Source organism: Sinohyriopsis cumingii, chromosome 6 (genome assembly GCF_028554795.1).
Source record: "Sinohyriopsis cumingii isolate HCF-2022 chromosome 6, ASM2855479v2, whole genome shotgun sequence".
In the NCBI taxonomy this organism is placed as follows: Eukaryota; Metazoa; Mollusca; class Bivalvia; order Unionida; family Unionidae; genus Sinohyriopsis; species Sinohyriopsis cumingii.
Genome location: NC_142966.1, coordinates 76079916 through 76152004, shown reverse-complemented (window position 1 = coordinate 76152004; position 72089 = coordinate 76079916). Strand labels below are relative to the sequence as shown.

At 36.0% G+C, this 72089-nt stretch overlaps 1 protein-coding gene across 1 annotated transcript; it reads right to left on the bottom strand.

The window, feature by feature from the left end:
• Window positions 1-29669: 29669 nt before the first annotated feature.
• Window positions 29670-70821, bottom strand: LOC149797247 (procathepsin L-like). Its single transcript, XM_089961946.1, has 10 exons — window positions 70779-70821; window positions 65545-65726; window positions 60685-60827; window positions 58808-58966; window positions 47737-47769; window positions 42352-42540; window positions 39598-39763; window positions 35300-35405; window positions 32664-32776; window positions 29670-30899 (listed from the first exon to the last, which is right to left on the bottom strand). Exons 2-9 carry the CDS (start codon window positions 65699-65701, stop codon window positions 32677-32679), a joined length of 1053 nt encoding a protein of 350 aa, XP_089818072.1. The 5' UTR covers window positions 65702-65726; window positions 70779-70821; the 3' UTR covers window positions 29670-30899; window positions 32664-32676.
• Between the last annotated feature and the right edge of the window lie 1268 nt (window positions 70822-72089).

Here is a 72089-nt window from a genome sequence, read left to right as displayed (position 1 = left end):
ACTACGTGTTTAAGATGTAAACAATTTCTTAAATTTTATATCTTCGTGTAAAATGATTGGTTTTTGTCAGGCCACACTCTCATAAAATGTCAAGAAAATGTATGACAGCTTTTATGAAAGACAGCTTTTATAAAAATTTAATTCTGATTTTGAAAATCGGAGTGATATTTCTAGTAGAAATAAGAAATATCACTCCGATTTCGGAAATCAGAATAAATTTTTAACACAAGGAAACATGGAACTGTAGACTTTAACACTACATATTACAGCATACGTCATCGTATTTCACCTTGCATTCTTCGGTGGGACTCGAACATGAAATCATTAGAACATTTTGTTATTAGAACTTCAAAAATTGTATTTGTGGATTATTCTTGGATTATTTTTGTATTTGATTATTAAAACCGTAAGTTCATATTTTCTCATTTTTATAGAATTTTCCAAGGATATAAATTATGATACTTTTTCATAGCTTGTTGTTTTTCACTCTTTTTTGTGTTACTGTTTATTCGAGCCTAAACACGTAACATAAGACTTGGGTAGCTCCTCCTAAGGATAATTTTGAATTTTGGCTAGAATATTTCAGAAAATTTTTTTGTTAAATTTTAAATTCACCCAGTTTTAGAAGTTTTTAGTGAAATCGGCAAGCGTTTTCTAAAATGTCATCAAAAGTGGAAATATTTCTTTCAAATCCTACCCAGGAACAATTGGATCTTTTCGAAAAGGATGAACTAATTCAACTTGCCATAAAACAGAATCTTTCTAATGGTATAGGCTTCCTTAACGAAACAGGAAATAATAAATATTTTGGTTCAGTACTTGGTAAAAAGAATGTTGTGGATAAAAGTTCTTTGGTTTCGATTAGTAAATCTGTATCAGACTCTGACATAAATGTGAAGGAATTATAATTAAAATGCAATATGGAATTGGAGTTGAGTAAGCTGGAGCGTAAGAAAGACGAAAATGAAAAACAAATGCATTTGCAAGCAGAAGAAAAAGATAAAGAAAGACAAATGCAGTTGCATGAAAAACAAATGCAGTTACAATATGAGAAAGGTGAGGAGAGAGACAGGAAAGAGAGAAAGAATAACAGATGCAAATGTAGTTAGATAAGGAAGAAAGAAAGAAAGACAAATGCAGTTACAAAAAGATCAAATGCATGTACAAGCGGAAGAAAGAGAAAAACAGGGAATATCAGTGTAGAATGAATGAAAGAAATGGAATTGGCAGGTGAAAAGAACATTCATACCAAATCCAAATTTATGTTTCGATCTTGCAAAGAATATTAGATTAGTGTCCCCTTACAGAGAAAAAGAAGTAGACAAATACTTTACTCGTTTTGAATAAATTGCTGAAAATTTGACGTTGCCAAGGGAGTATTGGACTCAGTTATTACAATGTGAACTCACTGGTAAGGCTTGTGATATTTACAATTCACTCTCAGTTCACCAAAGTGGTAACTATGATGTGGTTAAGAATGCATACTAAGGGGTTATGAGTTAGTCCCTGAAGCTTACGGCAAAAATTCAGCAACTATATAAAAGAATCTAGACAAACTCATGCTAGAGAAAAAGAGCAGTTACTTGATAGATGGTGCTTAGTCAAGAAAGTTGAACGAGATTACGAAAGTCTCAAACTTGCATTTGTATTACTTAATGATTTCAATAACTATGTCCATAGTGACATTAAGTCTTATCTTGACGAGCATCATAGTGAAACCTTGGAAAATGCTGCTCGAGCTGCTGATGAGTATCCTTTAACTCATAAAATTTATTTTGTAAATAAGACTTCTACTCAACAGTCTTCTGGCAAGAACATATTTCAGCCTAATAAAAGCCTTTGTAAATCTCAAACTGGCACAACTTCTAAAAATCAAACTTCAGAGAAGCTTGATTCAAGATCATTGTCTCTTCCTACGCTTACCTATTGCAAGAAAAAAGGACACGTTATTTCAGATTGTTACAAATTGAAAAGTAGGCATCAGAGTGAAGACAGACCTATTCCTAATGCTCTTATTTCTAAAAGGTCAAGGTCACGGTCATGTATTGAAGGCAATACATTTGTTTGGTCTAGTAATCCCAGTCTAATTTTATTATGGAGAATTATGAACCATTCATATCGAAGAGTTCTATTTCACTCTTGGATGATTCGGCTAATTCAATCCCTATTAAACTTTTAAGGGACACAGGAGCTTCCCAGACTTTTTTAGTGTCATGTACTTTGCCTTTTTCTGCGAAGTCTTATTCTAATGAGGGTGTTCTTATTCAGGGAGTAGAATGATGATTTGTTAATGTTCATCTCCATTTGGTAAATTTGATATCAGACTTAGTTTCAGGACCCGTGACAGTTGGAACTTTGTAAGTTTTACCCGTTAAGGTATTCATTTATTATTAGGCAACGACCTAGCTGGAGACAAAGTTGTGGTCAATCCACTTGTAACTGAGAAGCTTTGCATGGATCAGAAAGTCAATCCAATCGAAAAAGAATTCCCTGATTTATTTCTAGCTTGTACAGTTACTTGAGCTATGGCAAAGGATGCTCTTGAGACTGATGTTGATAAGGCCAGTATTCCTTTAGCTGACACATGCATTTGTCAGGCATTTGCTGAGATCACTTTCACTCCTTGTTTGGATCAATCAGAAGGTATTGATCGCAGTGTTCCTCTTTTAACGACTCGTTCTCTTTATTCTAATCAGGGTGATAAATGACAATCACTTGTCGTTGAAGAGGAAAAAGATCCTGAGATCTCCTGTTTGTTTCAAAGGGTCATTAGTGAAACTGAAGCTACTGAAGTTCCTGTCTGTGATTTCATTAAAAATGGAATTCTTATGAGAAAATGGAGACCTCCCGAGGTGCCTGCTGATAACGAGTGGTTAGTGAAATGTGAAATTGTAGTTCCAAAACCTTAAAGACAAGAAATACTTAGTCAAGCCCATGATACTCCATTGGCTAGTCATTTAGGGATGAATAAAACGTATCACAAGATCTTGACTCACTTCTACTAGCCAAATATCAACAGTGATGTTAGTAAATACTGTAGACCTTGTCATACCTGTCAAATGGTAGGAAAAGCAAATCAGAAAATTCCCAATTCTCATTTACAACCTATTTCTGCCTTTGACGAACCATTTAGTAGAATTATAGTAGATTGTGTCGGTCCCTTACCTAAGACCAAGTCAGGTAACCAATATATGTTGACCATTACGTGTGCGTTAACAATGTTTCCAGTGGCAATTCCCTTGAGGAATATAAAATCTAAAACAATAATGAAGGCTTTTTGTTACTCAATTTGGTCCTCCCATATCTGTCCGATCTGATCAAGGCTCAAATTTCATGTCGGGAAGTTTCCAACACGTTATGTACGAATTAGGCATCCAACAATTCAAATCTTCTGCTTATCACCTTGAGAGCCAATGGGCATTAGGACGATTCCATCAGACTTTGAAAAATATGATTCGATCATATTGTTTTTAATACGGGTAAAAGTTGGGATGAAGGCATTCATTTACTATTGTTTGCTGTTAGCGAATCAGTTTAAGAATCTTTAGCTTTGAGTTCCTTTTAACTGGTTTTTGGACCCACTGTGTGTGGACCATTGAAGTTATTGAAAGAAGTACTTCTTTCTAATGAAGATTCTGAAATTAATCTTCTTGATTATGTTTCTAATTTTAAGTATAAGATGTCAAAGGCTTGTGAGGTCGCTAGATAAAATCTGCACTCTTATCAATCCAAAATGAAGTCGAGGTATGATAAAAACTCGAAGGAAAGGAGCTTTCAGTCTGGTGATAACCTCCTGGATCTCTTGCGCATACCACAAAATTCCTTTCAGGCCAAGTATTTTGGTCCCTACACAGTTGACAGGATAATTAATGATTCAAATTACATCATAAATAATCCTGGGAGGCGTAAACAAAAGCAACTTTGTCACATAACCATGCTAAAAGAGCATATTGAAATAGAGAGCCATGTTAAACATGCAATTAATTTAGTTGTACCTGTCCCACTCAGTGAAGATTTAAGTGACGGAATATCATCGGATTCTACTGATATTGAAGTGGCAAATGTTTCGGAATTGCGACATTATGAACGATCTGCGAGAGGAAGAAAGATATGAACTTAAACAGTTGTTATTTGAATATGATCACTTATTTTCAGATGTTCCTACAAGAACAAACCAAATTTTCCATGACGTTGAAATTGTAAGTTCTAAACCTGTCAAAGAACACCCTTACAGGATGAACCCTCTCAAACAAGTAAATTTGAGAAAAGAAATTCAATATTTGCGTTAGAATGATTTTATAGAGCCCAGTAAAAGTGACTGGAGTTCACCGTGCATTGTTGTTCCAACACCAGATCAAACTTTCTGTATGTGTACTGATTATAGGAAGGTGAATAGTGTGACAAAAACAAATTCATTCCCATTACCAAGAATCGCTGAAAGTATTGATAAGATCGGGAATGCCAAGTATGTCACCAAATTTGACCTTCTGAAAGGATTTTTGGCACATTCCACTAACGGAAAGCGCAAAAGAAATTTCGGCATTCGTGACCCCTGATGGATTTGAACAAATTAAAGTAATGCTGTTTGGGATGAAAAGGTCGCCAAGTACATTTCAACGTCTCATGAATATGATTACCTCTGGTCTAGACAATTGTGATGCTTACATCGATGGAAAGAACATTTAGCAACAATTCAGAAATTCTTTGACAGACTCACTGATGCATGTTTGACAATTAATTTATCTAAAAGTGAGTTCTACCGTGTTAGTGTTACTTTTCTAGGACACATCGTGGGACACGGACAAGTTAAACCTATAGATGCTATGGTCAAGGCTATCTCTGAATTTCCCTTTTCCTGTAAATAAAAAGCAACTGATGTCATTTTGGGTATGGCCGGAAACTATCGAAAATATTGTTCCAATTTTTCTATAATTGCTGAACCGCTGACAAATTTATTGAGTAAGAAAAACAAGTTTCTTTAGACTGAAAAATGTGATGAGGCTTTTGACATGTTGAAAGCCATACTTACAAGCGCGCCAGTTCTTACGGCTCCAAATTTCAGCCAATCATTTAAACTGTCTGTTGATGCTGGGGTTAGAGTAGTTTTCATTCAAAATGATGTAAATGATATTGATCATCCAGTGTGCTAATGTTCTAAGTAACTAAATAAGCACCAAAGAAATTATTCAACAATCGAGAATGAATGTTTGACTTTGATATTGGTATTACAACATTTTGAAGTTTACATAAGTTCAGCTCCTTCTTCGACTATTGTGTTTAGTGACCACAACCCCCTTACTTTCATCGGCAGCATAAAATATAAAAATCAAAGACTACTAAGGTAGAGTTTATTGTCACATGAATAAAACCTTGACGTCCTGCACGTCAAATGAAACATAATTTAATAGCAGACGGACTTTCCCATGGATAACAATGCATTATTTCATATATACTGTGTGTAATTTATATAAGTTCTTGTTAACCTCATGTACAATTAGTCTGAAGTATAAAGAAAGCTTTATCATATAAATCATTATTTCTATTTATGGGGAAATTGTTATGTATATTTGATTTAATTTTATTTGATTTAATATATATTTATTTCAATTTAACTGTTCGTTTGTCAGTTTTAAATTTTTATTCATTTTTCATTACATGCTATTTTAATGTAAATTTATTCACTCGAGATGTTACTTTTCCAGAAAATAGTTTGACCTTGACTGTTCGTTTTGTTAGCACCAGGTGTTGATGTAGATCCTGACCTTGATTCAAAATTTGTATCAACCACGTAAATAAGTTCTATTTTTATTTTAAAATGATTGGGTGTTGTCCAGATTATGATGGGATTATGTGTTTAAGATGAAAACAATTTTGTAAATGTTATTTCTTAGAGTAAAATGATTGGTTTTCGTCTGGGCCACACTGGGTGTAGGTGTATGTTAATAAGAAATGATTTCGACGAGGTTCTGAAACATGATCACTTTAACCCGTTTTTGCGTTTTATAATACGATATAACCTTTGTTTGGAGAGGTATTCTCAACTGGGCTCTTACACTGGAAGTTGTATGCTGTGTTGTTTAGAGTGATTTCAAATTACATGGATTCAAAAGGATTAATTCTGTTTTGTCTTGGAAAATACATGTGCTTATGTGAAATTCCTGAACAAAGACAGCTTTTTATGCATACCGGAGTGATATTTATTGTTTCTGTAAGGAACTGTAGACTTTAACACTACATATTATTACATAAGTCATTGTCTTCCTTCTTTTATTCGAACCTAAAGACCTAACAAAAGAATAAGTACTGTACATCCTGATGTGGAGGGAGAGAAATGAAGGGAGAGAGAGAAGGAGCAGAAGAAAATGAAAGAAGTCTAAATATGAAAATACCAGTTTTAATCGCATACAATAGGGTATATACATTTCCTAAATGGGAACAAATTTGTTTCGAAAGGAATTTTGCCTTTGTGGCGATAAAAGTGGAATCGCCACTGGCGTTATTTTTCTCCCGGTGAAACATTTTAGCATGTCACTATATAATAAAATGCATTTTCTCTGGATACAACTTTAAAACACGACATTTTTCACAATGCTGTATGATTGCCTTTTAAAGCAGTGATACCTATGTTGGGCTATTTATTAACGAAGAAAAGACACCAAGAACAATATTTTGTACCAAGGCATTGTACGGATAATAAATCGCATTCTCTATACCATACTTCTTGATATACTCGATCACCTGGTCCATCAGACCACCTTGACAGCCCTCTTACCAAAGTATGTTGAGCAATCCACCAAGTGTTGTTCACTTAAACTAAGTAGCATGCATGTCTTACGGAAATATTGACCCTCCAGAGCATATGTCTGAGAAACACAAACGTCGTTTAAGCTAATATTTTATTCACACTTAAAGACCCTGCAAAAATGTTTTGGTAGACACTGCACGTAAGACCATACAATCCATCAGTTATTATTTTCATTTTTAACTTGCATCAAAGCCACAATAACAGAATTAGATTCCTTGTCCTTAAAGTTCAGGAGCAGAACTGAAAAAACCCAACTTCGTTGACAGACTATGCAAACTGCCTATATAGTTGAACGCCAATTATCCAGGTGTCGATAATCCATATTATAGGTCACACAGGCACACATACACCCATCCATTGTAATTGATGTGTACAAAATTGGGACAAAATTATCCCTTCGTGGGTCCATTTCATTGGCATTTTTTCTTGTTTTAAACACGGTACAATTTAAACTGCAAAATTTTAAAGTCATGAAGATATCAGTTCAACGCAACTACCCATTATTCATTAAGACTAAACTGATTGACAAGTACTTGCACTGGTTAGCATCGCAACCCTGTCAGTTATCTTGATAAAGTAGTATTTAAGTAAAGGCACGGTTTAATTTTATTCACAGTGGTTTATATATGCATAGAAAATAATAATTGCACTTCATCTGGCCCATTTTCAATAAAAGCATAAATAATATCGACAAACTAAAATTTGTAGTACTGTTTACACAAGCGGTAGTTAAATTCTTTTTGTTGTAATCCAGTATGGTCACCAGTGACAATGTTCTATAAAGAGTCTGATAGATATCATAATAAACAAACTTAAATGAGTATTAGTCGTTTAAATACAATAATCTTATTTATCTTTACAACTTTGTTTTATGCATGTATTATCATGTGTAGCTTGCTCATATCGTGGAATACTGCTAGACAATTCAAGTGTAAACAAAGATTGGCTTTAAAGTAATAAAAGGTTAATAAATCGAATTAACACGTCTCTAATGTTAAATTCCGAGCTGTAAATATGCTTACCGTGCTGAATGACCAGTAGGCGCCACACCGTTCCTGTAAAGAGTGGATAGTACATATTAAAAGGCATTTACTTAGAACTTTAATAAGGAAATGATTGATCAAGTAGGAAGAGTTCATTATACACATCAAATATGGTTTACATTAAACTAATTTAGTTTATTGACGCACTGGGTTTTGGGTCAGTTAGCATGCATTGAAGCCATTGTTTACTTATAGGATGCTTAATCAGGGGAAAACGCGTAACTTATTCACTCTGCCAGGGAATTGCCAGAGTCATCTCCCCACACATAAACCTGAACAAAAATGATACTAGGCTATTTTAAGAGGTTTATCTTTTTAGTTTAGAGGTTAATGCAGATGATTATAATATGGCAGTTCAAGAGCAATTACTTTACAGGTGAGATAACAACACGAATTAGGATTCTATCGTAAACCAACTGGTTCTGACACACCATGTAATTTTCTTATGTTACTCAAAACTGACAGATCCACTTGATTTTATTCAACACTTTACATAATTTGTAATGCATTCCACCTGACATAAATTAATGAGACATCTAGCCTATAATCATATGCAGGTGTATTGAGCAGGAAGATGCATATAATTACAAGGAAGAGTCTTTGTCCATGGTTTTCATCATTACTCGAGTAATTCGGCTTCTGTCGTAACCGGATCACTACCGACATCCACACCTTATGACCACAAATTTACAGTGCATGAAATCACAACTGACATTGGCTCCGGGGTCGATTTCTAACTCCAACGGACATTTTGAAAACAACCAATCTGCACCATATAACCATGCATATACTTTCTGGGCATAAAAAGCCAAATTTACATTTTGAATCACTTTTGGCTCATAGACAATCCTTACATTTGGAGACCTACCTTAAAGGCTCAAACTTCGGATTAGAGGTCAAAAGGGGTAAGCACGGCGATACACGTTTCACGAACACATAATGCATGGTTAAAGAAGCGTATGGAATGTTAATAAACCTGAGTACATATCAATTACAAATGTAAAATGTAAAATGTGCGGAGTAAAACATATATAAGTGGAGCCAGGAATGCACCCACAAGCTAAATGTAAAGGACAGAAGTTACATCACAGGATGCAGAATCATGCCTTAAGCTCACTTGTCCTTTTGGCATGCTACGGAAAAAAGACCTTTATGCACTACTGTGTCATCAGAACACACTTTACCAGATCTGCAAGGCTGTTGATTCCCAGCCAGTAACGTGTCTCTCATTTCTTGTACTTATGGCCGTGTATCTCAATTTTCTTTACGTGCTCAGCAAAAACAGACCGTCTATAGGTTTCCTCTTATGTACTGTTGTACTGCTTGTCTGGAATGACATAATTACCAAAGCTAGAATATTCAGATTTGTCAAACAAAAGTGTGATGGTTTTACACGTGTCCATTTTCCTGTTGGTGGACCCTGTCTCAGTGAAGCATAACCAAAGTCGTGCTACATATCTAACTTTAGCAATCAAACCCTGAATAAATTGCTTCCATTTAGTCATTGTTATTGTTTCCCTAAAATGGATGTAGATCCACTTTCCATAATTTTACCCTAAAGGAGTTACACTTGTCTTCTACTTTTATTTGGATATTCACAATGATAAAAATGTAACTAACGGGGTCGCTTTTACGGTTAAAAGACAGAGTTGTGGAGTGCAAAATGGTCAGTACAATGTATGCATCAATATACACATGAAAAAACCTAGCATCGGTAATATTCTTGCCTTTGATTTCACAAATGAAATTTCCCTAATAAAACTTTAATAAAACAAAGTGTACACTACTATTCTGTTAGAGTTCTCCCTAGAAATGTAGTAGATTCACAAAATATAAGTTGATGTTATTTAGAACAAATACAATATAAACTTATGAATTTTATATTGTGAATTCTACAGGTTTCACAAAAGAGGATAAACATATTATTATGACTGAAATAAGTACATTTCTTTACAGCTTGCTCATTATTATTCACTTATATAATGTAGTCACAGACGTGTTAGACTAATTGCACAGTTAACAACAAATTTAATGTTTTTTACTGTAGCCATTAACACATATTATGTGCAATTGCTATTCAGTCCTTTGCAAACATTAATTCATCTGTGTACGTTTAATCTACTCACACAACATTAACTAATTACCATACTTGAATAATTACGTCTATTTATTTGTGATAGGTGATACTTTGTGCTTTTATATACTGTTTTGGTAGATTGTGTGAGATTATTAGATTATTACTACCGGATTAAGCTTTTAGATTTCAACGGAGTGTAGTTTAGATTTGAAATTCATTCAGTCACCTCATGTATATATATATATATATATATATATATATATATATATATATATATATATATATATATATATATATATATATATATATATATATATATATATATATATATATATATATATATATATATATATATATATATGTATATTCTATTTGACCGTGTCCAAAATCAGGTTAAAAGTGTAATTGATCAATTTTTTTAAACAACATAATACAATAATAATATTGCTCTATGAGTTTAGATTAAATATTCAGATAATTATCACTGGAAGTAAACATTTATTTGGGTCTGTAGTTAGGACATCAGATTTCCATTTGAAAATTTCTAAACTTCCAACAACTGTGAGCGTTTTATAAAAGGAGACTAACTTACATCCTGGCTCTGTTATTGTGACTAGCATTTTATAGTACGTCTTTCCTTGAAAATTACGCTCTCTTGCACATCATCTGAAGCAGAATCAATCTTATTGTTGTTTTCGCTTGTTTAATTTGGGTGGATTTATTTATTCAAATTATTATTCACTAGAATTAGAAATTGCTCTATAATATTCAGAGACTGGAACATTCATTTGGAATTATAGTGAATTCAGACAAGAAAGCTATGGATTATATTATTGTGATACATAAACAGTATATAACAGTCCAAGCCACTTACACATTAGCACGTTACAGCCTACAGGCGCATCAACACATAGTGGAACTTATTTGGAATACCAGTGGTATTCAGTAGGAACTTCATGCATTTGGACTTAAGACTATTTGGAATTAAAAACACAATACTGGAAGTTATATTTTGATTTTCGCCTTGTATTGTATAGAAATTGGTTGAATGTTATAAAACTTTGGGTTTCAGCTCTTCTATGTTACATATTGGAAGACCATAAGGATATATATATAGTCACTGAAAATACAAACATATATGTACAATATTCTAAGATTCGCTTAATTGTGAATGACAAAGGCGCTATTTCTTTATAATATCTTTATCATCTAACCGTTTGGCCAACAAATTTATTATAGTAAAGCCGATATATTTATCGTTACTGTTATGGACACACTTGTTTACCAAAATACTTGATTGACGTTCCGTTTTGGTAAGAAAATGGCATTAATTACTTTCAGTTATTGTTTGAGAAGGAGAGCAAATCCAGATTAATCGACACGTGATCCATACACGAATAAATGTTCAGATATTGTATTTGCACACGTGACAAGAAATTGATTTGTATCTGTTTTCTAATTTAAGGTTGTATACCTGTATCCGTATCATTGTTGCAGCTGCGGAGTTAATTACCAAAGTTTACATACCTCATGAACATATAATGGCATGGCATGGCATGGCATGGCTTAAATATTATTTAAAATGCAGCTTTCGTCACAAAGTACGGAATCTACACCGTATTCACACCGCTAAACGATCATCTTTTTTCTATCGCAGCAAATGTCGTTAAAGACCAGTGATTAATCCATGCCATATGTGGGACACGTACATTTTTTATATAACAAAATACCTATTTATAGATTTATTATTTGTTTGTACATATCAATAGTCAGATTATGGAGAACAGATAGATCGCTTTGAATGACAGACAATTGTATGTTAATAAGTTGCCGTTGTTTATGATAAACTGGAGATTGACTAGAACCAACTTGGATGTAAACAAACTATACTCATTCTTACAACTTTATTCTCTTAGAAGTTATAAATATTTAGAAACCTACAATACAGATAAATCGCACGTCTCTGATATAATACCCGTTATTATGATGGACACTTGTCTTCCTCTTGAAAATATTAATCAATATATTATACTTTCCCAGTCTTGAATGAAGCACCGAATTCCAACTGAATCAAGTGCCACCAGGAAACATTTCAATAAACTCGTGCTTATCAGTTATTGACAATATAAAAATAGCTTGGGACCAGGTTAATCCAATAATCCTTGGTCATGTGACCCACACCAAACAATAAGTGGGGACGAGTACTACCTTTCACAGGAATCTCGTGCTGAGAAATTATCATTGATGACGAGATGATTAATAGATAATTATGAACATCGCATGACTAAGTTATTCATTTCTTTTAATTATGTATTAACTTGCATTTTCTAATTAATGCAGTTCAAAGTAATTGATATTTTGTAAGTGTATTTATTTTTGGAAAGCAAAAGGAAGTGCGAGAAAATACTCACCCATTCATATGACTGTTGTCAACCCATTATACGAAACCTTTAGTAGTCTTTATTCAAGCCTTCGTAAATAATAATCATCACGCGGAAAATAGGTTCAGATGACATTTATCTCGACAACGAGATGGTGTCTCCGTTTTTAATTAAAGTTTGGTTTTGCAATTTATTTTGTTCATTATAAATTTTAATCTTTCAACCAAATACATACCTGCATACCCACATACATACCTGAATAAATAGTAAGAAATATACAGACATATATACATAAATACCTAGTGCAGCATGGCATAGAGTACATAAAAAGATAAAAAGAACATTTCCATGGCATGTGATACTAAAACGAGTTGCCGAAAACCAAATATTACATTTTGCTTTTGTATTGTTTTCCTTTTATTAACAAAAAGTTGTTTAAAATCTGCTTAAAAAGTTATTATCATTTTCAACTCTACAAATCAGAGGCTACTGGGTGAAAGTCACGTGCGTAAACATTTTGAAAAGTGGATGTGTCAGCCGGCATTACACACATATATAATTAAGTTGTTAAATGCTGAATCAATCCTATCGAAACTCTACCAGTGAATAAATATATTTATCCTGAATTACAGCTGATTCGGTCAGAGAAGGTGTTCTGAATAGGTGAGAGTACACATTGGATGGAAAAATATATGAGATCATAAAAACAAATACGAAACTCATGTTGATAAACATCAAATCTAGGTCGCATTGACTTCTTTGGTTGCAAGGGTGCAGTAGCACATTTATCACACATCAAGTCTGAAATTAAACAATACGTGAACAAAGACTTTCAACAGTCAATAAAGGATGAAATGAAGGTCAAAAAATTCTCTCTGGAAAAATGGATGTAAAACTTATTCCTCCTCGCGAGCTTACCAATATATAGAGACTAGTTGAATGCCAACGAACTCTTTGTTGCTCCCACGTTGTACATAAAATAGAACGAATACCTTTTGTCACCAATATATCGCTTAAAATCAATTGTTAGATAGTTTCATGAATCGAAAACTATAACAACCCAGATACTACATTAGACTGTACTTAATTTTTAATAAACAATTACATAATGCGGCTTTAATTTTTTTTTTACATCGCTTCTGAATTCATTTTTTGCTTTATTTCATTCCAATTCATACAAGTAAAGTCTTGTATATTAGTCTTATTCCTCTCAAAATAAATTATCGTTCTGACATTTTGTTGTAGATTCACACACACACACACATACACACACACACACACATACACACACAAACACACACACACACACACACACACACACACACACACACACACAGCTTCCGCATAATTTCAGACTTTCATTATTGCACTCGCGTTTTACTCAATATCTTGAACCAGCTGCATTTTCTCTGTATTCGAAAACATATTATCTACATTGCTGGTGCTTGAAGTAGAAGTCGGTGCACGCCCTGGCTCCCAAACATTTAACAGGCCAATCACGTATCACTGGAATAAACAACAGGCTCACGTCCATGTTTTAGTGTTCGGGTTTTGACATGAACAGCGATGCTGGGGGAGTTGAAGAAATTCAAATTTCTGCAGTGTCAACGGTCATTGTGGTCATCGATTGATAGAGATAAAATGAATAAACCTTTGATAATTGTTAGACGCAATGATGAAAAGACTATACATTTCAACACGAAAGTGCGATCACTGTGTACGTTTTTCTATGATTTAAGCCACATTGACAAAAATACATCTGCTTCATCTTTAGTTCAACGTATGGGCGATACATCGTTGGAAATAAACAGCTGTTATTTCAAATGGTACACGGGAAACCTAGCCTTAATGCCATACTTTCTATAAAGAAATTCACCAAGTCATACTTGATATTTGTTGTTCGTGTTTCTCCAGAACAATCCTACAAATGTATGTACATTATGAAAACGAACGATTTACTGATCAACAGTCTGTCTCACTCGCCTCGCTCTGTCATTTTAAGCCGAAGAATGTCTGAATTAAATTTCTAAGTCCTTTTAAATAAATAGAAGTACGTGTGTCTTATATTATTTATTGTACCATGCCTCGGAACGTAATTATATTGAGCAGTAGGGCTCACCCAGGATTTTCTTTATAACAACTTCAGGTTTGGCACATTATACACGGTAGATCCAAATTCCCCATCTTTATTTCTTTAGAAACTGAAAAAGGAAAACTCTAGCCAATTATTTATTTTTGATCACAGATGGCGACCGTATTCTGTTCAAAATCCGTCTTTCTTTTCTTTTCTTGTTCTAACATTTCCTCAAACAGTACAGCATTCTGGGCCTTAGTCAAGGGAAGTAAAGCTGTCATAGATTTCGTCGTTCTGTCTCTTTTTTACGGTATATTTCAGGAATTCGGTTGGAGTACATTTTACTGAAAAAACCGGTTTTCGATCTGCATTTAATACCGTATAAAAGCTTGAATATTTTCCTTTTTGAAGATTTTCTTCAAAAATTGACTTTGTAAGAGTTTGGTGTACAGGGCATGTAATGACCTTTTGCCCATCTGATTATAGTTGATGTCTACTTGTAACCATGGAATTTCCGTTCGATTTATTTTTAATGACTTGTCAGAAAATCAGTATATTTTCGTTTCAAGGAGAGTTCTCGTTAGAAACGTTATGTTCTGGATGATGTTGATCACTTTTATAAATGTGAAAGATGTAATCTGAGCTGTGAATTGAAAGGACAACCAAACATGACATCGTATTAACTCCCAAACTTACGTCATACATATATACATGCATGCATATATTTTAGCTAGATCAAGTCTCGGCACTATATGAACTATACGATAAGGTAATTTGTCAAACAATTTTCATTTCCTGTGTATGATATAGCCAATGAGATGTTTAATGTCCATTTTAACCAATCAAAACAAACTGTGTAACATCACTGTGTAGAAACCAATTGCATTTACCCTTACTGAATGTATTTTTGCTACTGCAGGATGGTTGAGGGGTTTGCCGTCACCGTAGAATGAAGCAAGAATCGCCATGACTTAGGTCTGGGGCACCAAAGATTGAAGGTGAAAGGAAAGAAGTTGGTGTGACTCCTCCAGGAGGCACCTCTAATAACGTCATCCAAAGAGAAGGTGATTCTAGAAAACTAAAAATGTAGCAATAGTCCAAACATTATGAGTTGTAATTCTCATGACCAAAATTACCCCATATCGATGTTGGACTGATAGGATCTCTTGGCAAAAGGAGAAAAATAATCACATTTACCGTTGAACTGTAAACAATCCTTTTCCAATGGCAATGTATGAAGCTAGCTCTCTCTTTCTCGTTGACGTTAGCGCTAAGCAGATCTTGAAAACAATATCAAGAGTAAGGTAAGGGTAGCGTTTTCCATGGAAACTTCATTCAAAGGTTCATAAGAGGGGTTTGACAACACAAGAGCAACAAAATAACGATTCCATGTGGACATTAATGTGCAAGATACCAGTGTGGTAAGATCAAAAAAGGAGGGTCCGACCCAGTTACGGAACATCTAGAGAACGTACTGGTATTAGAAAGGACATCTTTTCATACTGATTTCAGAACATTATCCGTCATCGAAAAATAATAGATACAATTCTTCATCTGCATTAGAAGCGAACATCTAGAATCAGTGCGTTTACTACTTTACCAATTACATAAGATTCTCAACTTTAACTTGGAAACAGTTGACCGAGATATTATCCTAGCAAATGAATTTAAACCTAAATACAGACTTGAACCTTGCTAGAAACCTGATCCTCGCGCATCAATCACTCGAGAATGGGTCAAGCACGAAGGTGGAGAACATGCCGGTTGCTGGGGAGGAAAGATCCTCTGTGCTGTGGCAGAAGGGTTATCCTCAATTGTAAGCTTGTAGCTATGTCTTTGAGCATCGCCAGTTGGTCCTTCAACTACGACCGTTGATCCCAGCGTGGTGGGGTGGAGCGGGCTACCATTTTAAACCGAAAGCTTACACTGCCCAGGCCTTCAGGTCTGGTACAAGAGCGGCAAAAAGAGGGAGCTTCCTGTTCAGTGTCGTATCGAATAAATTCACGAAGGATTTCACCTAATCTGGGTACAGTCATCAATATATGTTTGTTTAGCTAATTTATTTTTTCATTTATTCCTCCTCTGATAACCCGTGTTTTCCATGATGATTAATCCTATTTAATAGCCAATTGACACGTGACCTTAACCTTATCCAAAATGAGGCTTCTGCACGCGCCATTTGATACAATCGATAACACTGTTTAATTGCATGGACATAAGTTTGCAGTTTCGTGCTGTTTAAACAAAATGATGAGTACGACAAACATTATTCGGTGAACGGTGTACATTTGGGCATACTCTTTCTTTTAAAGAGTAATAGAGGTGCAAGACGTTCCTGCAAACATGATAAACATTCTGTAGCTTCAAAGGTTACGGTGTGTATTTTGGAAGCAAATAAGTACGACTTGATCAGCTTTATTTAACTTGAAATTAGCCGATTTAATCACAGAGGTAATGCAGAGGGTCCTGCGCTTAAATTTCGCATGTCTTCGCGACGTCACTCTAAAACTAAAATACATTTTACCGGACTGAAACCCAGGAGTTTCACCTACAGTTGTACAAGTGATTATACTACAGACACCATTCCGTGAGGATCACAATTCCCAGCCTACACAGGATGTCCGCTGTAATATTCCTTTCTCTAGGAATATGGCGGACTCGAAGAGTTATCTCCTCCGTGACTGAGAATTCGAGAAGCGGTCGCAAGAATATTCTACCTGAGGCAATTATATAGGCATCGGTGTTCAGAATACTCAAAGGCGAAGGGTAAAATCAAGTCGACAACGAGGTCGTGGTCAAAAGAAAAAAACTATATCCCTGTCAAGGCTGATGAGGAGATTATTTCTACATATACAAAGCTCTGATAACGGACAAGAGCCGATTTCTCAAGCTTGGGGACAAGGACAAATATGTCACCGTCGATCAACAGAGGGATAGGTCATTCAGAAGAGAAGCTCCTAGGATTTCGTACATCAACTAGGAGCTGAAATATTGGAAGATAGTGATCCTTAACAACCTAAAGTGGGCTGCTGTTACCCCCGATTACTTTGGTATTGATTCTGGGGCGGAGGCGACACCAAGCTTACCGGGTTCGAATGGAAATGCCTCTTGGTCGATAATAAAACATACCGTATTTCCTATGTGGAGCGAAGATGGAATGGTGATGGTATGCATCCTGAATATCGATGGAAATAGCCCAGTAGCAAGCATTATGCAGTTTCTGACTTAGAGAGTAGTCTCAATCTTGAAGCGCGTTTTTGTTTAAGAAAATCTGTTCTAGGGTGAAAAGAAGATCTTGAGCTGAAAAGTTATCACACTCTTCCGCCTACCTCTCCCTTAATTGAGTCAGTTTTGACTGGTTAAAAATGATGGAGAGTTTGTAATGGGGAGAATGTCTGTTGAAATGAAGACTGCATCCGACCTTTAAATTGAAATAGACTTGCAACGTTGTCGGCGATGGCTGACCAGAACCATGCAATTTGGACAAGTCGAGCGCCTACTGAGATGCTGGGAAGAGTCATACACTGCAGGCGAAAATGCAACTACCTAGTGCCGAGGCGATTCCTCTGAAAGGAAAAGGGATGATTCCGAAGGTTTTCTATTTGGCTTCTCCGATCGTCACGCCTTACTAACGATGATTGGGGTAGGTCTAAGAACTGAGGATGTGTGTGAGAGTATTGAGGCTGCCCCTACTTGAAAAAATTGGGAAGATCTCTTAGGGTCATCGTCGGCGAGATTCTTGGCCAGTTTCTACAGACCCTGTTTCACCGCCAAGGATCTATGTTGCTGGTAACTCAAATACTGTAGAGAATTAAACATTTAAAGTGCGCCTCTACCCCAAGTGGCAAATCCCTTGAACAGTTGTTGTTGTGATAAATCAATACACGGGCTGCAGAGGTAAACAAAATCTCCGCTAATAGTATCATTGGCACGTCTTAGCTAAGTCCTGTAGCAAGCACTTAAGAACCTGTGTAGGCAACGATTCCTCCTTCAAGAGACTAAACTCAGCCGCCAGAGAAGAGATCGGCTAGCGACGATGATTGGCTATACGAAATATATGTGTTAAACCGGGCGGAGAGCCCAGGATCAAGCCTGCATTCCCACTTGGGAGTCCAGAGGTTAGACGGGAAGTTGGCTTGAGGGGTAAACTTCGGAGAATAAACTCGATAGCTCCGTGAAATGTTTTGATAAAGCTGTCTGACCCTGACAGGGTGCGGAAACAGCAGAAGATCTTTACAAAAGGAGGTCCCAGATTACCGTGGACTTCTAATCTAATTCTAGGGGAAGGACATCCATGATGTTATTGTGGAATGTAAACTCACTTGCCTATAAGGGGAGTAGGTATGAAATATGAATATAGGGACTAGGGTATGCTATTTCGTGGATTAGCGAGTACAAGGTTGCGACCATCGACCCGATCCTAGGACCTATGAACAAAATTTAGTGACCGGTGCTCAGGACCCGGTGGCCTGTGAATGTCCAGCATCCGGTGATCAGTCACAGACCAGTCAGGCAAAAACAACCTGATAGACAAACCCATTTCAGATCCATAATAGCTCAATGGCTGCTTTCTCTTTATAGGAACGCGAGATTCTTTATCTTGATCACCGAGATATTGACATTTCGGACGGCTCTGTTTCATCCATGAAGTTGAGGTGCGATTAGTAATTTCCCTGTCTTAAAAGGTGACAACGATTGATCCATTCACCGGCACTGACGACTTCGTAGCAAGCTTCTCATATTGCTATCTTAGATCCACAGAAGTCGCTATACATTCCAACCTCACAGGAATTGACTTCCCCTAAAAGTGGAAGCAAAAAACCAAAGGGCTGCCTCAGTGATGAACAATAGTGGTCATTCATCTTCCCTCTGTAGTTGCAGCGAGCCTTCGCGAAGTCCCACATATGACCTGTCCAGAGACAAGAAATCGGACATCCAGCCATTCATACACAACCTGACTTAGATCGTTACTGGCCTCTAATGAAACATAAAGATGGTTCAAATACCTACCCGTCACACACTTGACGGAACGTCTAAGCAGGATTGATTAATTTGTAAACTAAAACTCCTGCTCTGTGTCTTTTGTGATATAATAATCTACTAGCAAGAAGACAAATATCTTTGACCTCGTGCGTTTTGATAACTTTCAAACAATACGACTATTATTTCAAAAATATTTAAATGCATCCACTACAAAGATGTGACGTGACAATGTCGGAAAATCAATTTATGCCTTAATACCTTTAAGGAAACTGACAGCTGTTATGGAGAACATGCAGCCCAGTGTTTGCATGCTTTTAGACGCTAGTATAACATTTTATATAGTCAGTCATTGGACACTCTGAAATAAGGTGTTTGATGTTCAAATACCTGTCTACATAGTTGATACTTTAGTTAACTGGTATATCAAACAGTTGTACTGCGAGAGCTGGGATTGGGGCTTTCCATGGAACCAATGGATTGAGGCAGGGATTTGTTGTTTCTCCTTTGTTATTAATATATACACCAAATGTAGTTTATTAGCAATTTTAGTTTTGCTGATATCTCATTGATAAGTCTTTCTATCACAAGATTTAGAAAATTATTAAAATTATGTGAACAATAAACATTGGAGAATGATATCATCTATAATACAAAAACATCAGTATGCATGGTCCTTCAGTCAACTTTTTTCAAATTAACATCTATTCCCCCTGTACATCTTATCGGCAATGCCCTTACATATGTCAACAGTTATACCCATTTGTTCCATATTTCAAAATCCAATCGGTCGGATGATTAAGATATACTGAGACGTTACAGATTTCTGTGTACTCGAACAAATATGCTTCTATGTAAATTTAAGAATTGTTCATTGAATATTTATTAGATGGAACATTGCCTCCAGCATGTTTGTAAATAATAATGTATTCAGTTTTGATGAAGTAATGAGAAACTATGAATTCTCAATTATGACAAAAAATATCGAATAGTAAGAACTGCATATTGAAATATCTGTGGAAAAATGCCATTCATTTTAAATTCTCGTATTATTAGTAGATGGAACAAACTATTATTTAAATGTGCTACTTAATTTCATCCCTAACAATGCAGGACACAGTCCATTGTTGTAGATATGTATTTATACTTTGACATAAGATATATATGATATTTTATGTTACAATATGTTTACTTTATATCTATATTTTAATTTAGATGTATGGACTATGTAGTCTAAAATAAAAATTCTTTCTTATATTTTATTTCAGAAAGTTGGATCATATTGGGAAGTGATAGATTCTGCTGTCTTTCTGGTCTCTTGAAAGTGGACTTTGGAGGTGTATTTCCCCCTTTGAATTGTTTCTTCCGTCTCCAGGTTTCGCACTTTTTTGAGTTTGCCTGATGTTCTTTTTACACTGTAAACAAGGTGGGGTAATATAAACTAATTTGTATTTTCCTGATTATCAAAGTTTGTCTCAAGAGAATGTAAGAGAACAATTCGTGGCATCCTTATTTCTAATCTGCCTCTGATGTTCAGAACGTGCAAATAATCACGTAGAGCTAGCAGTGGTCTATATGATGCATACTATATGTGAGGCCTTGCTGTGCACTCTCAAATCCAAATCATTCTTATCATTGAAATAACAAAATCAAGAGACGAACAATTTCATAAAAATATCCACATTTCTCATTTTATAACAATGATTATCAGTTTGGAAAACCAGAGGAATACATTTTCTTTACATTTTGAACGTTATGCTGAATACGAAACTTCATGGCAGGATGCCTTATTGCAACTCCTTATGAATATTTTTACGCGCCGAGTAAGTAGACTAACGTTATAAGTTATCGGGAAAGATGAAGAAATTTAAAGTAGAATAGTTATCGAAATTCGGTAAATAAGCTGATGACATGAGTCAGTAACTAATGAATTTAAAAGTATAGTCAGGATCAAAATACTTTTGTAGTGAGACATAATTGGTAACAACGACAACCAACAAGTTCAATTCAAGATATCGTAGATGTTATGAACATTTCTGCAACTCATGGTACGTGGTTTAATCTAATGTTTGTAATTTGTATTTGTGGTTGTAAATTGCACAGATAATTTTTGATAGATTTCACCTACGTAACTATATTTAGGAATATTAAAAGCGTAAAATTACATACGACTTATACATAGACGCTTGTGTTGTTTGACAATTTCTAATAATATTCTTAATAATAAGACTTAATGACGACTTTGGTTTAATTACTCATTGGCTGATGCGATTTGGACTATTCGTGATTAATTAACTTCCCATTGTTGGGCTAGGTCTCATAATCAGTCAATTTCAAGACACATTGGTTTGTAAGATCTGCAACGAGGGCTGTGTTGTGAAATATAGTCGTTCTAGAAGGTATATATAAAGAGAGAAATGAGCAATCAGATTCATTCCTATTTTTGGAATCATTCTCATTTAATGCGTTCCTGCTGTAAGTCTGCAGACATGTTTTATGTTGTACTTAGAAATTATTGAAGATTAAAAACGAAGGCAAACCTAACACCAAAACCCCCAAACACCTCCCCCAAAAGAACAAACACTTCTTTGGGCAATTCAGTGGAAAAAGGAAGTGTTCATTACCTGGACAATAATTATTATTCTGGAACTATTGTGAACTATTCAAAGGAGTTCTGCACAACGACATCTTGACAACGTCACAATTCTTGGCAGGCTAATTCATTTCCGGTTTTTAAACTTATACGGAACGTTTAGTTCTTTTGGACTTTTATATAGCTTTATCGGGACTATTTTGAATTCACATCATAAAATTCTACGTTTCTGTCACATTTTCAATTATAACTCAGATAATTAAATTACTTGTTTGGTTTTACATAACTTGATGGTTTTGCTTATCTTTGTTACTTAGGTTATAATACGGTAGGACTGATAAAATTATGTTTAGATGTAATGAAAGGTGATTTGCTCAAAATAATCTTGTAAGTTCATTAGATGAGGCTTGACAAGTTCTGGAAAGGAGTTTCATAAATTAAATTTATATGAGCGTTTCGTTAGCTTGTTTGTTGATGGGTGTGAAGCTGGGTGTTTACCATTGTCTATATCCTTTTAGGGCTAGCATACACAATGATCTGGTTAAGTGATGAAGATTTAGAAAAAACAGTACAACCATTTGTAAACAATTAGCGTAAAATTGTACATGCAGTATCAATTGTCTGATTAAAATCAAGATTTATTAGCACACAATACAGGCAAAATTATAAACTGCAAATAAAAGCAATAACTGTGTAAAAAAGACTCATTATGAAAACGTTGAATTCTCTAACACAAAACGAAATGAAAACAAACAACAGCGAAGCGAAAACAATATCGTCAACCGCATCACCTGTAGCAACAGCAAACAATGTAATCCATTTAGCCAGCAGGAAGCTACTATAAGATAAAGTTTCTGTTATATTGTATACATTTACTGTTACACGTCTATATATTTTAAAACAAAATATGGAAATAATGACTAATCACTGCAAGGACTTCAGTAGCAAAGCTCAAGAGAAACACGCTCTTCTTCGTTAGAGATTTAGGGCTATCAGGGGATTCTCACTTCGCTCGCATGCTAAAAGCATCAAAGTACAATGAAGTGGCCCGAGAACTTGAAATGGTCAGGAAAAATAGTCAGTCTCAGTTAAAGTTTAACTTTTATTTATTTATTTCATGTTAGAAATGAAATTGAACACATATTTGAAATAAGGAAAGAAATATTAGTCATCGCTTTATTATACACTTCCCATTTAATTAAAATGTATAGGTCGTTTGGAATCGCTTCAAGCGAATTGTTATTCTACTCAGATTGCAGAGCTCGTTGACTAGCGTTTTATTCTCTTTTTAGGTGATTCTGTTTTTCACGCGTTTAAGAATGTGTGAACGTTAATAGGCAGTTCTAGATATCTATAGATGTAAATGAGATAGTTTCCAATGGAAAGTAAGCAAAGCATGAAAAGAAGTACATATTACACCCTATATCTATAATTGCAAGAACAATGTCCTCTTTTCCAGATGAACCAAATGTGGTGTGTTAGAGAACCAATCACAATAAATGTGATAGGTAGACATTTAGAAAGAATATTTGCCTATTCCAGTTAAAAATTACAAAGTCCACACCGATAGCAAAATAATGAAAATTCAGAATGTGACAACCGAATAGATAAACATTTAGTAAGAATTTCCTTTAAAAGGAATTCGAGCTGTTACCTACAAAGACAGTTATCCAGTCGTGTCATCTAAATAGTTGTACGGTGGTTTGGTGCACGTACGGTAAATAACTTCACGGCTTAGGTTAACAAGGACGTAGGATAAATCTTATGTTAAAAGTGTGAATTGGTTTGACATGGAAATGGTATTATAGGTACAAAAATGTTTTAGGGCAAAATAGTTTTATTGCGACAAAAGGTTGATAAATTTAAAATTACAAATGGGAATGTTAATGTTAAAACTACAGACAGAAAAGGCAGCACGTTTAAGGCAGAATTTGGAATTTTAATGTTTCAATATTTATCTAATGCCATCTTACGCGACCATCAAGCAACTGTTCATCCATTACAATCGAACAAACACCTGCTTCAATCCAGCAGCTGAAGTTTGAATATGATTTAACAACACCAATTTACTATGCATCATCTATTATTGTCATTACAATCCTACTCACAACCCTACTATACAGCGATTGCTGTTTGATTACTATTAAAACACACAAAAACCACACTCAAACGAAAAGGGTGAGTGATTATAAACATAATGTTACACAAACATTCTGAAACACACAATGGTGATTAAAGATATCGATTTCATCAGACCTAACCTTTAGAATGGTCTCCTATTTGCTTTTATCAGCTAGTTAATTATGAATAGCAAGGCTGTCAATCAATCAATCATAATTAGTAATCGTTTATGGCAATACGACCTTTTATAACTGGTGAATGTTTCCACCGCAGACTTCTTAATTAATCGTCTTGTGGGAAACAGGATTTACAACTAGGCGAGATTATACCCCTACTGAGTGCGTGCACGCAATTCGGGTTTTGAAAATTTGTGTGCATACTATTATTTGTCAAATTTCGACGCATTCAGAATGTGAAGACCACATTCGAGGCATTGGAGTTGGCGTCGAGTGGAAAATAAGAGCCACTGCTCGATAAGTTTCGGAATACTTGCCCCTAATTCGTATGTCTGCAAATGGAAAATTAGGAGAAGGACGAATGGAATTTCCGACACACACACACACACACACACACACACACATGTCGTTCTGTTCCCTACAACCAAATGTGTAAAAGCCAATTTTGTATTTGAGATCACGCTGATCAGTTGGTAGTTTTCCTGATATGTGTATTTTAGAACTTTGTGTACGGAGTGTACATTCAATTTCCGATATAAAGATAACTATTACCAGGTCTGAGTGACATATTCAGTTTTTGTGGTCTTATTTAGATAAAATTAGTGTACGCTTTCGAACTGTGGGCAAATAGATCATATTCAATACTATAACACCTATTATCAAAATGGAATCTCAAAACATAATTTTGTTTAGTTAAACACAAAATACATGACGTCTAACCTTCGATTACGCAAGCAGGAATGTGTTCAGGTGTTGGGGAGGTTAAAACTTTCGTGTCGTCCGCCCCTTGGTTTTGTCAGGATGAATTAGGCCAGCTATTACCTAACGGAGGCAAAACTATAACAAGTTGAGGGATAACAGTGCTATGCGTTGATTTATTCCCTGAGAATCACTTAAAAAATAGTTTATGCAGCAATTAGAAGTTTTCATCTCAAAGGGATCTAGAAGAATAAATCTTGGTTGTTCTAAATAAATCGTTTGAATATTCTTTTTCGCGCCTGATATTTGGTCAAAGAAAATGTAGAAACCAAAGATGTTAAATTACGTTATAGGATAAATAACATTATATAAATTTTCGGTTCCACGAATTGAAATAATTAAGCGGTAGAATTAATTAAACAGATGACAAGTATACAAAATTGTGAAGAATTGGTGATAAGCATGCTAACCGATGTGGCTGTTTACATATCGTAAATAATCAATAATTAAAATTTCAGTCACTCTCTAGAAAATCCAAGTAAGTTCGACATATGACTTCCATACATTTTGCATTTTCTGCACTGAGAAAAAGCAACACGACAGTATGCAAATACATGGTAATGTGCGTGCTTTCCTAGGCCATGCTACAAGCGGATTATGCAGGGAAAGATAACTCGGAATATGAGCCGAAGGGTTACCAAAATTTTAATAATAGGGACATTGTTGCCTAAAGATACAGTCATTCCGTAATGTTGTCGGAAATACAATCGAGAAAGATGATGTCTCTTTAAGGATCCAAATACCACACATTTCCGTTATTATTTTGCAATAAAAGTTTTATTTGGTCATTACTTTAGCAGCAAGTGTAGACATTTTATTCCTCTGCAATAATAATAATAATAATAATAATAATCGTGACAATAATAATACTAATACTAATACTAATACTAATAATAATAATAATAATAATACTATTATTATTATTATAATGGCTTTAGATATTAACTTTGTGTTTGCCAACGAAAATAGTTCAAACGCAAACCAGTGGGATTGATAGCAGCATTGGTTTCAACACTATCAGAAAAAGGAATATTGGTTGATCAGCAATAGTATTTACAGTTCATTTTGTCTACTAACGCAGCATTTATTTCCTGTCATTTTCTAGTCGTTTGGGCAGAACATCATAGAGAAAGACCGTGACGATTGGCTTAGACGTATCGTCATTCCTTCTGGTAGTCACATAGCTGTTCAACCCAATGATCTTATCGGCTTTCTGGATGTCTGAGAATCAAGTGCAGGGGTAACTTATGAAGACTCTAAATCTGATAAAGAACCAGAGGGAATGAATCTATTTTATTCATCATCTACATATTCCGACCCTTCCTTGCTTTCGGTCTATCAGGTTATTTTATTTAAAGCGTCCGCGTATTGCGGGGTCTTTCGGTTCAATGTCATCGTCGGACCTAAGTTATAAACTAAAGTATTGATTTAAACAGATTAAAAGATGATATAGACTTTACTAAACTTCTAGCCCATCTCACGCAGTATATTGCTTGTTTTGCATGTATGGCCTATACGATGTTCCTCAATTCGCAAATATCTTTCAGTTGATGCCACTAAAACACTTATGTGTTCATTAGTACTTTCAAGACTAGACTATTGTAACTCAATTCTGTCTGGTTCATCTCAATATCTACTCCAGAAACTTCAAAAAGTTCAAAACACATCTGCTTAGATTATACTTAGAGTACCACGATCAGAGCACACCTCCCCGCTGCACTGTACCCTACACTGGCTATCCATTCGATCCAGAATCAAACACAACATTTATTCTCTGTGTTACATTTCATTGTCGGAGTCTAGTCCAACATACCTATCTGACCTCACCCATGTGTACACACCAGCAAGATACTTACGCTCCTCTTCTGACAATCGTATACTCATTATTCCCACTATGAAAACAAAGTCATATGGACAGCGTTCTTTTGCATACCAGGGCCCAGCAACGTGGAATGAATTGCCCACTGAACTTAGACACAAAGACACAGTGATCACACTCAAGAGCGCTCTCAAACCTCACTTATTTCGACTGCAAGAACAAACGTAAAGACCTAATAATGTTTCCTACCTGAAATATTCTCAGCATGCTTTTTAGTTTTTAATGTTTTTCTAATTTCATGTTGTTTGTTGTTGTATTGATATTATTATGTTTGTTATCTTAGACGTGTTGTCTAATGTTGTAAAGCACTTAGAGCTTCTAAAGATTAGGCGCTATACAATGTCCTCATTATTATTATTATTATTAGTATTATTATTATTATTAATGTGTCAGCTTTTTATAGCATTTTGCCAATTGAACATACGGGGACATCGTAGTAATTTCAAAACGTACTGTGTAAATTCCGTCATTAAATAATACGTTTACACTATATGCAACATCAAATAATAATGGAATGTTCTTGTCATTCATCTTTTTTACTGACATTTTTTTTGGCATTATTACCTTGATGAAATTCTCTTGGTGATACTTTCATATTCTCCCATTAGATCTCTCTCTCTCTCTCTCTCTCTGTTTGGTATTGTAACAATTTCAATATGTAAACTTGTGTTGTTAAAGCGGGAACACAATAAATTTTGTGAAATCAGTTGTATGCGGCGTGCGGGATGAGGATGGCTGGTTAACACTGACCCGATCTCTGTCCCTAGGCCGATTACCTAAGCCCCAGTCACCAGTGAATGACCCTGACCCTGTGACCGATCCCAAGTAACCCGGGCTACAGAAATCTGATAGACAATCCAATTTCATCTCTATTAGAAAGCGATTGTTGCTCTTCTCTCTGATGATGGCGTAGTTCGATTATCTCAATTTCCAAGATACTGATCTTGAGACGGCGATGCTCTTCCGTTACGTGTAGGTACGATTTATGGGCTTTATGAAATATAAGAAAATGAACACATTTAACCCAGATCTTAACATATTTTCCTGAATGTGGCACTGAACTGTTGAAGACGATAGAAAGGTGAACGAAACCTATTGTACGGAGCCCATAGTTTTCGTACTTGGATCTCCACGATCTTAACCATAACATTTAAAGTCCAGAATTATGTCTTACTCAAAGAGCAATGCATTCATAGTTTTGTCGATAACCATTTCTGTAAAACAAAAAATATTTTGAAAAGGCCATTTCTCCTTTAGTCACAATGACCTTTATATCTGACGTTTTGACCATATACAATTACAAACTTTAGTTACAGTAACAGGTCTTGAACAAATTTGTTATACATGAAATATAAATATTCTTTTTTATTTACGTGATAATGATCATTGAGTTTTCGGACCAAGAATCAATTTAGTTTTTTCTATCGGTACCTCCAACATCTCCACAATCTTTGGTGAACATACTTATTCAAGATCAGAATATGTTAAAGTCATTTAAATAGTGCCCTTAAACTGCAAACCATCCATCTAGTCCAGGTCTTTAATTTGGATGTCGAACTAACATTATTGTGTAACAATTATGTTCCTCACTTCAGTCACCACAACCATAACTATTATACTCCCTCCCCAAAAACAAAAAGAGAACGAAAACAAAACAGTACACTTCTCCTTGCCACTGGGTTGAGCTTTTATTTTCTCCAAAGTTTGGTAGATGATGGAAAACTAGAGTTTTTATTGGGAAATGAAAGAGGGAACAAATAGACATACGGATAGGTGTCACATGACATGTTCCACCTTATGCTGGTGTCATGAGAAGTCAACCTGTGAGTTGTTTAATCGGAGTTTTAGTCACCGTAACATAACCAAGTATTCGGGCATTCTCCAGGCATCTACTTCGAGAATCATGCACATATGTTGTTTTTTCATCATGGCAATTTCTTAATTTTTGTCGACAAACAAGCTAAAGAATCTCATTATGTTTTAAAGTCTCTTTGACTATCTTACAAAAAATTTTCAAGTCCAGCATGTGGCAAAGTTTTATGGTTTGAAATGCAATTTAATTGCTGGATGGAGAGAGATAAAAAGAAAAATAGTATTGGAAAATGTATTAAAAGTTTTATTTCGCTTCATAACAACTCAGAAAACATTAAATCAGTTATTCTGAGTCATTAACTGAAACAGTTTGATATAATTTTACACTGGAGATCTCGTTCACACACACAGACACACACACACACACACACACACACTATCCAAGTTCTTAGAGCAATGAAGGAGATTCACTCTATAGTTGATTCTCTATATTCGAAATGTTTCTATAGCAGAAAATGAATGTACATTAGATGATAACCTTGATATCACCATTAGTCAAGAATTATGACGTTTCCGTCCTTTGATATAGAAAAGAGAAACTTTATGAACTTGTCATGCTATGCCTATCACAGTAGGATGCAAAAGGCAGTAAGAACCTCGATTGTCTTTCCAGTTCTTGCAAATCTTTTTCTTGGAAAAAACTACTTGTCCACGGTCAAATCAATTGCAGTCATTTACTTGCCTGTATAAGTATCTTAAGTAAAGGACAAAATAATTCCTTTTAAGATTACGATATTCATTTTCGTCTCGAGTAAAAACACGTCTCAGAAATCACTGCATGTTTCATGCGTTATTTATCTACATTGTTTGAAAGGGAGAGTTGGATAATGGTGGTATCAGATTTCATCTTCAACTAGATTAAGATACTTTCTTGCCTGCATGAAGAAAAAAATAATTTGTCAAAACCAATGAAGGCCGTCAATTTATTTACGTTGCTGGAACTATATGGAAGGATCATTTACAGTTATATCAAATAAGCTCTTTATTTATACAAATTCAATTAAAAGACGAGCACATTACAGATTTATATTATATATATTCAGGTGATGTGTCCTATATAAAGGAAACAAATTGCTTCAGTTCACATACACGAAGATAACTATATTTGAGAGATATTTCATTTTATATCACCATACCTAAAAGTTAATGTGAGTGTTCTTTAAAATATATCACACAGAAGATAACATGCATCATATAGTATATACTCGCTTATACGACTAATAGAACTGCAAACTGCAAAGACCCAGATGTGCCGTTGCATAATGCGCTGACAGATCTGAGTATGTGCAGTTTGTATAGCATTCAGTAGAACAAACAACATAAACCCTGGTCTACAGGTACATTATGCTACAGAATATCAGGATCTTTGTTGTTTGCAGTTTGGTTTGATTGATAAGTGAGTATACGCTTTATATTTAGTTTCGTGCCTACAATGGTATAATATTAATTGAAGTAAAATATAAAGGTTTTCACAAATATTAGCAAAGAAGCTGTAAAAATAATTCCTTATGTTGAGGCATTACAAACTAAAAACATATCAACACAATTCTCCTTTAAAAATGCAGAAATAGTTTTAAAATGGTGCCGTATTATAACATGCATTAAAAGAGCCAAGAAAATTATGAAATGGTAAATCATAAAAAAGTAAACTTATTTCAATGTAATTTTAAAGACATCCAGGATTAAACAGTGATGGTCTGTAATATTAATGTAGAGGATGCTACTCATTGTAAGACCTATTATTTGTCACCAATGCTATCAAAACAGGGGATCTTTATTACAATACAATAATGGTTATTCATAACTATTTGAACATGGAAGATGGAATGCCTCATTTTCCTGGAAAATAACATGAGAGATGGAATGCTTCTCTGGAAGGTGGAGCGCGTCATTTTTGATAGAATACATTGATATGATAATTGTTTTGTACGATCTACTTAGCAATTACAGTTTTGTTTTATCATCTCTTCACAGCTTCGCGTGTTTTTCGTCCCAGGAATACATGAAGAAATACAAAGTCTACACTTCAATGTAGGGAAAGTATGTTTTTGAAAAATTAATGTGTCAGGAAATCCAACTTTGCCTTTGGAAGGATCTTGGTATGAGGCCATTGTTTAAATCTTCATGACGCTGTCTCGTCTGAAAAATATCAAAACAGAATTTCTTCAATCCTTTTTAAAGTGGAAATACATGATAATATTCACATAGTTATTTTGTTTTAAAATTCGAAAATTTAAATTAAGTTTGAAATCCTGATGATTTTGGGAATGTTTAGGTTCCAACTTTTGACAATCTAGCTTATCAACCATGTGTTTATAACAACGAAAGTCCCAAGGTAAAATGTTTGAATGATATGAAAGCATCGGGTTATGTCAGGCTATTGTTTAATTTACAAAGTAAGTTCAATAAAATTACAAATTTAACCATACCAAACCTCAAGTTATGTTTACTTATAATCTAACTGTGGTTTTCTTTGACAATTTCCAGCGAAAGTGACAGTAAAAGATGATGTGATTGCTAGAACTATCAATTCAACACAGATAAATCATGCCAAAATTTAAAGCATCAACGCTTATTTAGCTTCATCATCAGTAATGAACATTAGTACGTAAATAGTTTTTTTAATTTCGTCATGAAAGTACTGTAATCCCAAGCATCAAGTCATTAGTACATGTTGTCACTGTAAAAAAGAAACGTGATAAGATATGTCAGGGCTTGTCTGGAATGTAAGCCAAACGTGAGAGTGATAATGTTGTACTCCCAATCAATTTATTTTATTGAAAGAAAATATATTTTCCATCCAAGTGTGCAGATTATGTGATACGTATTTCCTAATAGCTCTACGTAAACATACAATGAAAACTAGACGTTCTCTTTCAATATTCCATAACTACTTCTTTAAAGCATCATGACTCAAATTAAACTTATTCAACTATTGCTGGATGTATACACATCACGAAATATAATTCCCAAGTAATTTAATTTCTATCTCCAAGTTTACAGTAGGTGCATGACGTAACACATACATACACTTATGCAATCATATAATATCTGACGAATGCAAAAGAAAGAAAAGTATTATAGTCTCAGAATTTTAATTAAGTTAATTCGATTAATTTGACTGCATATACTGTCCCATAATGTTGGCATAACGAAACTAAATCGATAACTAAAAAGAACCAATTATTGTTTACAAGACTTTTTAATATACCGCATTTTCTGCGTAATATCAAAGGGAATTAACAGCACATATAGACACACACCATGCATTTATTCACTGAGGCCTATTAAGGATGCAAATTTTGGCATACATTATGTAATCGTTCACTGAGACCTATTAAGGATGCGAATTTATGCATACATTATGCATGCATTCACTGAGTCCCATTACGGATGCAAATTAAACACACATCATGCGTTCATTCACTGAGGCCCATTACGAATGAATTTAGGCATACTTTATGGACTCACATACCTTAGGATCATAAAGGATGCAAATCGAGACGTTCATTATGCACCTACTCACCTTATGCCATTTTAGGTTGCAAATACCGAGATACATTATGCACTATCTTAGACACATTAAGGATCAACAACTCTCATTTAGCCAACTTGTACTGATGACAGTTCAGAATGTCTTATAGGTAATTATTAAATAGAATAGCGGAACTAGTCATCCACACAGGTGGCTAATTAAGGACAAAATGTTTTGTTGACAACAAAATGGAATAAAATTGTTTATAGATATGCAAGAAAATAAACATCGGAAAGTAGACCTTTTAATGTATCTGAATGTTTTAAACGGGTCTATGGTGTGTTTCTATATTCAAATTCCCCTTAGAATGAAGTGTACTTTAATGAAAAAGAACTGTACATCTCCCACCCCATATGTATCAAGCTTACCTCTTTTATATGTCTACATTAATGGATAGCTTGCTTGTGTTGCTATACCACACATATTTCCCGTATTCCTGGCCATCCTAATGTAGCCATTTTCTCCCCAGCTGTCACCCCAACTGCAAAGAAAATAAACGAATTTCATAAATTTGTATCACGTGGCTAACTTGTAGAAGTCGTAACACTTTACAATAATGAAATCTATGACATTACAGAAATAGGTTTAAAGTTAATAGCCAAACATCAAAAGGAAGTAAGTTTCAACATTTCTATCTTAAAGATAATTTTTCAAAACATGTATAAATGTTTTTTGTTTACAATTATGAAAGCTGCTAAGTGATCATAACCTTGAAGTTGAAACAAAGACTGATACATGAGAATCTATCAAACTGTGAAGCGTTAAGTGTACTAAGGTTGAACCCTTTACCTCAAGCATCAATAATTAAACAAAGCAGAAATAAAATAAATCTTAATATATTGGATTGTGACGTTGACATTCAATATGAGACCTCACACATGCATTGTTACACATTCTAGTGAACTATGCCCATTTATCTGAAACAACTGCTACTTCAGAAATCAGACGTGCAAACATGACTATTGCCATGTGACGTTGACCTTGAATATAGGGTGCCTAATGTGGTATATGACATACCTTATTGTCGTAAAATATTGTCACAGCACGCACAATGAGGTATATATTAAACCTTCTAGTGACTATTCCAGTTCTAGTAATAATGCTTAATTCCACTAAAAGTTGCAGGGAAAGTATGGTAGAAAACAAAATATTCAGCTATTAACTTTGACCTTGAAGATAGGACTTCAAATGATGCACATGAAACACGTTCCAGCATTGATGTCTAGTGCCAAGTTTCATCACTTGATCTCAAACATTTATGATGCCACAGAATAGAAATGAAAGTGTGACAGAGATTTGGACAGAAGTGTAGATTCCATGTCATATTTTTCTTTAAAAAGGCAGGGAATAAAAGCAAGTACAGTGATTGGACACTATCATTCTCTTTTAACAGTTTAATTCTCTCTTCATAAATATTATTTCTATGACACTTTGTTAAAAAAAAAAAATTCTGAATTCGATCAAAAATTTACATTATTTTTCATAGTGACAGAGCATGATTTCACCGTTGTTCCAAGTTGTGTATCACATCCAATACCATCAGTTTAGAAGTCTGGTAAATTTGCAACTGAAATATATGTAAATTTTCATATCATAACTTCTTCACGTAGGCGGCTAAGTTAGTCCGTATGCTAATTTCCTCAATTTTAGTTAGTATTGGACAATTGTTAGAACCAGCTTTGCAAAACTGCTCGAATCACAACAACTTACAGTACAAGGCACATTACTGTAACTCTTCAATGGGAAAAGGAAAACGGTTTCTACAGATTTCAACTGATATGCGTGCTTTTCACTAGTTGTATCATCAATTCTTCAATCTCTGGGCAGCCGGGGTAGTATGCACAAAATATATTAAATTTAATATTCCATATACAAACAATATAAAAGTTGGAAGTAATATATAACGTGTATAATACATTCGTATTCCTCCTTCCCATGAACCTGTATAAATTATATACATCTTTTCAGATAACAATGCACGTACATATTTCTCGTTCTCTGCAAGATTCGAAACTACAGTTGCTCAAACATTGGGAATAGCTCCACAAGTACTGTCACGTGTTAAGGAGATATTAAGTAATCAACAGTTTGACATATCAATGGAAGAGCAGGTGACTTCAGTATCCTCTCTACACCCTTGTTTACTGACGGTATAACTAAGGGTTAATCAGAATACTATTTTCATTTCTCAATTCCAAAATTATGAATGCTTCATCATGACCAAGACAATAAAAGTTAACCTTAGTTGTCTTCATTAATCACAAGCACCATCCTTTTTAGGACCTATCACAGTTTTTCACCAACTGATCGTTTAATTGACTGGTTTCTTACATTCTGACTTTAATAAGCTGTATTCTGTGTACCAGCATCTAATACAAATGCCGAAGTACTGGTCTCCCTACTTTTATCCATGTGGATCTTTTTAATAAATATGTAACAAATCGTTGGGTTCTCGGCATTGCATAAAATACAGAGTTGATTTGTATATACTGTGAAAATTCCTAAAACAGGCCCCTCTTTAAACTGGTCTCTCCAGGCTGGCCCAATGTCTTATTTCCCAAGTGTGCTTCATAAAAGTGTCACATCTTGTGCCGAAAAAAAACATCAACGCAACCCCCTTCCCAGCGACCTCTCAATTACCGACTAACCAGCCCCATCTGACACTTGTGACCAGAGTGGTCATTCTTAGAAGCACCGAGTCAAACTTTGATTTAGGATTCCACTTACGCTGAAGATATCAACTAATTGGAAAATCTGCAAGTGTTAATAAATGCAAAACTGCTATTGTGTTTTATTTCGAGATGGGTGAAGGAAATTATTTGATATATATGGTATAACGATACTCCTACATCATATGTATTGTTCTTTACTCTTTCTCAGAACAAAACATGTAATTGTGCGTGTTTCATGAAACGTTTCAGTGTATTATAAACGTTAGATGGATAAAATTTGTATCTACCAAATATCTGGATAATAGATACTACATTGTACATCATATTCGTACCTATTTTTTACAAGCCAATAATCTTGGCCGCCATCTGTGCCATATCCAACTACTAGAACACCATGGTCCAACTTTGTACTGCTGCATTCGTCGTCATTATACACCCCTGAAATGCAAGATAAATAAAGAACATCTACATTACCTGAGCAAATATCACGAACTATTTGACTAGTGAAGTCAAACATTGCACTCTCACGATTGGGGAAGACTAGAGTGACAGTACAAAAATTTGTCTACTTCATGAGTGAAATCTTTTTTTTATATCAACTCCTCCAAAAATTATATTATCCATCATATATATATATATATATATATATATATATATATATATATATATATATATATATATATATATATATATATATATATATATATATATATATATATACTTATATTGTGGCAAAACTCTCCAATCCTTGGTTTACATCTCTCTATTCTGTGTCACTGTGATTTGCAACTGCATTATTTCATTTACAACAAAGGTGCTCAAAAATGTATGATATATTTAGGATGGTGAACATAACAAATAATGCTTCAGATCGTCTATTGTCGTCAAATTAATGATTGTTTTAAAGCGAAAACGAGGAGATTGTTATTGTCGCTAACACGTTTCTGCGCGAATTGGTATAGTGAACATTGTTGGGGAGGGCTGTTGTACCGACGTCACATTGCGGTCACATCTGATAGATTTCAGGGCATAACAGCTTTAAAGAAAAGACTTCGATTACTGTGGGTTTTCTTGTATGTAATTTGGTTCTTTATTTGTTCAGTTATGCATGCAAACGTAAACGTTTGGTCTTGGCAAGCTTTCGGTCTAGTTTTCAATAGACGTTGCACCCAATTTCGAGTGTCACTTAACTTCGTCCTGTAATTAATTATTATTAATGTCAGGTTTTTGCGAGCTAGAATCGGTACAGAAACAACTGATCTTTAATATTGAACCAATCGTTTTTCCTGCTAATTTGTCCGTTTTGTCGTAGCCTGTGAGAGGCATTCGACACTGTCTGTGTCGGTGACATAGTATCAAATTGCAAACGTTAATATAAGTTTAGACACTATTAATTAGCAGAAGGTTTTTCACAATGTGCACGGGTGCAAGGGTAAAGAAAAATATCGAAATGGAACAGATCATTAACTTCAGTCATTGAATATGTGCACAATTCATGTAAAAAATTATTCAAAAAGGTTTCATACATAAAGTCTACTTTTTGTTGTTTTGACTTTGGTTTTAGTCCTCCTCTTTGATTAAATAATTGTAAACGTGAAAGTCTATAGTCTTAGCATTTTTTTACGAAATATTCATGTTGATGGAGAGAGAGAAAGAGAAAAAGAGATAAGCGAAAATGCTTATTTGACCTAAATATAAACGTACATCTTTAAATGACATACGAAATATATATTTTCGACACTGGGAAAAGAACGTAGTTCCAAAAGTGATATCGTCACTGTGGTAATAAAAGTAGTATCGTCGCTTTGGCGATATCATCCTTCTCCCACTGATATGTTTCAATTTCTAATTATTCAATTGATAATAAAATATTTCTCTTATTTGAAACTAAACAAACTGGATCAACCTAAACTTTTAGATTCACTGACTAGTTACTGTTTCAATAATTTTTATTTCTTATTTTCCTTTGCTGGAAGCCATTGTCGTGATAAAATAATGTAAACAATTCATACTCAAGATTATCTGTAACAGAAACAAAACCCAATAACTGTGAACTACTTTTTTTCTGGCAAAGAATACTACTTCAATAGAAGCCTATAGAAATTAAGTTTTATAATTGTATATTTAAGAGGATCGGAGAAATGAAAGTTTTGCCAATGATCTTTCATCAGTAATATTGATAATTAAAATACAACTGGAACATGAGGAATGATAATTAATTTTCCATCTAAATATTCCGTTGTATCTCTCGCATACCACCTCTTTCTTATATTGGAGATGAGCCTATTGTTAAGGAAAGGACAGAGCTATTCTGAAAATAGGGCTAGTACAATGAGTGTTTGGCATTTACATCTACGGAGGATGACCATATTATGTATTAAATTTAGGTTTCAATGCAATCTACCAAAAACTGCAAGAGCTTTACAAATCATATACTGCATCCAACTGAAACCCAAAAAGAACATAATTATCAAAATCTAACAGACGCACAAATTGCTCGGTATTTACATCTTAACCTATTGACTATAATATGTAAAAATTTCACAGCAATCAAGAAAAAAGAGTCACATCAAGGTCTTCAATATAAGACCAAATTTGCTTTTTACTGTTGAGTGTTGAAACCATATCTGATATTAAGCAATACAATTTTATAATCAGCCATTGTCGCAGCTATACTGAGATAGAAAATTGTAACCATTTTGACTTGGACAAACTAGATGCTATTTGAAGACTTTTCCTAAAAACCCGCTCTTGATATGACCAACCATTCAGGAGAACTAATGGCAAGAGTTTAATTTAGTTCATGATTGTAGCTAAATTTGAAGTTTGATCTGAACTATTTTTATTCAGGACCAGCTGGATATCATAATTATTCTGGTGAAATCCCTGTGTAGATATAACTTTTCGCTCAGGAGAAGTAAAAGATAAAACATTTGCGACGTGTGCCTTGCCGGCCATATTAGAGGTGAGATTATCACCATTTTATTTAGAACGGACCAGACATCATAATGAGAATTTCCTGAAAGTCCATGGTAATGTGACCATTCATTCAGAAGGGTAGTAACAACACGATGTTTAAAATTGCCATTGCATGTGTAAAGCTTCGTTGCTATCCTCCAAGTCGTAGTGTGATAGAGTAGAAATAGCAAGCTTGTGCTAATGGACAGATGGACGAAAGACAACGGAGGATAACGAACAAAAGGGTCATGAATTAGCTACTCTGGTTACCGGTTAGTAGAGCGAAAATCAGTACAACAAGTTGAATCCACAAGTCTGTCTTACACCGCATAAAGATGCAGGTCACAAATGAATGATAAATGTAGCAAGCATTGAGGGGGCACAAGGATATGTCGATATGCGGATCTTTACCTCCTTAACACATGCAAAGTTTAATGACGATCCTGTAAAACAAATAGTAGTTGTGTTCACACGTTTCTCTTATAGTCTACATCCAGCTCCAAGTCCTATCGCTAGTGTGGAATAAAAAATGTGAGACTAGATTGTATTCACAAGATTTTGTACTAGAATGCAGTTATCTATAAGTCATAATATGCAATAACTCTGACACTCATTTGTTCCCATATGCATCATTAGCATAATAACCATATTATTTAGCAAATTTCATAGGTGTTCTAACTAGATTATGTGCAGACACAAGGATACCAATAGATACCACATTTTTAGAAGCTGTACCATACCACCTTTTCGATAATGAAATTCAAAAGTCTCATGTAAATATCTGCAACATATTTTTAAAAGATACAAAAATGCAATCTAATGCATCTGCTATATTTTGCTTTATGTTACGACTGTTAAGAAAGTGTACTAAATCATCAAAATGTAAGAAGTTTCCCAATGATCAATATACCGTTTAATTATGACTGAGGTTTTAGGCGAGAAAATCGTGAAGAATTATAGAACATGGACCTTCCCGATTAAATACAACAGTTGTTAACGTGATAATAAATGATGGTCTATTATAAAGGGAAGTACGTTGGATTTAAAACACGTGAATTCAAATTAATGCCAAAGCCGATGGGGACTTTTGTCTTTCTGCATTGGATGATAGTATTAATAGTGATAGTTTGGGCCAATCAAGTGTAAATAATGCACCAGAAATGAAAAGAACTATACTGTTTATGTCCCAAATATAAAGACTTGCTTTAAAATTACTAAAAGACCAACAAAATTTCATTTTTGTTAAACAACTGTGGAACTTTTTGAAAGAAAGTTGAGTCATATAGCTACAGTATTTGGCTTGGCTTTCTTTGGACTCATATACTGCACATGTGCCATAGACATTTTCTCATAATGAAAAAGAGTATTGGAATATAATGAAATAATATTAATGAAGAGAACCATTCATGTAAATTTACTTCAGTTATTTAAAGGAACTGTTCATTAACAATGGTAATGTGATAATCATATACCAAGTTAATAATCAAGCATAGACTACTGACCACCCACATCATCACAACTAAGTGATGAAGGACCTTAAACTTTGCCAGGGATGGTAGATCTTCAGGACTTTTTATTTTAGAAAGCTGGAAGAAACACTACATACCACTCTTTCTACAAAGACGGGGATATAACAAAGGTGAAAGAAAAAACTGAATGGTGTTATAATTACCCCCTGAATAGGAACGGAATGAGCTTTGACTTGCATCAATAGCTACGGAAATCGGACCGATGGTTGCAACAGCTTTCTGCAGGGCTATTTCATTACCACTCTCAATATCCACACAGCCAGTATCCTTTGTCACTACCTTGGAGGCATCATAATTACAGCTATCATCCTGTTTCAATTATAAAAACATAACTGAAACTAAAACATATCAATTTGGTCACTTCAAACCTTCACTGATGTAGAGTACTACATTTGATCACTGACTTTATTACTGGATGTTAGTACATGAGTTCCTCTTAGGGTTCGATACTCTACAGGCCAAAAATAATTTCCATTTTCATCATTTTCACCTCTGCAATTTGAACCATCCCTGATAGTCTTGAGTAATAACAATCTTTCTACGTTGGATGTAAACCTGACACTCTTTTAATTTAGGACCAGTCAGACAGCCTTTTTGAAGTCTATTGAATTTTATCCATTCAGGAGTAACAACATAGTGGCCCTATTGCATGTCAGACCAGGATCACTTTTATTTGCGACTAATCAGACATCAATGAAGTCTCTTGGTGACAAATCCATGTCAAGATGTCTTTCTGTTTAGGAGTAAAAAAAGAACGATTTCATAATGGCTGCCAAATCCAGCAATCCTGCACATTTTTGTGCGATGCTAAAACGAATTCTCGAGAAAAATGGTAGTTGGATATAAATTAGTCTTTGTAGTCTTAATCTTTAAAAATATTGTTTGTTTAACTTTGAGTATAAAAATTTATTGATGGTCGAATAAGGAAATTTCGCCTGGTACCGGTTCCATGTAACAGGTAGAAAACTAAACTACTTGGCTGGGTCGGTTTTAACTGGGTTGGCTTTCTCCACTTCTATTGTGTCATGTTTCATAATCCACCTCGCTCACCATCGCTTTTCTCAACCATCAAACAACGGGTTTACCTTGCTTATTAATCTTTTTATTACTTACTGGCGGCGGAACCATACCCGGCAAGACCAAATATTTTATCTTAAAACCCTGTCAGGACGAGTAATTCCGGGTAGTGCAAAACTCAGCCTAATCAGATGAGAGGGGCCGGGTATCTTTCCATCCCTGGTACAAATATATATCAAAATGAGAACGGCGGAAATACTGCTGATTTTATGGTTCCAACATTTGCTGCTTTTCCTCAATCATTTCAGTACACTTGGTATCATTGATGTAATAACTCCTTTTAGCGGTCGTAAGGTTACCTGTGTGTGTGTGCACGCGCGTGCGTATGTGAGTGTATGAGAGAGAGAGAGAGAGAGAGAGAGAGAGAGAGAGAGAGAGAGAGAGAGAGAGAGAGAGAGAACAAATTGTAATACCTTACTTAACACGAAAACAGATAAAGACAGAAGTGTAATGTTTATTGCACGAAAGACATCCTTTCCTCTTTAAGAATAAATTTATCTGTAAAATCTCTTATTATAAAATATTAAAAACTCTTAATTTATTTATCAATACATATATAAGTTGAGCTTTTTAGGTTAGTAACTCCTGACATGATTAAATTAATTTTGGAGATAATGGCAGCAACTCATATAATTTTACTATGTACAGCCACTGTCTCTAACTCTCAGAAACATTTTTATTTCTGCTTTCAATTTCAGTGTTACTAACGACTAATGTACGCAAGACTCAATACACATTGTTTAATTGGGCGTTTATAAAGATAACTTTATCATTAAACTCCCATTTGTTGAATTACGTAAACTCCAAACACCATAAGTCCGTATCAGTTCATGTGCTAATGTAGAACGTGGATCCCACCATGAACCAGGCATACTCAGAGCTGATTTCCACGCTTAAGTATAAGATATATTGCATGATATATTGAACGGGGATAATCCAGTTCTACTGTAGAATAAGGCAGTGGCTGAACGTGGTCAGTCTTGTGCACACTATTAATAATATCCAGAATAAAATGAACACTATGCGCCATGTCTGCTCATTTACGTATGTTCAGCATGTTTCAACACCATCAACGTGTTACATCCAGTTCTACAATCTGCTGTGTACTGTAATAACTGCTCAGTATCACTGTTCTGTGCTCTGTTCGTATTTCAAATGGAGTGTTCGACTACGACCCTTGTATCACGATTGTTTTTCTTAAATTTTAGACCAAACATTTTTCAAAATAAGAACTTCCCAGATCAGCTGCTACCAAATGATCGTATAGATCAGACCCCATTTTTAAAGTAAAGTCATTTTCATCAATGGACCAGTATTGTTATCCCCCCCCCCCGTTTGCTTTTAAAAGTATATGTACAACAATGATATGCCAATTTTGCATACTCGCATGTATTTCCTAATTGATGATATCCCATTTGTTCTTTCTTCGCCTGTATTAGTTTAATGTCTATCACGTTCTGGTATACTTTGCGAAATCATCAATATAAATTGTTAAATTTCTCTTTTTAGTCCTATTCTCTATATTTGTAAACAAACTCTCCTTATAGAGAAACGAGTAATTGAATTATTGAGTGATTGTTCACATGGGGGGAGGTGCGTGTAATACTAAAATACGTACAATGAGAGCCATTCCATCTAAATGTACATTCGTTACCTAACGAAGGCACGTGAATCAATGTCCCATCAGAAACATGCACTGTGACATACTCTCCTTGGAAAAACAACTTTAAAATGAAGCTGTATCACAATGCGGCATGACCACAGTAAAACATATGTTGAGCTATTTAAGGAAGGTAAGACAACAAAATTTACGTGTATACCTCGGCTGTGTATGGGTAATCCAGCTCGGTCTCTATACCGTATTGCTTGATGTACTCAAAAGCCCAATCCATCCAACCGCCTTCACACCCGTTGTTTCCGAAGGATGTGGAGCAATCCACCAGCTGCTGTTCACTAAAACTGATCAGATTACCCGTGTTACGGAAGTACTGACCCTCCAGAGATCCTGTCTGAGAGAGAGAACACAAATATAATTTTAACTCTTTGTTACATGTCATAACAACATTTATTAAGCAAGAAGACAACAAAAATCTCAAACGAAATAACACTCTACTGGCCTAAATGAATTTCCAGGATTTCAATAGAAGAGCATTTATCCCTTTAGCTATTGTTAGCAGAAACAATCTCAGATAATCGTCAGCGAAAACAAACGTTTCAAGTTCAGCTCCTGTCTTGGATATATTGGATGTTAGATTGGCACCATTTTCTTTGAGGTCTCTCAGTAAAACACCAATTTAATATGACTGTCTATTTCTTTCGAAGACCAGGCTCTTTATAATAGCTATGGTTTCTGGTAACTGTTTAACAGTAACAGTAAAACAGCTGTTTTTCGTCCAAAATCAAAAAACAGTAAACAGCTGGTTTTTTAAAAACTGTTTTACTATTTCTAACGGACATTGAGACATTGGATTTTGACGCTCTCAAAACTCTTCTGAAGGCAGTGGAACCCGTGAAACGTGCTGTTGAGAATCTAAGTCGAGAAGACGCGACGTTGATGAGTGCTGACACAATTTTAGAATTCATGTTCAACAAGCTCTCTAACCTGAATAATGACATTAGTACCAAGCTCATGGAAAATTTGAAGTGTCGCGTTGAAGAGCGATTGAACAATGATGTCATGAACCTCCTGCGCAGTCTCAAAGATCCATCTGTCGCCCCGTCAAAAACTACGTTAAATTTCGCAGGAAATCTAGCGTCTCCTCTATTTGAAGTCAACGATGTAGAAGATGTCGTCGAACAGTCGTCAAATGATGCTGAAAGTGTGAACTTGTCTCTTCAAGATGAATTGAATTTGTTGCTTCAAAAAGATGGATCATCAATTGCAGTCGGAGGGCAAGACAGTTTCAAATGGCTCAAGTCCGAATTCACTCTCTTCAGGAACTCCGGCCAGCGCACTGAAAATCTACAGAAATTGTACAACGCAATTCTATCCATTAAACCGACATCAACGGACGTTGAAAGAGTTTTTTCGGTCTGTACGAATTTCTGTACAAAAGTAAGATCGCGTCTCTCAGACAAGTCGTTTAATGCACTTGTATTCTTGAAATATTATTATAAGAAGTAAAAATCTATTGATTTAGAACTTATCACGAAAGATGTATAACAAAACGGTGTTCATCATAAAAATAAGCTATTGACTGTAAAATTAGTGAAAATATGGAAAAAACAGTAAAAACAGCTGTTAACAGCTGTTTTTTGAAAATTGAAAACAGTAAACAGCTGTTTTTCAAAATGACTGCTTTTCAGAAACCCTAATAATGACCTGTATTTCGTGAACTGAGGTCATCAATAATGATACTTACTGATGTGAAGTTTACTGATTTAATAACTCCATATAGACAAGCGGTCAGCGTTTGTGTCATAATGTTTTACTTTTCAGCCTTAAGCGGTGTTTTACGGTCGCTCCAAATAGTCTTCGTTAGCTTCAGATAATATCTAAGAGTACGTGCATAGTCATGCAGCTCAGATTCTTTGGACGAGTCGATCGAGGAGAGAAAACCCAAATTTATTTGCTGGGACACGTTTTTACAACACAAAAATCAGGTTGCGTAATGAGAACGGCTGAGACATCGGAACTGACCAGCATGTAGTTTGGATGTAGTTCGGATGCAGAGAGTGTTCAGGTAGCTCACTCACCCTGCATTATAAAACTAGTGCCACCATGAAGCAAGTCTTGTATTATAACTGTTTCCGCAAGCTGGAAGAAAAGAACTCGAACTTAGAATAGTCGATGAGACCGTGAGGACTTTCTCCATCGTGTGCTGAGAAGCCATATCATCTATCTTGGCGATCCCGGCCTACCGAGTAGCAGACACACATGGTCACTTCCGGTGTTTTCACCTAGACGAGAAATCGCCAAAGACGCGAGATCAAGTAGGAATGAAGTCGACACAATGTAGCATTAAACACTTGTCTGTCCACTTTATAATATAGTGAAAAAGATATATTGATGGCAGAAATAGCATTGTCTAGCGTTGCTAAATCTGAATAATACATATCAGTATGTGATTTGTAACAATGGGGTGACACTATTGTGAATAATTGACTCACCAAAGAAAAAGGGTCTTACTTTACCGGGATCGATAATTTTATCCGTAAAACGCCTATAATGTTCGTAATGTCTGAAGACTGTGGCAAGATTCTGAATGACGGACTGTGGTCATCGTCATCCACATCCATAGAAGATTGGCATTATAGGTCGAATTGATTGTTGGCGGAAATATGTTTTGTAGGAGCCTTCGTATCTTAAATGCCAAGGCATGTAGGTCATATCTCCATCGTCGACGGAGCAATTGTACTAATCCTGTACACTCGGAGTCAAGTGGTACAACATTCCATTCAGTAACGACAACGACGTATCATCAGCGTACGTGGTTAATTTCCCTGTTGGATACGCAGTCCCACCAATCACCCGATGTTCAGTACCGAACATCGAGGCACTGTGGAATGATGGTCCAGCTAGGCTGGTTTTTATAGGTCACACAGCTGCAAATATAATATCAATTCGGTTTATGAAACATGTATGTTTCGTTCGGCTCGGCAGGAGGACGACTAAACAGTTTGATGGGCGCAAGATGCCGTCACAGTTAGTGCTTTCGAGACAAATGGTCGGCAGGCAGATTTGCTAGTCCGAGATGGCAGAACATGAGCTCATAAACTGCACATAGATTGTCTGGACGGCTAGACTGGTTAGCAGTCAGCTGAGACGGCGTACGGTGGACAATAATTGACTTGTGGTCTGGTCCGGTTGGCGAACTTTACTTCATTCCCGCATCTCTGGCTTCCATAATTCCAAAACCATGCACACACGTGGAAAAGGACTTAAACCTATTGAGACGGCAATTTTCGTCAAGCTCTTTCGCCGACGTCTTCGACAATAAGTCCTGTTGGACATTATTAAACATTCGCGAGTCCAATACTGAGCTTGAATCGCTCGTAGTGGATTCGACTGGGTCTGCGGTGATATTCGCAGTCGTCGCTGGCTATGGGTTTGTATTTTCATACTGGTGGAGGTGACATACCGACATTCGCTCATAAAAGCATCAACGTTTCCGAAGTGGGATGGACGCTTCAAATTTGCTGCTACGATACTTTTTAGCATGCTATGTTTTCGCGGCCGTTTAATTGTTATTTTAAACATTGGATCAGATGTCTTCTGTCCATGACAAGTAGACGTTACATGGTTGTGATGACAAGTACACTGTGCATGCCAAATACAACTCTTGTTTGTCCTCCACAATCTTGAATCGGGTGCCCGTTTTGCACTTGGGTGTAATGATAAGAGACCGAACTATCAAACAAGTGCATACAACAAAATATATAAATGTTTCAAAAATGAGAGTCATCGCATTACCAAGCGTCTTAAAAGTGCAACAATTAACAGATAATTGAACTTAATTTACATTTACCAGCGCGCGACTATTCCACTTGTGAAAATTGCCTATCACCGATCGATTTTATATGCATAGTACCAAACGGAACGATAAATGCAAAACTACCAATAAAATGAACGGAGATGTCGTAAATGTTGTATGTAAAATATTTAAACATCCAGACTTACTATACGGCTGAAAAGATGAAAGTTAAATGGTTGACATAAGTATACATTTAGACCGATTAACTCTTGACATCAGACAAGACAAAGTAAATTGATATCATGGATACCGGTGGCCAATTAAGTGGGTATAACCAGCAAGAGTTGTTTCCCTTGTTAATGTTATATTGACAGAGAGAGTTTGATTAATCTTTCAGAACGGCTGGATTCGGAGGTTATTTCATGGAGTAACCCTAGTGTTAATGTGATCAGTGATCTATTTGGTGGAGAAATCTGAACTCGCTGGAAAACAAGTTGGATATGGACAGTTTAATATTGTTGACAGGTTTAGAGGGGAAAATAAATATCAAGCTAACTCCCAACAAACTCATATAATTAGAATCTAGACAAGAATTGTTATTGCTTCCGATACCAGGCCTCTGTCAATAGTTGATCACAAATAGTTCAGAAAACTGATCGATGTTCTCGATCAGAGATATTATTGACCGAACAGAAAACATTTATCCTGAAAATATTTATGGTCATGTTCTAGTGACCTTTGAATTAGCCAATGAAAATGCTGCCTGAAAATCCCGAAAGTGAATCAAATTGTTCGGTACACATTCATGCTTGTCATCCACACTGCTCAGTCTATAAACGCGAAGATATAAGACTTCAATTGATTGGTTGATAAAATTAGCGATTATGGTAATAACATAGGTTACCAGAACATGACCCCTAAGTGGTAGATGTCACATCTTTATGTATAATAGCAGAGATCTGATTTTAATCAGATTGTGTGTTTCTCAAACAATAGTCGACATACATTTTCTCAGTGATTTAGCATAAACAACCAATCATCACACTGTACTTGATGTAATATTCTCACCGGAATTTATAAATCAATTAACTTACGTAATTGATAATCATCAGAGTCAGTCGCACAGTTGTTCAAATTATGTGCAAACGATTTATAAGGCATTCGTATAAAAATCCGCCAACACGCACAAGTATCTTCACGATTTCTCAGACGATCGTTACACAATAACTTGACCGAAGAATAATATCGTCCATTGCCGATAAAAATATCTACATTATTCATTGAGAATCGTTCTTGTGTAGTAATTCAAACAAATATGTGCCTAAGTGTTAATTACTGGGTATTTACAATGAATAACAATAAACGGAAACGTATAAACTTTACTAGTAAATATTAGTTTTATAAAATTGGATAGGATTAAGTACATTGTTGAACAAATTGAATAAACAGAAGCTTGAGATTACGATGTTCATAAGTAGACCATCTAAAATTGAAAGTGGAAAGAATCCAAACAAAGAGAAATGGTGATCTCTATGTATGAAAGTCAAGGACTGAATAGAAAGAAAGCCACACTAGTGGGAGACAGACAACTTGATACAACCCTATGTCAGTAGTTTGCTCTAAAAAGAACTGGAGGAATGATTATGTGTGAAAAGTGACACTAGTTTTTACTTATATGTTCTTTGTATTTGATAATCATATTTTACAGTTTCCGTTACTGAGCACAATGGAAATTTTCATGTTTCTGGTGCAACAATTCAGAAATGCAACATTTTCTATAAATATACTTACTGCGCTGAATGCCCAGCACGAGCCACATTGTAACTGAAAATGAACAGATAGCAAATATCAGCAACAGGTTTTATACAAAAATTAATACATGTAAAACTGACATAGGATAAAACCTCAGTCTTATTTCAAAGCTTACTTTTTTAGAATTGGCAATAAGTAGCTTATTTTATATCTGAAACATATACACAAAGCTTCATACATTTTCGTTATAATTTAGCGGAAAAATCGTCTCTATTATGCAATAGGGATATGTTCTGACCATTAGGCTGAGACGTATTCACGCGCCATATAAAATAATCTTTTTTAACCATCCAACCATCCCCACTTAACAGGAATGCGGTTTTGTATGTATTACATACCACACTCCTTTTAAACGCTTTCTAAATACTTTCAACTTGAAAATAATATTGAAATTACAACGAGTTGGAATATTTAAAATTTTGATTCACTGCATCTAAAGATATCAACATGCTGACGTCAGAGAAGGCACCAAATTATTTCCAATCAGGTCGTCTGATAAAAACACACGGATTAAACACCTGCATCGAATGCCAGATCAGCCGTAAAACATTAAATGTGTATGTAACGATACAGATGTACGTAACGATACAAAATCATGCCTGGCTGTTAGATTTTCTGATGACTCTTAAGTTATTGTTTAGGTAAATCACCAACGGATGCTGTCTGCTAGCTTAATTGGAAACACAAGTGTCATATTATATTAAATTAATTAACCTACGTACTCGCTCAAAAGACGAGTCAGGCTACAAACAACACAGACTATGCTATACCTTCACATAACGTGCCAGCAAATGAGTCTCTATATTCTTTGATTTTTTACAGATTAAGTAACAAACTGCATATACCCAGATCTCTAAGTGCAATATCTGAATATGTGAGTAGTGAAGTTGGATACGTAAGCCTCAGTGGAAATCCCATTCAAAAAATCGGGACAACATTTAGCCTCAAAGGGGATTTAAGATGGGGAATAGTGGGACTGTATAGTCTCACACATATTGGGACAGTATAGCGACAAGCGTATCGGACTGTTTAGCGACAATTGGAACTGACGTCATGGTACTGGCCCTGGGCAACAATCTGGATAGAGGCTGACCTCAATCGGACAAAACAGCGAGAAAAAAGTAGAATGCTTGGCGGGACAGTACATAGAACTGGATAGACATAGACATACATACGTACATACATACATACATACATACATACATAAATTGATGAATACCAATCTATTACACCTACAAAACATTAGTCAATGGAACAAGTATTTTCAAGACAATGGAGTTGCCCTGAAAACGTCGTTTTTTTTGTTACACCATTCCGTTAAAATAAAGGGCATTACATAAGTCTTCTTCTCTTCCTCAAACTTCTTCTGACTTCCGGACCGTAGATGAGGACTCTCTTCAGACAGCCTTGTCTCTCCACATAGATCGTTCTTTTCCAAATAATCCCGATGATTGTCCATGATGATTTGACATATATAGATAAGTCCTTATGGAACAGCATCGACGATACGAGAGTAGATAATTCAACGATAGTCCTTATCTTGTAACGAGAACAGGTGAAAGGAATGAAGTAAACCGCTGTTATTTATGGTGTAAGAGCGGATCGAAACGGATTTAGTTTTTTCATCAATATTAACATGCGTTACAAAATTTAGTCACAGTGCGGAGTCTGTCTTCAGATCCGTCACATTCTCTATATAGATGCGTTAGCGTCTGTGCGCAGTGAATATCAATGCGACAGAGGTTTCAAATATGACGGAAACTAAAATGACAATGAATTGGGTGCACCGGCCGTGGAGACGAGAAGCGATGGCATATCAGCGGCGATCAAAGTCAACACTGTCCTACTTCTAGAAGAGATTTTAATTGGGATTTAGTGGATTTCCTCTCTTCTTCGCAATAATTTGTTGAGGAGCAGCACCTTCGTAATCTTCTTCTTCTTTACCACACGTGGATGATTTTAAACAGAGACAGAAAGGAGAACTGGATAAATTTTCACTGCAGCAGAAATAAGTGGAACAAGCTTTTCTTCAACAGCAAAAGCTAGAAGAAGAAGCAAGAAGAAGGAAACGACAGGAAGAAGAAACAGCAGCAGAGAAGAAACAATGTATAAGAGAGTCGTAGAACAGTGAAAGTCAAACAATGACGGTATTATTAGACGTTGTGACAGAGTTAATGAATCTGAACAAATATATCAGTCTTCTTTAAGACGACCCAAGAGAAAAAAACCTTCCCGAACCAAACAACCCAACCCCACTACTACACCTGAGATTCCAGCCCTAGTGATTTCTACCAAATCATCGACAGTAGCACGTCCAGAAATAGGTCTTGGCCGTGGCAAAGGCTTAAATCAGTAAAAGCTGATTGCTTCCCGTTTCTGAGTTTGTTTAAAAAGAACACACAACGGTCCTTCTAAGAGCCACCCAATTCTCTCGAAAAGAGATAGAGATAGTATTCATTTTGCCAAAATCAATTAAAACTCAAAATCCCTTTCTTGCCCTAAGATGAACGTGTGAGTGCGTGAGTGTAGGTCCTTATTCTAAAATCAAAACCAAGAGACACTTACGTTTTCTGTCTGGTCTATTCTGGTTCAATCTATACAATCCAATTCACAACACAACACAACATTTTAAAACGTTCATAGACTTCTTCTGTGCCTTTGTTCATTATCTATGTGTTTCTAATTGCTTCACTTTCACAGGATTCTCCTCTTCTTCTTCACTTTCTCCTTGTATTCTTTTTTCTCTTTTTCCTCTTTCTGGACGTGTCTGGGTTTTTCCTTTTTGGAGGGTACCTCATCTTCTTTCTGTTCGGAACCCCTCTCTTCCTCTTGCTCCTGTTGTTTCTCCGTAGTCGGATGACCAGTGTCCTTTCGCATGATAATGATAACAGGTATCTTGACGTTTCTCAATTCTGAAACCTCTCTTGCTTTTTTGACGGTCTTCATATTCTCTACTCTAGTCCAATGCCCTTTCTTCTGACAGATGTAGCAAGGAGGGGGTGAAATCCGTCGGCTTGTCTGAAGAAAACTTTCGTATGACACCTCCCTAAGCCTAAGTTCGACATATGTTGGCTCTTTCACCGCTCTGGTAGAATTGAGAGTGAAAAGAATACTGGGAGGGAAGACACTGACCCTTTATATAGGGACGACACTGGCCTGACATGTATATAAGGACCCATAGCTTTTAAAATGTAGTCATTTGACTTTTTGCAGTCAAGATGAAACTATCGCATCATTTCGTGGAGAAAGGAGAAGACAGTAAGGGCAGAAAGGTTACCTTTCACCTCGCAAAGTAGCTGAAGTCTTGGCTCAAATTCATGCCAGCGATTTTGAAGATAACATGAGTGAGCCAGAATCCAGACCGAGGGAGTCTACAACAAACCGAAGTTTACCACCACCACTATTAAATCCTGAAAAGTAATACCACATTCGAGAGACGGAAATGCCTTCCTCTAGAAAATTTAGAACCACAGCCTACACGTACAGGGTGAATTTTAAAGAACTCAGGTCTGACGTACCGTTGAAGAACGTAGATGGTTTTATGACGAAGATGTTGGATTCTTTGTTAACCACACTGAACCGATAACGTCAAGCCAAAGAAGACGAAGACGATCGCTTGAGACTTTCCATTCATCACGACAGTCTGAATGTCCCCGTTTGGATCAAGTTTAAAAGCCCATCAGAATTAGCTCATTCCAATGTCATTGACAAGATTCAACTCGTGCAAGAATCCATCGACAAGTTTCACATCACCGATGGAAAAGCAACATTGTTCATGACTCACGTGTTTCTTACCCAAGGGACCGGACGCAAGAAAGTGTTATTGGTGGTCGACTTTCGCAGCACGAAAAAGAGCTTCGTCCAAATTAACAGCCATCAAGAACAGATGGATTTATACCGTGACATCGTGGTGGGACGAACGTATGCCAACAAGAACGACAATCGGACATAGCCAAACAACGAAGAGAAGCAGAACTCTTGTTACAGAAAGCGGGACTTTCCCAATACACACCCTGTGGCATTCCTGAAATGCAAAAAGTACAAGATGTCTTGGCTCCACGCTACATCTTGAAAGTACACCCTCAAGAAGTGCGTGGACCTCTGTTGTTTCGAGGCAAAACTTTAAAAGATGGAAGATACATTCTATTATCACGATGAACATTTCGATACCAATACCTGTTTCACTGCATTTCTGGGATACATTTATTACTGCGAGAAATGTGACTATGGCTATAACAACCGAAAGCAACACAAGCATTGTGGATCGAAATGTGAGGGATGTTTGACCTCTAAAACCTGTCTTGACGGACGACAAGAACGAGTGCATTGCCCAACTTCTCGCCGCCCTTTTGTCAGCCCTACCTGTTACCAACAACATCTGAAGACACAAAGTACCCAGTGGAAAAGTGCCTGCCAACTCCTGAGATTGCGTACTACTTGTGGACAAGGCATGCGTACAAATTATGCCAAGGATCACGTATGTACAGAAAGAAACGATGTCACATTTGTCACCAAATCGTGGACTTGGAATACGAATGCTACATTCAAAAATACCATTCCGAACATCAAGAGGAAGATGACCAGAAGAAAGGCAATTTCATCCTTTCGATTTCGAATACATGCTTGAGACCGTATTCACGATCATATTTTCTGCGTGGCTCATCGAGCGTGCGAGAAGTGCATCCAAGAGTCTACCTTTAGTCATTGTCCTCACTTCAGCAAGATTCCTGAAGGACGTGAAAAGATCTTTCTGGGACCGAACACACTCCCCAATTCGCCCAATAGATCTTAGACCCCATCGACAAGATGTAGAGTCAAGAGGACATCGAACATTACGGAGATTGTCATCACCATGCCACGGTGGTGGCTCACAATTTTTTGGGATACGATGGAAAATTTGTTTTGTGATACCAAAATACCCAACGTTGGACGTATGTTCGCTGAATCATTATGTGTGCAAATATTGCCACTTTTCCGCAATTTCTGACGTAACACATCAATCCGGATAACATAAGACATTATGAAGGATTTATCTAGTGCAAAGTCTTGCCTCCCACGGACTTGTACCATCCCGTTTTACCTTTCCATTGCCAAGGAAAACTGATGTTTCCCTTTTGCCGTACCTGTGCCGAAACGTGTAACCAACACCGACCTTGTCAGCACACCCAGTAAGAACGCGCCCTGAATGGAACGTGGGTCAGCGTGAAATTGTTTAAGGCTCTGGACCTGGGATACCAACTGTTAGAAGTGTACGAAATTTACCACTTTCCCAAGACAGAACAATACCACAAGGGTGACGAATTTTCGCAGACTACGTGGATGCTTTTTTGAAACTGAAACAAGAAGACCGCGGATATCCCTCCAGGTGCAACACTCCTGAAGACCAAAAGAAATTCGAAGAGAAACACTGGGAGCAGGAAGGCATCCCTTTAAGCCACGTGGAGTAAAACAAGGAAGGCAATCGTTTGCCAAAGTGCTGTTAAGTCGCTTGTAAAGCAAAGTGGCATAACGAACGTGTTTACCCAAGACGGATTATTTGACAGAACTTTCCCGTTACTTTCAGATGCTTCACGAGAAAACCAAATACGTGAAACATGTGGACGTCCTTCGTGAGGACTAGATCTTAGCCTGTTACGAAGAAGAACTGGACTTTGTAAAAGCTGACGAATTAGGAAATGTCATCATTGCGGCCTACATGAGAGCCCAAGTTCGCTTACAATTGTACGAGGTGTTACACCAATTAGGAGATCGTGTGCTGTATTTTGACACGAACAGTTGCATCTACATCGATCCCCTGGGTCAAAGTCACCCTGTCATCAAACGAGTCCGTTTAGCATCCTGAACGGATGAGCACCCCAACGACAAGATTCTAAGTTTTGCTTGCGGCGGTCCCAAAACCTACGGCTTCGAATAAAGGAACCCCGAAGGAGAAGTGCACACGGAGTGTAAAGTGAAAGGATTGACTCTCAATCATCGAACCAGTCAAGTGATGAACTTTGGGGTGTTGAAAGAAGACTTCCAATGTGGAGAGGATCAAGATTTTAAAGTGACCACTTACCAACCTCACAAGATTGTACGTTTAGCCAAACACCAAATCGGCAGTCAACCTTTGTAAAAGGTGTATCATTTCGTGCACCACAAGCGAGTGCGGTTCCCAATCACTTCACTTTACCTTACGAACATGTCGGTATAAAAAACACGGTTCAAGAGGATAGTCACCAACAAGAAGGATGATTTCAACACAGCAAGAATCGAGTGAGAGACCCTCTTAGAACTCCAAGTACAAACCATGCCATTTTCCTGTCTTGTTGCCTGACTATCGTGATTGCGCCAGGCGATTGGAAACGTTTAAAAACAATAGCCCGCGGATATGGCAAGATTAGCTACTGCGAATATTTTGGGCTAAAACAGGATTTGTCTACTTGCAACCTGAAACTGGATTGGGATACAAAGTACAATGTTTCAGTTGTGGTCTGAAGATGCGAATGGATCGATGTATCTATAAAGATTCAGCTATTCTAGAACATAGTCAATGGTCACGGCACTGTCCTTATCTTTCTATGGCTTTTCCACCCATCACACTACGGTACAGGTATGATGGTATCTTATAGAAGTTAGTACATTAGTCCAGGAAAAATAAAAGGAAGACTTCCAAAACTAGGAATAGAAAGGGAACGATGCATAAGCTTGAGATTTCATTAAGATTAGTATATAAGGGACAACGTCCAAGACCTATATTTCATTATAACTAGCAACACCAAACGAGAAAGATGAATCCTTTTAAACAGCAAGTATCAAGCGAGATGAAACTTGATTGCGATGCTGTGCCTTGCGATTGCAGGGATGCCGTATGCTGTGACCTCTGCGATTCAGTGCCACATCATGGGAACTTTGCTATGACTACTACTACTACTACACCTACCATGGAAAGTGATGATGTGCGTGTCAATCCTGACGGATGCAAAAGCGATTCCACTCGTTATCGTGGATTATTTACTGGTTTTCATGGTGGTTGTCAACTTTCACGTGAAACCACACAGCCACCACCCTACGGATGTCATCCAACCCCAAGTAAGCTCCTGTCACTGTACCGTCATCAAAATGAACATGTGAAAGACGAATATTCGTTCCATGTGCGTTTGTTTGAATACTGCGACTTTAAAAGTTGATTCCAAACGTTCCGAGGAAAATGGTCTAGATATCGGGGACGACCTACCCCCGAAAAATTAGCCAGAGCAGGATTTATCTACTTGGGCAAAGGGGATAAAATCAAGTATTTCAGTTGCGGTGTGTCACTTTACGAATGGGAGCAGAAAGATTCGGCTTCCATCTAAGATGATCGATGGTCTCCGGATTGGCAAAACCAAACGTACTTTCGACCAAGGTTACTTACCCAACTGGAACACTGAATATTTTCGTGTCACTGGACGAGTGCGTGTCCGTCATCCTGTTGTATAAAAATTGGAAGACATGAACGGGGAACGTTCCACGTGATAGATAGTAATGTGGCTCTTGTAAGTTTTGACGACGGGGATGATTTCCTTCTCGTCCGATTTTGATATATATAAAGCGAAAGCGTTCGCCAGTCTGACTAACCAACATTGACATATCAACTTTGAGAAGGTGAGTGAGAAGAATTGCAAGATTGTTGGAACTCCAAATGCACCTGGAATATGCCAGGCGTATTTTAGATGAACTGGCTATGGAGGCCATAGCCGAAGCAGCTATGGTTGAAGAAGAGGAGGAGGAGGACAGGATAAAGAAAGAAGAGGAAGAAAGGAAGAGTGTGATCCTGCCTCACCTCATGTTGAGAACTCTGTGTGAAGTCAAGCCTGATGTGAGAAAACCTCCACAGCCAGTATCAACCAGTACCAGCACCACAGCCACTACCAGCACCACGACCTCATCATCCATGGGTGTGGCATACAAGAAGGAAGGAAGTCTCCACCAAACCCAGAAACGGAAGATTGGGGAGCTGAAGCCAATCAAGTAGTCTCTGCACTAACACGAGCAAGACTATACTGCGAGCAAGACTGGAGCCGGCGATGTGTATGTGGCCCCAACCCAGATCAGAGAGGTGCCACCATTAAGAAAATTGCATTTGGAGTTCGACAAAATTAAAGCTTCTCAGGGCTACCCAGATATCTAGAAAAACGATTATTCAAGTAGCCAATTGCTGTGAATGTGGAGTAGTGTGATTATAAACACTCACTCCTTTCCTGATATGTGTGTGTGTGCTTGTGAATTTATGTGCGTTCGCGTATGTTTGTTTGTATACGTGTATGTGTAATTGCATGCGTGCGCGTACGTTGCGTGGATAGTATAGTTTTTTCTTCTCCGTCCCGTGTGTGAACAGTAGAATTGTTGATTTGTTAATTCCTCTTCAGGTGTGTGGATAGTATATTTCGGGTGTTTTTTTTTCTTTTTCCTTTTCCCGTGTGTGGATAATATATGTGTCTTTTTCTTTCTTCCCGTGTGTGGATAGTATATTTGTGGGCTTTTTTTTCCTTTTCCCGTGTGTGGATAGTAGATTTGGTTCTTTTTTTCCTCTTCTCGTGTGATGATAGTAGATTTTTTTATCTTATCCTTCCCATGTGTGGATAGTAGATTTGGGGCTTGTTTTTTCCTCTTCCCGTGTGTGGATAGTAGAGTGTGTTTGAATGCGTTTTCGTACGTTTATGTGGGTGGTAGATATTGTGGGTCATTCCCTTTCCCTTCTGTGTGGATAGTAGGTAATACGTGAAGTGAGTGTAAGGAATGTTTTCCTTCACGTCAGTGCTTGAAGTATATACACTTCAGCGTTCATCATTTGTGCCTTTCAACCTTGAATAACAAATGAAAATGGCCAGCAAACATATGTTGTTGTTGTTGTTGTTGTGGGGTTTAACGCCATTTTTCAGCACACGATAGGCCATACATGGCGGCCAGTATTAATGGTGGAGGAAGAACCCGGGAAAACCTAGGAAAGAACCACCGACCCACGAGAAGCTATTGGCAAGTTTTCTCACATACCCACATTGGCTGAATCTGAGACTCGAACCTGCGCAGACAGAGGTGAGATGGCAGTGATCCGTAACGGAGAGCGTTTTAGACCACTCCGCCACTGCAAACATATGTACAAGATGTTAAAGTTGCAGGAAGTCGTGGATACCATGGGCACAGTAGAAGTATTGCTAGTCAGAATAGAGAATGGTGCCTATGATCTACATATTTTGAAAATATATATTAATAATTTGAAAAAGGCGAAGATCAGCTCAGAGAGATAATTAAAGAAGAAAACTAAGATAAAGAAGATATAGAAGGCAAAGAGAGGATGAAATCATGTAATGAGAAGATAGAAACAGAAGACCAAAATGAAAAGAGGAAGTAATATACGATAGAGAAGAAGGAAAAAAAGGAGGACGAGGACGAGGAAAAGGATAAGAAAAAGAAGAATAAGAATATCGTGGGGAAGATACGGTGTTGTTGGAAGAAACCAACACATTAGACGAAAGAAGAAACCCAAAGGCTCTTTTCAGGGTTACTCAATTGCCTCGGAAAGATATATTTATTCTCTCTGCCATATATATGTAAATCTTTCTTTGTCTGTGTCTATGTCTATCCAGTTCTATGTCCCGTCCCGCCAAGCGTTCTAGATCCCTCTTTTCCCACTCTTTGTTCCGATTCAGGTCAGCCCCTTGCCACATTGTTTCCAATCGCCAGTACCATGACGTCAATAACAATTGTCGCTAAACAGTCCCATATCCTTGTCCCTATAATATCCCAATATGTTTTTAGGCTATACAGTCCCAATATTCCCATGTTAAATTGCCCTTTAAAGCTAAACGTTCCCACGACCTTTTTGTCTGGGATTTCCATTCAGGCAAAAGTATTCCACTTCACTACTTATGTGACGTTTGCAAATGGACTAGACATATATATGCCACAAACATTTCCACCAGTACTTTTCTTAGTATACTTCAATAATGAAGAAGCCATAATTCCAACCTTACTTATAACTCTAGGCCAATCAAAACTACCGTAATGCTCTTTACAAAAAGTGAGTAACACTACATGAAGGTGGAATTTGCTAATATGCTGGTTTAGTTAGAAAGATTGACACGCATGCGAAATACACGAGTTGTGATTGGTCATCTGTGTGGAATTTAATTATCTGCTTTGCATTGAGATGATACTTAATCAGGTGAAAAGCTGCAATCTGACATTCGCTGTGTTAAGGAGTTACTGAAATCAACAATCATTTCACTGTTATGGACAACATTTTTCAATGCTTTTTATGTTTAACAAAACTGCTAAATCAAATCTTCCTTATATCAGTGCAGATTTGACTTCAAGAATAGTAATTTCAAATTAGCCTTTTAAATCTGCGTATACATACATACATACATACACACACACACACACACACATATATATATATATATATATATATATATATATATATATATATATATATATATATATATATATATATATATATATATATATATATATATATATATATATATATATATATATATATATATATATATATATATATATATATAACCAAGTAAGTTGCTATGCACTGGCTAGGTTCACTTCCACATTTCAGCGTGTAATGTAAACATTTAATCCTCGTTTTGTTCATAACTTCACCCTTTTTTAGCATTGAAATTTGATATGGATCATTTTCCATATTCTGTTGGAAACTGTGGCTAATATCTGCTATTTGCTATGTGGGCAAGATAATAAAAATACTTACTATTTTTGGATAAATAAGTTGACAATGACTTGTTAATATGTGCTTTTATTACGTCAGACAATCGGTCACGAATCCAGTTGCCCTTGAAAATCAAATATGGTGCAAGAATGTTTTCAATTAATCCAGCATGATTTGCTATCTACAAACGTTTACCAGCACATGGGGTTCGAATTCAGAAGTTATCAATATGAAACCGTTATATGTACATGGCTATCATCATGAATAAATTAAGTGATTTTCTGTTCTGTGTTCCAGCAAATGTTTTCACATGACACAAAGTGTCTAACCACTGTAATGTCAATGTACCTGATTCTTCACAGGTGTTACGTATCCTTTCTCTCTCCAGTCGACTGTATTAGACAGCATCACGTTATGTGGGGGTTGGAAGGTACTGCAGGTACTGCCTGTTAGATTGACTCTCATCATTATACATCCACTATGCAGTGTATTAAACTCTTCTGATGTCTACAAAAGAGAAACTTAAAATCGTTGGTTGGGTAAAGTGCATAGCTCTGAGTTGTGAGATTGAATGCATCTAACCCTTGAATGTTTGGTCCTAAAAGCAAACAAGGTTTTCTGTTAAAGAACTTTGTGCATTTCCCACAAGACACTATTTCTGTTAACTGTTCAAAGTCCAATTCGAATCTGATCAGCAATGTTAGTTTTCATTATTTGAAGATGAAACACACTTGAGAAGATACCAACAGTTCTCCTACATCTTTTCAGTCTGATTATACACGAAAAAGAGTATTGTTGAAAAGCAATTATGAAGACATATTTAGTTAGTTTAGTGACATTTTCTGTGTGAGAAGATTAGTAAATTTGACTCAGCAGAGTCAAATTGATATAACTTTTTCACCAGGCTTATTTACCATCACGGTCCACTATTTAGACTTCAATGTCTTGAAGATACCGATATGATTTATGTTTTCAGCCTTAAATAAACATTCGATCATGTAATTTCAAGTTGCATCACTCGAATGACACATTTTCTTAACACTTATTTATTTAATTAAGATAGTCCAGGATAATCATCCACTTTCGTAGCCATTTTTTGTTATACCGGTTTTGATCTAACTGCTGTTGAGCCACCTTCTATGCAAGTTCTACCTTTACGAAAATATAGTTATGTGATCAGCCTTCGTGAAAATAATCTCTAAGTAGTATCTACTGTCTGTTAGCCGTTTTCACTATCAGCTGAGCTGTTGTGAGGCATATCAATTTTCAAGTTCGTAAAATGCTTTACGGATCTTTTAGTAAAATTGGTACACAATTGTACAAAAAATTTAAAATTGTTCAGCAGCCTGCTGCGCCATATCGTCTAGCTAAACACTTTACCTGCAATGTGTACGGATTCGGATTCAGATATAGAATAGTTCGATACATAATGGAAGGTATCCTATCCTTGAACGAAACATCTTCCGTATTGTTTATCTTTAGCCCAGACTCGATTAGGTGGGGGTGGAGGTGGGATTATGTACACGACACTATTACAACCTATTATGTTGTTACGGGTGTTATAGTAATAGCATTAGTAGTAATTATTGATGTTGTAAATATTGCTGTGAATGTTACTTTCTGCAACATAAAAGATTCAAAATTGCATGTCAGAAATGCACGTTTATTTGAACAAGAAACAAAAGGATAAATGGATTTTAATGGAACAGATTAACATATTAGTGTATAACTTTAATTATAATGTCTCTGTCTTGACTCCTTAAGGATTCGTCCTTTGCAGTTAACCAAATTAGAAATCATACAGTTTTGATTCTCTTCTTATATCCATTAATAACTTTCTGTTCCATTTTCTCCAAACCCGAAATTCCTTATCAACAAAGAACCGATCAAACGATTGTTGAGAACCCGGCTATCAGAGACGTTACTTGTTTCTTTAAGCACTCTGATTATAAGATGGCGCTTAAAAGATATGAAGAAACGAAAGTGAGCTATGATACAGATTCATAGACTGTAAAGAGAACAGAACGTTTCCACATTTTAAACTTTTAACCACACATTGAGTTTCACTAAGGTATGTTCGTAAATAAAGCCTGCAAATCACGCGCAAGGCAACTTAAGACAGAATGAAGGATGGAGGGTCCAGCGGCAAGTTTACTTGGCCATTTTCCAGGAGAGTTTCTTTAACAGCTTTCTAATTTATGCTTAATTATTAGAAATGACTTTACCAGATCTGAAAATTGGTTTATTCCCAGCCAGTAACTTGTCTCTCCTTGCTTGTATTTCTGGTTGTGGATTTCAATTTTCTTCATGTTCTCAGCAAAAACAGACTGTCGATATATTTCAACTTCTGTGCTCTCGTACTGCTTGTCTGGAATGACAGAATTACCAAAGATAGACAATACAGATTTGTTATCCCAAAGAGGGTTTTTTTTGTAAATAGAAGCTGTAAATAGACCCTGCCCGAGTAGAATTTCTAAATTTATCAATATCACCCCATCCCATATAAACGTTTTTACAGTATTTATGGGGCTTTTTGAAATATAAAAGTGATTTTATTCACCATTAAATATTTCCAACAGGCTCTTGATTCTTTACAATGTATGTGCATATTTCTCCATGTCCCTACAAATATCAGAAATTCGGAATTATGGTGTAATGATGATCAATTATCCTCTCTCAAGGAACCATCAGAATAATGAAATAGCAGTATTAACGAGACTATTTCTAAAGACCATTCTTTCATTTTAGGAGTCGCAGTGGCTCAACTGATAAAGACTGTAAGTCCATTTGATTCGATACCAACCACGCCAGCTTCGGTCGGATGCATGAGCGTGTCCTTCAGTAGAGACACTTAGCTACCATTTTTCAGCATGATATAGTCGATAATGTATAAAGCGTCAGACTGTAAATCCATTTTTATATTGAACGAATTAAACAACATCGGAAAGCATGATGCCAATAGGATTTTTCGTTTAGAAGGAGTAGTATTGAGAAGATTTACAAGACGAGCCGCGATTGGTCATCACAAGAGTGTTGAATTAAAATCTACGCGTCACTAAAATTTCAAGTCGGTCACCTTGTGGTTTCTGACATTTAACAGGCACTTGGCGTACGCCGTTGTATCCAGTGTGCAGACTTCCATTTTAATGAGTCAATTATAATCAAAGTTTATATCTTATTTTTATGTCAACTGTTCAAGTTCTTTTACATCTGGAAGGTCGTAACATTGGGTGTCATAACTGTTTTCTACGCTCGCGTTAATACACGGCAGTTTCCAATCTAAGTCTGCTTGGCATGTCTGATGGCATTTTTTGTGTCAACATGATTAAAGGTGTATGCTTGGAGCCACTGAAATATGATAGCAAAGGTTACAAAAATAAAACCATGTACTGTGTAATTTGTAAAGTTTAACAGCTGATAAATGGTCAATGTATACATATAAGACATACCTAGCACGTGTAATATTTCTACTCTTTGAATACTATATTTACAAAATGAATAATATATTTTTAAATATGAGATTAAAAACATCATCTTACATATTTTTCATTAAGACCTGTTGTAGCGTATAACAAATCTCTCTCTCTCTCTCATTTATAATGGGTTATCCATATGCATTCACGAAGGCGGACTGGTAGTTACTCATACAAACTGAGTTTAATGTTATTTAAAAACAAGCACAAAATGGTTTCTAACGATTAATTGTATCGCAAATTCAAGTAGCTAATTTTGCATTTTTGACAAGACAAAAGACGATGTACGTTATTTTTGTATTATAATACTGATTAAGCATATGTAAGTGCGATTCATCGATTATTAGCAGTAATCTGTCATAATATCTGATGCAAAACGCTCATGGGAGTCAATATCAGTGAGATATATGACAAATGATTACAGGAAACCTGCAATTCTAGGCCAAAGATGAAAGACAAGTTCGTGTTTTCCATACTTTGACTATTTCTATTATATGCATCAGTACTGGGGACGTACATTGAATACATAATTTAGCACTGACTACTATTAGATAAGGTGACAAATTCTAATGTTTCAGTCTCTTCGTCTTTAGACTTTTAGTCGGCAACTCAAGTTTTGGTTCTCTAAAGAGAATCAGTGACAACATTAGATACTGTATGGCGATGAGAGCACATATGCACATGGTAGTTAGCTGATGAGAATTTTATACTCCAATAGCCTTCTGGTGTGGTAATGAAATTCTACTGAAATTGCTTTAAAAAACAATAAAACTGAGAATAATCAATTAATCAGTTTTAGTTTGCTCAGTTACAAAATAATCACTTTCCTCACGTGATGGCATTCTGTTGAGTGATTTCAGCATGGCGCATCCGCCATTGATTATCTTCATGTTGAAAAAGAACCCTGCTATTGTTCTTTGCTTTAATAGTTCAAAGAAAATTTCATAGACATTATAAAAGAAAACGTAAGCTGAAAATAAATGATGTATAAATAAAATAAGTGTCTTTAAATGAATAAGTATATATCCAGAAAAAACAATCCGGCGCCGTTAACTGTAAGTGGATAGATTATATAGTAAATTCACTTCAGACAATGGTCAATGAAAGGAAACATCCTCTCAGTGAGACAGAAAGTAGGCCACTTGGTGTAGATTAAGTGGTTTCTTCCCATTTTGATAATGAGATACTGTTTGACAATGATACATATAAGTCACCCAAATATGACTAACTTACATAAAATTGTTTACTTCACTGATATGTCATCGATGCATGATGAGGAGTCAAATATATTCTCCACCTCAGAATAAGTACAAGTGTCCCTGCAAAACATATTGAAATAATGTTGTACAATGCCAAGGGCCCGGGTGGCCGATGGCCGAGTGGTGTAAGGCCTCATCTTTACATAGTGCTGCCATCTCGCCTCTGTCCACGTGGGTTCAAGTATGGGGAACGGCCAATGCGGCTTCGAGAAAATCTTGCCAGAGATTTTTTGTGTGTCGGTGGTTCTTACAGGGGTTTTTACGAGTACATCCTCCATCAGTTCTACTGGTCGTTATGTATAGCCTATCTTGCGCTGACAAATGGCATTCAACTAAAAAAACAATAACAACTGTGCTGTGCCACTTATTCTACATGATATTCCATTTTATTCTTGATCAGACACTTTCATCATATCACACGACGATTTTTTTCCTTCTATAACATTCTCGTCGTTTTCAGCTGCATTTGTGGCATTTTATTTCTAGCTAACACACACAGTTGCCACCCTTGATAGCATTCCCTTGGACGTCGTCAGCAAGTTTTGATACCTAGAATCTACACTGACCGACAATTTGTCACTTGAAGAAAAGAAAATCACCCGCATCGGAATGGCGGCAATCACCTTTGGTAGACTCCCAAAACGCGCATTGGGTGCATTGCATTATTGGGTATCAAATGCAAGGAAAAGGTCACGAAGCTGATGTCCTTTCCAAGGCCAAACACCAAAATAACCATGCACTCTTTATACACAGTCGGCTAAGCTGCACAACATGCATGTCCATCATGGTATCTCAAAGGACATGCTCTACAACGAAATTACCAGTGGCAAAAGACGAGCTGAACGCCCAAAAATCCGCTTCAGGTAAAATTAAGGATCTCAACATCGGCATCAAACAGCCGGAGTCACTGGTAAAACGAAACAGCAGAGGTGACTAGCTCCGAATTTATTGGTTGGAGTGCACTATCACGATAAACAGTGGCTAGATAAACAATACCGCAAGCACAAATTCAGGAAGAAGCGCGTCAGCTAGGCTCTACGTATCACGGAACACAGTTGTGTCACTTATGAAAGGCCCCTTGTTCCATTATAGGGCATTTTAGTCACCAGACGAAATGCAGCAAAAACTAAAGTGTCATTACCAACTGATACTGAATATCCGATTTCTTACGCAGAAGAACGGATGCCAGTTACTATATCTGTTCTCCGTATATCACTGGTTACCCATAATTTGCGTTATCGTCTATTGCATAAATGATCATATGTTGTACCTTGCTCATATTGACTTGTAATTCATCACGGGTTACAAGTGGTATAAAGGCTGTGACTGTTTGATCATTATACTAAGCTAGAGCATTAGTGACTTACATCAGTACATTTTATTTCAATCCATTTAGTTCAAAGAGGTGGTTGACATATTCTAAGGCTGCAGAGTGAGCGTTTTCTGTAATTGGCATGTATCCACAGTGTTATCAGACAAATTATTTCCGAAACTTGCAGCTACTGTATTTACTGACAGATGGAGAAAAAAAAGACTGTTGTCTCTTCAACTTCATTTGTTTTTAATTTTGATAAAGAAACATGGAAATGTTTGTATCATTCAGAAAAATAAACTACACCCGAATAGACCCTACATACATATCGTGATGACAGACACATATTTGTTCAAATCGAAACATGTAACACATAAATCTAACAGTTCTACTTCTTGCGTCTTCTAGCAATATTTATAAACAATGGTTTAAAGGGAACGTTGTTATTCATTTCTCAAGGATCGATAAATTGTGTTCAGCATTAAGTTTAATAGTTAGATTGAGCTTCCACATAGTCTACAGGAGTCACTACCTGCAAAATCAATTATCCGGGTACCATGCATTTGTGGAGTATTCTAACCACTCATGCTAATATGTCATATATTTTCATATCATGTATATATCAATGCAATAGTCTATACTTTCAATTAAATGTTAAAATATGTATTCACTGTGTCTGCACTTGAAATAAAATCTAATACGGATCAAACTACACTAGTATCTGCATTAACGAAACCCTAAATTTCGAGTGCAGCCCCAACTTGTACAACTTGAATGATACAAATGTAACATGTTATTCTAATTGACTGGTCTTGATATATCCGGTATTTTGTGATATGGTGGCACACTGTGGATCCTGCCCATTATATTACAGCTGGTTTTCTTGTACTTTCTATGTGCCATGTCTGGCGAATTTCAGCTTAGCAGGGTATAGCAAACGTTTAATAGATGCCTGTTACGAATAGACACGGGTATCACAATATGCCGTGCTAAAGTATACCGATTAGGTTCCAAATACATTTTGATATAAATTTAACTCACTGTATTTTGCCTTGAAGATTTTCCAAGATTCTCCAATTTTCGTTGCATGGATTGCACTGGCTGGCTCGATTTTAAACCACTTCACATAACTCTGATCTTCTGGAGCTGCTGCTACCAATGCCGTTGCCACAACAAATGTCATGAAATGTGCATACATATTGATGGTGTTCTGTTTCAAGTACCTAAAAAACACAAAAATACAATATTTTAAATTTCGTGTATATGTGAATGATACACGAGCTGTACCTCCTTCCACACATTCCTTACCGTCTGAAATTTTGGTCATTCTCCCCGGTGACCATATAGGTCTAAAAAGCTCACTTTTCCAGATTACACACACACACACACACACACACACACACACACACACACACACACACACATCTCACGGCTGTTAGCGTGAGTCCCAGTCTCTGCTCGACCAATATCGGTATGTGGGAAATCTTGCCAAGTGCTTCTCATGGGTTGGTACTTCTTCCCGGAATCTTCCCATGTTTTCCACCACAAAGATATATATCCCTTAAAGCAATTCTGCATTAAATCGGAGTGCAGACAAAAGGTACAAAGCAGTATCGGCGAGCTCTCTAGAAATTAATGACCTCATTGGGTATTGCGAGTATTAGTGATAATGACTGTATTCTTTATTTCCCAAAGTTACATCATGAGCTAAGATGAAGAAAACATTTGCTTTTCAATATAAATAAACCACGAAACTGGGCAAGTTATATTTGTTCCAAGATGGCAAAGACATAATTTGGTTTTAGGTTCATATGTGGAAATGGTGAAGATTGCAGATACAGCTCATTAATTTACGTTTGTATGCTCTTATCTGCCATTCTGAATAAAAGATAGCTATACAAGTTACAATAGTATAAGTCAAGGAATAAAACTTTCATGTATATGCTTTCAAGACAGGTAGAATTGAAAGAATAAAAATAATATTCCTTTCCTCACTTGGATAAACATCGAAGACACATTCATAGGGCAGCATCTACTTAGATTAAGATTTATTTAGCAAACAATTTTTATTCCTGCATAGAGTGTACAATGTAAATATAAGAGCAACTCATGGGTAGAATTTACAAATTTTCCACTTTACACGGGCTGGAAATGAACATGAATGAAAACGTAACTACAGCATTAACAACGACTACTACTACGATAACAGTGGTCTAAGAATTCTGCAGCATTTATGTCACCCAGCCCTCTCCCCTTGGTTACTAAGCTGAGCTAAATCAAAATGTATCAGTGAGGAGAATTTACCATCTGATCTACCAATTTCCACATACATATACGAAATCTTGCATTCCCCTATTTCCATCTATATATACGAAGTCTTCCATTCACCGATTTCCACCTACATGTACGAAATCTTCCATTTACCAATTTCCACCGAAGTATATGAAATTTTCCATCCACTGATTTCTTCCTAAATATATGAAATCTCCATTCACCAGTTTCCACCCATGTATATGAAATGTTCCATTCACTGATGAAATATTAATCTCCTTTTCTATGATATTTCGTTGGAATACTCCAGTATCTGAATCGGAATCATCAATCGCTTATATTCATAGCCAGTGCAATATAACTATATATAATTTTATTTTGTTGTTGGTGGTGGTGAGTCCAGGTTTCAAATAATCGTTAAAAATGTGCTTATTATAAAAAGTGTTATGTGTCAAACTGTCAAGACAAGACCAACATCAATGGTCACTCACTTGTAGTCAGCCCAATGCAGGTACAAAAATACCCACTACGTTAGTCGGTAATTATCTATAATGACATTAATTACAGACCGAATAAGAGGCAAGAAAAGATGTAGTTTGTGTGATAAGGCTTTGAATTGATGAGAGATTATTGAAGGATTTCGGCACAAGTGTATAAAGCGTCGCGGGCTGAACTTGTGCATATCGGAACCACAGGGGTTCATGTCATATATAGTGCAGAACATTTGATACTGATTTTAATCTGCTCGTTACTTAATACCTATACAGATAAGGGACAATTTATTTCCATATGAAATATATAGATGGTACATATTTTATTAGGTAGATTATAAGGAAAACAATCACAAATGAAGTGGGATTGATGTAATGTCAACAGTGACGAAAGCGGACGTGCCATGTCAAAAACTGTCGATATCCTGAGTCAGTATTTCAGTTATCTACTCAAAACACGTACGTTTACTTTCACTTATTTATTTTAAGGCAAAATCCTTCGATTTGAAGGGATTTATTTCTCAATTTTGTGTCTGTGATTAACGGCTGTACTGCTACATTGACAAAGAAGCTGCGAAATTTTATAATAGCTTTAGGACATCAAACGTGTACAAAATTAGATTGTATATATAATGCATCGAGTGAGCATTGTTCAGTTAAAAACTGTTTTTTATAAGTTAAGGATGAGACTTATTTCCGTTAAAACATTTTTTAAGCGGCCTGATACTTTGTACATTGCTGGAGTGGGGTGATGCAGAAACATAACAGAACGGTCCAGCAGACTTCATAGCATAACACCATTAAAACAATTTTGTAATGATTGTGAGTTTAAATGTAATGATTTTGATTTGTATTTGCATTTATTTCTGAATTCAAGCATGAAGTTTTGGTGTATTTGCAAACTATTTCGGAAATAGATCTGCGCCCGAAGTTCGATCGCCACTCAATGTCGGTTCGCCATGGACACAACGTCTGATTACTCCATCTTTTCATACACGATTCGTGTTATCAGTTAAACCTGCTTCAATTTTATTACTTTATTTAATCAAGAGATTTTCTTTAAAATGTGCATCGTTTGTTAATGAGTGTATCAGCCATACGATACTGGATGTGTGAGACACATTGAATAGCAACAGGTCATTTAGATTCAGTCACTCACAATTTTATTAATGGGGAAATCTAACCCAAAAGGGTTAATACTTAAAACCTACTCTTGTTGTTTGGAGTTCATTTTTAATCATTCTTGTTAGCTTCGTCTTATTACATAAACGTATACTTCAGGGTCAACATTCTCGAGACATTTCAAGATCTCTTCATCCTGATGGAGAGAGACAGGGTGAAAAAGAGAGAGAAGGGAACAAAATATTATACAATTATTTATGTCTAAATATGGAAATACAGGTTTGGTCACGTCGCTGTGGTTATAAAGAATCTTGCTAAAAATGTTTTGTGGTACACACATCTATAAAGGAGCTGTACTATGGAGTAGTCCTTTCCGGAACCTTCTCTGTTTACTTATTGCATATATATAATTCTGAATCACTTTTCTTTTGAAATACTTATTATAAATATAAATGATTATTTGTGAGCTTTTTAATCATGTAAATTTAGTCATTTGAGCCATACATTCAACTTTTAAAATGTCTTACAATACCGAATATCGGTGACTATTGTTAATCTACCGACCGAAAAACCATTTTAGCAGATAAAATTGTTTATTTCCAAATTAAATTTAATGCATTCTTAAAGCTTTAGTGCATTTAGCCATCTCTAAGGCCATCGCAAACAATCAGATGTGCATATTGTTTTGGATGGAATTCAATATAGATTTAATACCAATCACAGCCATTAATTTAATCAAAATCCTGATGTTAATTAGTGTGCTATACATGAACAGTTTTACATACGACTCTTTAATAAAGAAATGTTTAGCTTACCGTGTAGGACACATAATATAAAAAAGTAATAAAGTGTTTATATTATATTTCATAAGATTGTGTTATTACAATAAATTGAATAAGATTGTGTGATTAAAAAATCTATCATCCATTTCGAGTACGATTATTTCTGAAAATTACCTTATGTTTTTTAAAAGAATCTTACAGACAAAACAGGCCTTGAGTTATAACCCATCATTTTGGGCAAACAATCTCTGAAGCTCTATTGAATTACCAAGTGCACTTGTAACAGTATGCAGGTTTTTCTAATTATTCGTCCGTGATAAAACGTGTGTGTGTCCAGACATGACAATAGTAAGAGAAACCCGCAGTCCTGCTCTCAGAGTACCACACTATCAGAATTGGTTGCCTACAAGCATTTTCTTAAAAAGATTTAGAGATTGTGTATTTGGATACGACTTATTAGTGAATAAATGAGTAACATTCCAAACTGTTGCATGATATTGATCTGCACTATGCTGCTGAAGGTATATACAATTTTAAAACCATTCGTTTATTTTAAGTGATTTAGACAGTAATTTATGGTTATCTTACTTTGACAGTGTGAAAGAAATATATAGACACTTTAAGACAAGGATTGTTGAAGTTTCATAATGATATGTTTCTGCGAGTTAACATTTAGACACCGAAACAAATTAACAATGTCGGTGATTCAGCGTCTTTCTTTCGATATTTCCGTGAGTACTTTAGATCCTAGTCCGATATTATCTGAATGATGTAGAATCGAATAATCCAATGAATATATGGTTTATTTGCTAATAACATTAGAAGCATCGGTAATAGAGAATGGAAGGGGTGGGGGTTTCCAAACCTGTATGGTTTGTTCCCATTCCACTGTCCATCAACCGATACTAATCAAAGCCTTTATGACCAGAGCCAGTCAAGTAATTTAGTGTAACATTACATTAGTTTTAGTTGCAGTGGCTTGAAAATTTCAGTGAAGACATTGGAATGGACGAAAAGATTAAACGTATAATTTTCTGTCAGTTTCAAAGGCTGTCATGTGGATTAGGTGTTATTTGCTCGATTGTTATAAACGCCCTGGTAATATCCTTCACATATGAAGAATAGCTTTATGTAAATTATGTCGTGCCAATTTACCAAGGTAACGTACACTCCAGTAGTACTAATAGCCTCCATCGTTGTTGAATGCCTGAAAATTGATACCAAGCACAGCCTTTATGAATTCATGTGTGGAGGTATCTGGTTACAATACTTCTGATGAAAAATATTTTGGGTAGCATACCTGTGTAACCTAATTCACGAAATGGAGATAACATAACCTAAATCAGTCTGCTCAGTTTGAGCCGACATTGTCCTTATCACAAGACCGTACCCGGAAGAGAAGTTAGAGCATTGTCACAATAGTGATTTGTATTAAGTATTAAAATTAGAACCTTAATCGCAATATATATTTGATTTGCTTTGTATGGAAACTAGAGCATTTATCACAATAGACATTAGGATTGTTATGTATCTACACGTAGATCAGATGAAACTAATGGCATACCAAACAAAATAACCGGCTTTGATGAGGCAAAAGCAAAACACATACCTGGATCGCTCCTTGTTCAACAACGGCAGAACAATAACTATCACGAGACTGCTCACGTGATGTATAAATTACTGGGGACTGGTAGTCGGTCCATTTATAATGTTCTCTTCATAGGTAGTTAAATTTCATGAAATAGTCACTTAACCAACATCCAGTTTACTTATTCCCCCAAGGAGAACATTAAACCGAAGCACAATAACTTTCACGTGCGGTTCGTCATTAGAATATCCACTGGTTGATTTTGAAATCTCATAGAAGAAACAGACAATAAAATATAATTTATAGTACTTTCTGAGTGTAAAGAAAAAATGTATGTTCACTTAAAGGCCAAAGTAACTTGTTGCTAAAGCTACATATTACTTTCTAAAATATTGACGCGTTATTTATTTTTTTCTATACATTCATTACAACGCAATACGATACTCTCAAAAGAATTAACGTGTCATAAATTTGGGTATTTTTATTAATATAAGTTATTATGCTGCACAATTTATGTTACGTTTGGCCACATGTACATAGTGTTCCTACTCAATCACATTCCGAGTTGTACCTGTACTTGTATTAAACCTGAAGAATTTATGGATCGTCTGTCGACTGTCGTCCTGCTAGGAGGACTGCCATGAAACTTTACACACACATACACACTTGGTGGATGTATCGGATTAAGTACGGAATCCCATACCGGAGACACGAGTTGAGTTTGCTATCTCGGAAAGAAAAGTAGTTTCCGGCAGTAAATTAATAGCAAATTGTGATGTATGAAGGAGGGTACTGAATCCTTATTTCTAAGAAATGTGAAATGTATCAACACAAGCGAGGACGCACACATTTACACAAATATTCTGTATAATCCATGGAAACTAAGAACACAACTATTGACCACCAAATGGAAACTAAACAAAGTGATGTCATGGACAACTGGAACTCCCATTATCTTGCAGAATTAAAATGAAGATAAATATTAAACTGTACATCAACTCTTCAGACTCAGAAGGTGGGTACACTCAGACGTAATTGTGGTTAATTGTCTCGTCTCATGAAGATAAATATTAAACTGTACATCAACTCTTCAGACTCAGAAGGTGGGTACACTCAGACGTAATTGTGGTTAATTGTCTCGTCTCATAGGTTTGTATTTGTTTCCATAGTCAATAGCATCCACATGATTATCCCTACTCTAGTTAATGTATCAACAGTTAATTGTTACTTCATACAGCAATGTGGCAGCTTGGGGATTCTATACAGTTCATAAATATATTAGACGGAATCACAGAACTGAGATTGTAAATGCGCTCACGCATCAAAACATGT

What these genes read in the sequence shown, in the direction of transcription:
- LOC149797247 (XM_089961946.1), bottom strand. Translation starts at nt 65,701, where the DNA reads ATGTATGCACATTTCATGACATTTGTTGTGGCAACGGCATTGGTAGCA. An exon ending in TAACACCTGTGAAGAATCAG is followed by an intron (nt 47,770 to 58,807) that starts GTACATTGACAT and finishes GTTCATTTTCAG; the next exon opens with TTACAATGTGGCTCGTGCTG. An exon ending in ATTACCCATACACAGCCGAG is followed by an intron (nt 39,764 to 42,351) that starts GTATACACGTAA and finishes TAATTGAAACAG; the next exon opens with GATGATAGCTGTAATTATGA.